Source organism: Thalassophryne amazonica, unplaced genomic scaffold (assembly GCF_902500255.1).
Source record: "Thalassophryne amazonica unplaced genomic scaffold, fThaAma1.1, whole genome shotgun sequence".
Lineage (NCBI taxonomy): Eukaryota > Metazoa > Chordata > Actinopteri > Batrachoidiformes > Batrachoididae > Thalassophryne > Thalassophryne amazonica.
Window position 1 is genome coordinate 1,066 of NW_022986321.1, and position 72,089 is coordinate 73,154.

Genomic DNA, 72,089 nt, shown 5'->3' on the forward strand with positions numbered 1-72,089 from the left:
TGAGTGGTGTGGCCCAGTGGGAAGGGCTTAGCTCCTCCAAAGGTTCCTCCTGTGAAGGCTTCATGCTGTGAGACTCAGAGGCTGAAAATGTAAAGTCACACTGTTTTTTGTTTGTTTTTTTACCACTAATGGATCTGAACTGGCTTGTCGTCTTGCACAGCTGAGTTTAACCCACACACCAGTCCAGTGTTTTTTTCAGATTCTTTAGTCTGACTCACAGGACAGAGTGTGACACTGACCCTCACATAACCAGACAATAACTCCACATGTTCCATCAGAGTAAAATCTTGTTCCTTGATGATCTTGACTGCTGGATCATATCAGCTGTTTATCTTGTCTATTCAAGAGTTTAAAGTTGACAGGAGATAGATGATCTGGATCAGGGAGATGAGGCCATGAACCAGTCACATAGCCCAGTGTTGCTTTGATCTGTGACAATCTCAATCCTGAAATTGGGTGACCAGAAGCCGAACGTGGAAACCTTGATCCAGAACCCAGTACTTAATGGCTCCTACTCTAATATTGGTCTCACTGACCTTGTGTCTGGATATGTTATGCTAAACCTAAACACATGCTATTATTTATTGTTTTCTGAGGCTTTATGCAAGTTTAATGAACACTGCAATCCAGCAGGTGGCAGTATACATCTTGAATCCTTCTTGAATCCAAGATTACAGTGCCCCCTCTCTGGGAAAACGTAAAGTACACAATGACCGAGCAAACCGCTGATCCACAATGATCAAAACCATGCTCAGTGATTGTTCTCAAGTTTCTGTAAAATTAGAAAAAGTCATATTTATTGAACAAATTAATCTTCTCACAACGGAGTATTTCAACTTTCTAGGACGTTTAATTAAAATCAAACTTTTTACTTGTGTCTGTGTTATTATGATGTGAATTAACAAAAGCATCCAAGACAGTGGTTTCCAACAACCCAACACCCTGTCTGCGTAAGCATTGAAACAGGTGTCCGCAGTGCAAAGAAATTCTTATTTGAATGTCTTCACCACAAACAAGCAGCACAGCATCACAATAATGTCAATAATTCTGTCTGCTGGCATCAAAGTAACCATCAAGGTGAAAATGTGGCGTGCAGAGGGATTGTGCAGAATGCAGTGAGTTTGTTGTGTGTTGGGGGGCAAAGTAAAAAAGCAATATTGCATATAATGTGTGAATACATTGTACACTGTAATGGTTTACTTCATTAACAAATTTATCAAAGTGATTCACAGACATGAACATTCTGTAACTGTTTGTCATGAAAAATCAGGATAGTTTATTTCAAGCACTTTTGAAAATTTTAATTAAAATTTGAGCAGTAATTAATGTCCTAGCAGAAATGGAGAGTTCAGATTATAATGGATATATCTGAGGTCTGTTTGACTTTATTTAGCAAAGTGTGTTATAAAGGCTTCAATCTTTACTAAAGAACTCAATTACATTTGTAAACATGAATGAATTTGAATTTACGTTTGTTTTATAATATACATCTATATTTTTTTGTGTGTTTCAACAGAACAATATGGCGTCACAGCAGGATCCAGTTCCCTTACCAATATGGCCGCCATCTCGTGCTGGCCTCTCCTGCGGGCCCTCCCCTTTCTGAGAAAAAAAAAAAACGTTTTGGTGCTTGCTACGTCATTGCGTCGTATCATAGCAACAGCGCCACATCGTGTTTGGATCAAGGAGCTGCAGGAGCTGTTTGTTAGTTGAGGGAAAGTTGGTCTTAAATTAAGTCTGAAATTATTTTTGTCTGAGAAAAACAGCTTATTTTCTGTGTACTGATCTGGTAAGAGCCAAATGTATTTATTCATTTTTAGCTAATTGCTTTTTACGCTAACATCACTTGTCAGTTAATCTTTAAAGTTTAGAAAACACAAAATATATTGGCTTCACTTTGCCCAAATCATAGCTTTGCTGAACTAATAAATGTTTTAAAGTAATTTATTGTAGATCTGCCATGCTAAATGTCTGTGAACAAACTGTTTAACAACACTTAGCAGTATTTAAAATTTTGTTTTAATGCACTGAGATTTTATACCCAAAATATTAAATTTCTCCACATGAAAATACAAAAACAAAAACATTTTTTAAGACTTTCTTTTTTTTTTACATTTGGACAATGTTGCCAGGCAGCTGTGGTAAAATACACATTTGATCCAGAGCTTCCAAATATACATTAATTCTGTGATTCAAGAGATTCTCAGAAAGCAATCTGTTTATTTTATGATGTAAACCCAATCTCTGTTGCTTTGATCTGTAAATAAAGTCATCTGGCAAGATTTTAATCATATTGTGACAGATGTCGCAGACAATTCTACCACTGGAGAAATTCACTGTCAGAAATGGGACAAATTCTGGAAGCTCTGGAAACCAATAAACAGAAACAAAATTGTTATGAACAATTTGTATATTTCTATGTAAGACACTTTACTTTCTCAAAGGCCCAGGATTACAGCTATATTTAAAAGATAAAAACTATTCAGCAGCATGAAAGTGTCTTATCACAGACACAACACCACTTTAATTAAAGTGATAAACATTTTGAAAATATTCTTTGTAGTGCCACAAATAAGTCACACTCAGTGTGTTCGTGAAGCACCATTTTTGCAAAGTTTAGAAATTGCAACAATTTATTTGATACATTAAATCATTTCTGTAATTACTTTAATAATAAAGAAATACTAACATTTTTTGTTCACTGTTTTTTTGAATTTCTGATATTTGCACGCTGTTTGCACCTTGCAATTTGAAGAGTGACATTTACAAAAAAACCATACATGCGATTCATTTAGATTAATTAATCACAATGCTTGTAAACTGATTACAATAATTTTAAAATTTTATAAATATAATAAATACCTGTGTAACTAATGAAGTTGCTGTTAAGTCAGTGTTTGTGGAAATCTTTTCACAGAATTAACTTTTATGTTGATGATAGCTGGGGAGCTCCTAATGTTATAATTACAATAATGTTCATGTTTTACATCGAACTGATCCACTGATTAATATCATCCTGAATGTATTGAAACACTTTCTCTTTTTTGTCTTTTCAGCCTCCACAAACAACAGCCTGATCTTTTCAAGTTCCACAATGACTTTCAGACACTCTGTCAAAGGCCACGCCTTCTCAGACAGGAAGCGCCGCAACACGTAACTGATGTTTTATTTATTTGCTGTTGTTTCCTTTTTAACCATTAAACTTTGTTGGATGTAGATAAAAGTAAGCAGCCTGTAGTTAAGCTAACTGGCACGGGAAAGGGAAGTCGGGGTCCCCCACTGGAGCTGTTGCCCCCGTGACCCGAACCCGGAAAAGTGGTTGAAGATGAATGAATGAATGAATGATTTATTGACTGGATGATGAGGACTTGTGACTGGACATTGAAGCAATGTCAGTTCTTATAAATGTGTTCAGAATCAATATGATGAGGATATTGAACAGTTTGGTGAACTCTGAGCAGACTTTAGCATGTTTAATATTTGGATTTTCTGGTGTTGGTTTCTTTTGTTGCATATTCAGTGTCGACTCTTAAAACATGGAAAGATTTCCTATTTGTGTATTTCAGTGTTAAATAACCATGAAGCCTCCCGGTCATAAATTATTTCTTTGTTTTGTGTGTTTCAGTGCAAACAGCGAAGCTGAAAAATCCTGGAACCGCTCGGACCCCTTTGAACCAGTACGGAACCAAACCCAGTCCCACCGCACCTTTTTTCCTGCACCACTGCATATTTGTTTGAATTAGAAGTTGAATATTTGTTTGTTATGAATGTGAACATTCATGTGTCTTTTTCAGAACTGACTGACGACATGATGGAGGAGGAAAAAATCAAAGCCGTTGTGTCGTATTCCTGCTACGGTTCCCACAGTGAGTCACTTCTGTCAAAATGTCATGTCTCGTCCTTCATCCACAGCTGTGTGTTGGAACTCTGTCCCTGCTTTTTCACTTTCACACATCCTGTATATTCATTCTTTCATCTCAGCACCACGCTAGTGGACTAAACTTTGTCACCTTCAATGTTAATTTCGTCACCTGTTTTGAATTTAATCTTTTGTTCTTCTTAGTTTTAGTCATATTTAGTGATGCACAATATTTTTATTCTGTTAGAGAACTGAATGTATTTTAGTCTCATTTCAGTTGAGTCATTTTAGTCTTTTTGATAAAACACACATTGTTACATTATTTCTGATTATCATTTCAGTTAACACAGTGTTTCACACATCTGAAATACTGAATGTTGTCGTGACCTGACAAAATACACTTGTTGAATTGCTGAAGGTTTGTGTTTTTTTTTCCCTGATATTTTAAATCCATAAGGTTCCCGTCAGATACAATTAGACCAGCATCCATCCTTGACCCAAATACATAAGCATACCAAACGGCAAATGTCAGCTTTCTGCGGTTTTGCTGTGATCAAAGTCGTACACGTGCACGCACACAGATGAAACTTGGGTATTATAATACAGATATGATGCACACTTCATATTTCATCATTATTTTTTTACATTTAATGCAATTTGTTACATATCAACATACAGTATATATTGTTATATGTCATTTGGGAGGTGATGGTCTTCCAGTTAAGCGTTGGGCTTCAGACCAGAGGATCCGTGGTTCAAAACCCACCCAGACCAGAAAATCATTAAGGGCCCTTGGGTAAGGTTCTTAATCGCTCGTTGCTCCCGGTGCATCGTGACCCCCCTTGCATGGCAGCACGCTGACATTGGTGTGTGAGTGCGTATGGGTGAATGTGAGGCATCATTGTAAAAGTGCTTTGAGCTTCTGATGCAGATGGAAACGCGCTATATACACTCAACAAAAATATAAATGCAACACTTTTGGTTTTGCTCCCATTTTGTATGAGATGAACTCAAAGATCTAAAACTTTTTCCACATACACAATATCACCATTTCCCTCAAATATTGTTCACAAACCAGTCTAAATCTGTGATAGTGAGCACTTCTCCTTTGCTGAGATAATCCATCCCACCTCACAGGTGTGCCATATTAAGATGCTGATTAGACACCATGATTAGTGCACAGGTGTGCCTTAGACTGCCCACAATAAAAGGCCACTCTGAAAGGTGCAGTTTTATCACACAGCACAATGCCACAGATGTCGCAAGATTTGAGGGAGCGTGCAATTGGCATGCTGACAGCAGGAATGTCAACCAGAGCTGTTGCTCGTGTATTGAATGTTCATTTCTCTACCATAAGCCGTCTCCAAAGGCGTTTCAGAGAATTTGGCAGCTGAAAATGTCCCAGTTCTTGCATGGCCGGCATACTCACCAGACATGTCACCCATTTGGGATGCTCTGGACTGGCGTATACGACAGCGTGTACCAGTTCCTGCCAATATCCAGCAACTTCGCACAGCCATTGAAGAGGAGTGGACCAACATTCCACAGGCCACAATTGACAACCTGATCAACTCTATGCGAAGGAGATGTGTTGCACTGCATGAGGCAAATGGTGGTCACACCAGATACTGACTGGTATCCCCCCCAGTAAAACAAAACTGCACCTTTCAGAGTGGCCTTTTATTGTGGGCAGTCTAAGGCACACCTGTGCACTAATCATGGTGGCTAATCAGCATCTTGATATGGCACACCTGTGAGGTGGGATGGATTATCTCAGCAAAGGAGAAGTGCTCACTATCACAGATTTAGACTGGTTTGTGAACAATATTTGAGGGAAATGGTGATATTGTGTATGTGGAAAAAGTTTTAGATCTTTGAGTTCATCTCATACAAAATGGGAGCAAAACCAAAAGTGTTGCGTTTATATTTTTGTTGAGTATAAATGCAGTCCATTTTCCATATTAGTCATAAATAATGTTAAAAACAAATTCCTATATGATGGATGTAGTGTCTGCTGCTGTGCTCAAAAATCTACACACAGTATCTTTAATCTGAGCCTCAGTGAGTTGATCAGACACTTTAACACTGTGAGACAGAGTGTAAATGTAAACTAACACACAGTAACTTTAATCTGAGCCTCAGAGAGCTGATCAAACACTTTAACACTGTGAGACAGAGTGTAAATGTAAACTAACACACAGTAACTTTAATCTGAGCCTCAGAGAGCTGATCAGACACTTTAACACTGTGAGACAGAGTGTAAATGTAAACTAACACACAGTAACTTTAATCTGAGCCTCAGAGAGCTGATCAGACACTTTAACACTGTGAGACAGAGTGTAAATGTAAACTAACACACAGTAACTTTAATCTGAGCCTCAGAGAGCTGATGCGACACTTTAACACTGAGACAGAGTGTGAATGTAAACTAACACACAGTAACTTTAATCTGAGGCTCAGAGAGCTGATCAGACACTTTAACACTGAGACAGAGTGTAAATGTAAACTAATACACAATAACTTTAATCTGAGCCTGAGAGCTGATCAGACACTTTAACACTGTGAGACAGAGTGTAAATCTAAACCCTTTCTTCATAAATGTTTGTGATTGGTGATGGATGGATTTACTCTGCAGCATGTTTATTCTTTTTCTAATTTTTTTTCTAACAATAACACATATTAACTTTGTCTTTGTGTTTTTGAACACTGATTTCATTTCATCCTCGTCTCGTCTTTGTCATGAAAAAAAAATGGTTGTTGACAAAGATACGAGGGCTGTCCGTAAAGTATAGGTCCTTTTTATTTTTTTCAAAACTATATGGATTTCATTCATATGTTTTTACGTCAGACATGCTTGAACCCTCGTGCGCATGCGTGAGTTTTTCCACGCCTGTCGGTGACGTTATTCGCCTGTGAGCACTCCTTGTGGGAGGAGTCGTCCAGCCCCTCGTCGGAATTCCTTTGTCTGAGAAGTTGCTGAGAGACTGGCGCGTTGTTTGATCAAAATTTTTTCTAAACCTGTGAGACACATCGAAGTGGACACGGTTCGAAAAATTAAGCTGGTTTTCAGTGAAAATTTTAACAGCTGATGAGAGATTTTGAGGTGATTCTGTCGCTTTAAGGACTTCCCACGGTGCGAGACGTCGCGCAGCGCTCTCAGGCAGCGTCATCAGCCTGTTTCAAGCTTAAAACCTCCACATTTCAGGCTCTATTGATCCAGGACGTCGTGAGAGAACAGAGAAGTTTCAGAAGAAGTCGGTTTCAGCATTTTATCCGGATATTCCACTGTTAAAGGAGATTTTTTAATGAAAGACGTGGGGACGGGTCCGCGCATCGGGACGCAGCCGACGCGGCGCGGCGGCACAGGAAAAACACCTCCGTGTTGATAACCATTTGTTAAAATCCAGTTGGCTTTTGATGGCTTTCAGTGGAGTGAGTATATGAGAAATTGTTTATCAGCTGGAGATGTTCCAACTTGTCCTTAAGGCTTCCAGCAGAGGTGTTTTTCCTGTGACGGAGCGTCGCGGCGGCTGCGAGCGACGCTGCAATCCGCCCGCACGTCTTTCATTAAAAAAATCTCCTTTAACAGTGGAATATCCGGATAAAATGCTGAAACCGACTTCTTCTGAAACTTCTCTGTTCTCTCACGACGTCCTGGATCAACAGAGCCTGAAATGTGGAGGTTTTAAGCTTGAAACAGGCTGATGACGCTGCCTGAGAGCGCTGCGCGATGTCTCGCACCGTGAAAAGTCCTTAAAGCGACAGAATCACCTCAAAATCTCTCATCAGCTGTTAAAATTTTCACTGAAAACCAGCTTAATTTTTCGAACCGTGTCCACTTCGATGTGTCTCACAGGTTTAGAAAAAATTTTGATCAAACAACGCGCCAGTCTCTCAGCAACTTCTCAGACAAAGGAATTCCGACGAGGGGCTGGACGACTCCTCCCACAAGGAGTGCTCACAGGCGAATGACGTCACCGACAGTCGTGGAAAAACTCACGCATGCGCACGAGGGTTCAAGCATGTCTGACGTAAAAACATATGAATGAAATCCATATAGTTTTTGAAAAAAATAAAAAGGACCTATACTTTACGGACAGACCTCGTATTTTGTCTCATCTGATGAAATTAACACAATTCACCTTTGACCTTTGCTCTTTTCTTCACCTCCATAGTTACCAGTTGGATGATCGTCGCCTGCCAGACAATTACGTGTGTTATCGCTGTGGACAAGCTGGTCACCACATCAGGGACTGTCCCACCCATCAGGTAAGAACACAGTCAGTACCCGTCACACAAATTCATCCTCAGCTCCACGAAGTGTGCAACTTGTTTATCAGAGAAAAATCTGAAATTTACAATATTCCACAGTAATTCTCATCCTGTGGTCATTCTGATAAGTGGCTCCAAAGTGCTGCTGTTCAGCGATTCATCCAATAGACACACTCTGGATTGATGTTTCACACGTTCATGCTGAGCATTGAAGCCACGCCCTGTTTGTGTTCTCTTGGAGCAGGATGAAAGTTTTCGGCCGCTGAAGAGGATGAAGAGGAGCTCAGGTATCCCTCGTTCCTTCATGATGGAGGTGGATGATCCTAGTGTGGAAGGAGCCATGGTGACCGCCACGGGGGAATTTGTGATTTCCACCATAGATGCGTGAGTGACAACAAAAGAGTCAGGATGTGTGTTTGTGTGTGCAAATCACTGTTTCTTCTGTTTGATTGAAAACTTCCTGGAGCTGAAAGAATTTGTCAAACAGCATCAAAACAATCACTGACTGTTTTGTTAATTGATTAATTATTTATTCAGAAACAATTTCAAACAGTTAAATGTTCTTTCATGTGAACATTTGTTAATTTTTGTTTGATTTGAACTGGTTGGAGTAGATTGAATCTGTTCTCACTGACGACAGACAGATTTAAACTCTAAAGCAGCAGCAGAATGTCTTCAAGGTGCTCCTTTATCTGCTTTCTGGAGATCAGAGACAATCTTTGGCCCAAATGTTTGTCAGCAGTCAGTAGTTCTGCTCTGATTCTGCACAAACACACAGACAGAAATCGGCGAGGTCGTCACATCAAATGTCACGTGTTCGCTCGTCGTCACATTCAGTCAAACCATCATCTGATGCTGTGAAAGTGGATCTGATGATGAGTGTGGAATAAAACGTGTGTGTGTGTGTGTGTGTCTGTCTCTGCAGTGAGGCGTACAGATGTAAGAAGAAGGAGAGGCCCCCGTTCCTTCCACAGGACCCACCCACCACCACAAAGAACGAGGAGCCGATACCTGAGGTTGTCTGTTGTCCCATCTGTCAGGAGCTGCTTCGAGAGGCCGTGATCGCTCCGTGCTGTGGAAACAGCTTCTGTGACCAATGTGAGTGTGTGCAACAGTACACACACACACACACACACACACACACACACACACACACGTTCACAGTGAACCACAAATGAGCGCCTCGATCTGTGTCTCATAAAAGTTGATTTCCTTCGCTCTCTTTGCTGTTATTCCAGTGAACAACACAAAGAAAGTTTTCTTTGCTGAAGTTACTTTCATAATATACCACGTGCACGTTGCCTGTTTTTTTTTTATATGAACCTCCGTCTCTGAGTGATTTTTGTTTTTACCCCTTTATTTGTGTATTGGACTTGAGGTTTTGTGTCTTGATTCCAACCATCGATTTCTATTTAATCCACTAGATGGCGGATGCAGCGTGTGAGCTGTTGCCAGGCAGCCTTCATCTTGCTTAGTGTCAGACATTAGATTAAGTAGAAATAGATAATTTGCTGACTTAAACTTGGGTTAAAGTGATCTGAAAATGCTGTCTTTAGCAGTGTGCGAAGTTCTTTCACCCCTGATTATTTCCCACTGCAGACACTCTTTGATCCTCAGCATACTCGTGAGTCGTCACACTTCAGACTTCAGCTGGAACTTTTTCTTTTTCTTTTTCCTCCTTTTGCAGGTATCAGTGACATTCTCCTGGATTCAGAACAACACAAGTGTCCAGCCTGTAACACATCAGTCCCTCCCGTTGACTTGGTGGTCAACGTGTGCGTGCGAAAGGTGAGTGCTCGATGTATCCACAGGCTGCATTTACACAATAATGTGATTCTGAATCTGAAATCAGACTTTGGGTTTCCCACGGCCACATCTGTTCTGTACGTGTGACAACACGTGTTTTTAGTCCGATTAGATCTCATTTGGGATGTTTTTATTTCACATGATGTGAAAACAAAAAGTGAACATTGTCAAGCTTTAAAAATGCTGTTTAGTAAAAATATCCTTTGAATTTGTGTGAATTCATCTGAAAATATACATCCATGTGTTTGAGTCAAACATCAACATCTGATGTTTGCAGTTTGACAAACATGAATGATCTTAATTTATCTTGAATAAATGATCATGAATAAGATGCAGGAGTTTGCTGAAGCGAGCTGCTCAGTCACACTGACAGTGATTCCAGTTTGTCAGCGATGTGCACACTGAGTCACTTCAGGCAGCCTGAGCAGATACAATAGAATAAACTTTACTGTGTGTCCCAAAAAGGTCACAGAAATTCTTCTTCAACTGGCTCATAAAAACACAAAATACTCACAAAAATTCACTGTACACTGTAAAAATAATAATAAAAAAAGGATCAGATGTGACAGATGTGGTGTGGTGGAACCAGGGCCTGTCAGCGCTTTTTACTGCACCTGATTGTTCACATGAAGCTTCATGTGTCTGATCAGTGTTTCAGCTTCGTTATAGAAATGCACTGACACCTTTCTCTTTGTTGTCCTTCTGTCTCCTCACAGCTCGTGGACAGTTACGTCAGCGGCACGGGATATTTTAAACGCCACACCTCCCTGACAACATAAACCATCCAAAAAATAATCTATTTTTATTACTGTTTTTATATAAATAATATATGAATAAAATGTACATATAAGAAAAGCACTTTTATAACTTGGTGTGTTTCACTGTTTTCAAATAAATTTTAAGAAATAACTATGTGTGTGTTTTTTCATCTGATTCAAATACATCTGCAGCTAAGTGGATTTTTTTTTTTTTTTAACAAAATGTCAGTGACCTTTGACCAGGGCTTAAAGAACATAGATTTAGGCTTCAACAGACACCGTCACAAACACAGTATGCAGAGTTTGTGTTATGTGCAGACGCGAGTTGAGGAGTGGACCAGCGTCTGACTGAACCCAACGCTAAAATAACCAGAAAGTGGTTCCAAAAACAAAACAAATTTATTTTCCTTCTGTGCAATAACTGTGTACAACATAAATGTGCGGTTATCTGGCGAGGTGAAGGACGGCGTGCTCTCCAGCGCCCAAATGGATCGAAGCCCGACGCTTCTGGACCCAGACTCACCGCCGAACACCCCCCAGGTGGACACGACAAACTGACTCTGTGAAGGATGCAAAGGTGAGGTAAGTCAACAGCTACAACAAATATCCTTCAAAGGCACACACTATCAGCAACACATTCAGGTCTGAATTTAAGCTTTATGTAAATGAGCAGCTTCTCACAACAGGTGGAGGATCATCAGTCCGTAGGCCACGGCAGTGAGAAGCGAGCTACACAATTCTCATCAATGTTCAAATATACTGCGTAACAAAATACCAAATTAGTGTTAACACTTATTCACACAATCATCACCTCTGATGTGTGCTGACAGCATGTGTCCCTCACCCGTCCTCCTTCACAGGCACGATGTGTCAAACCCAGGCGCGGTCCTCAGCGTCTCACAAACAAACGTCACAAGGTCGAGTTCCCGGCAATTCTGCTTGAACCACTCATGGCTTAAATGCAGAACGCCATCTCATTATCTGCTTCAGCTAATAATGCTGATGAGGGTGAAGGACTCTTCTGCCAGCACCATCTCCACAGACAAAAAAACAGTTTGCATACCACCTGGAGAGCAAAGAAAAGAAAACAACACCAAAATGTCCAGCCAAAACCCCCAACACACAACAGTGCCAGGTGCCATGCTGACACACACACAGAGGTCTACAATTTAACAGAATTCCTGGTTACATGTGTGGAATGTTAGAATGACATCAGTTTAAAACAAATAATAATCAGGCTTCTGTCTGTAAAAAATTCTGAAAGAATGTCATTTAAAGTCAGTGAAAACTCATCTCTACAACATGACATAAATGAAATTAAAATATCAAAGCCAAAATGATGGATTGCATAAATAATCACAAAAAATAAATCTTTATTTGACAGCCACTTTTCTTCAGACAAGTGGGGATGGATACAAAAACCTTTCTAAGTCACTGAATGTGTCTTGAACTTCATTTCCATCAGTCATTAAGAAATACAGTGTGGTACTGTGTGGTAATTCTGTGTTAAGTAGGTAGTTTACAAAAACTAAGTGACTGTGCAGGAAGGAGATGAGTGAGGAAAGCCACCAAGACACCCAGACAATCCTGAAGAAGTTCTGGGCTTCTGTTGCTGCAACTGGAAAAACTGTGCACAGTGCAAGTTTGTATTTTTTGCCTCAGCTCCATAGTGGAGAGGAGCAGAGAAGGATTTTCTTTCAACAAAACAGATCAAATGTGGGCTCACAGTTCCAATGTGCCTTCTGCCACAGTGTAGTTCAACTTTCAAGCTTTTTTTCTTTTTTAAGAAAATCCTCAAAATTGCTTCATCATGATGTATAACTGGAGGTGCAAAATGCAAGTTGAGTTCTCACGGCTGTGTTGTGATGCAGAACACCATCATCATCCAGTGTAAGTCTTCCTCAATCACATAACAGTTGTGTGGTTTCTACACGGAATGATGTCAGCTGGTGGCGTCAGGGTTTGTCACCAGACACCAAACATTCAGTCACAACACAATGATCCTCTGTTTGGACCAGACGGATCTCTTCAGGAGGGACGAGCTGATGTTCTGATTTAGTCACTGCATATTGGGTCAAATCAAATCAAATCAAATCAGTTTTATTTATATAGCGCCAATCACAACAAACAGTTGCCCCAAGGCGCTTTATATTGTAAGGCAAAGCCATACAATAATTACGGAAAAACCCCAACGGTCAAAACGACCCCCTGTGAGCAAGCACTTGGCGACAGTGGGAAGGAAAAACTCCCTTTTAACAGGAAGAAACCTCCAGCAGAACCAGGCTCAGGGAGGGGCAGTCTTCTGCTGGGACTGGTTGGGGCTGAGGGAGAGAACCAGGAAAAACAGTCTGTGCACCTCCACAGACTGTACTGTGGACTGATCGAGAAGAAAGTCAGCAGGTGTTCAGAAAAAGACTTCCAGCGTCCACATTCTCTCTGCTTGGATGCTCCTTAACAGTGATGTGAAAATCTGACAGTTTGCTTTTCACAGCACACAAGTGAGCTGATTATTGTCCATGTTCACAGTGCAAGAGGAGCCAATCAGATACTCTAAATTTTAGAGTGAGGAATGAAAGTGGGAGTTCTCCCAAGAAGACACAGTGACACTTTCTTATTTTTTGAGTGAACTGCTGAAAAAAGTTCTGATCTATGTTACAGGAGTGAACTGTAAACTTGTGTTAAAAAAGTTAATGTTGCTTCAAATGTACTAAAAAGCTGGGTTATTGGGGAAATATTGTACTACAAAGTTTCAGTGTGTCATCTGTTAAAGTACCTTGTGGGTCCAGGACCGTACTGTGTTTGCTGACCTTCTTCAACCCATCAAACTTAGAAATTGGTCATAAACACAACTGAGTGTAAAGTTAATCTGAAGTGGGTCACAATCTTCACTGAAAATTCATTACAATCTAATGCTGAATCCTGGTTTCAGCATCCAGATGTACATACAGTTGTGCACAAAAATTTTACATACCCTGGCAGATTTTTTTGGGGGGTGGCATTTTTCAGAGAATATGAATGATAACACATTCATGCTCTGCATAAATGGAACTTGCTGTATAAAGACTCCATTAGTATTTTCAAATGTAACTGAAATTAACATCATGTGATGACATGAACAGGATACCTGCAGTTCAACAGATGTACCAGGAGGGGGCGATGACAGCACCACAGACAGAAGGACTGAAGACAAAATAAATCTGTCTTTTCAGAATAAGCCATCTCACACTCTCAGGTGACGCATTGCATTGTGGGAGAGGTGAGAGGTCATCTGACCCAAACACAGCCGACACCTGTGAGCAGCGCCACTTAAATCCAAGTAGTTTCTCTCTGTTTGTCTGTATTTTGCAGCAATTCCAGATCCAGTAGTGTATCTTAAAGTTGCTGCATTTAAAAAGCTCGTAGTTGGACCTCGGTGCTCTTAACTGAGTGTCCCGCGAGGTCCAAAGCATTTTTTAGGACTTTATTAGAGCAAAACAGAACAAAGGAATACAGTGACAACTCTCAGTATCTATAACAAAGAATCAGGTGTAATAATGAAGCGATTATGAACCTCCAAAGAAAATACAATGACTTGGGTGGATTGTATCCATTATAATGTGGTCTGAAGTGTTTATTTTGTAAATTACAGTGTTTAAAGTGGGTAACCTGGATATCCCAGCTAGGAATAATGGAAAAGGACTGCGGTTCTATTTTGTGGGTATTCTTCTCCATTCCAGAAAAACCGCCCCTTCAGAGCAGGCACTCGCTAGACAGTGCCAAGGTCCAAGATAAGGAGGCGGGGCCTTTGTGGATCACGCTGGCACTGCAGAAGCAGAAAGGCTACAGGGAGCAGCAGCAGAACCGAGAGGAGCGCCGTAGTCAAAGAGAGGCCAAATTGGCTGAAAAACAAGCAAAAGAGAAAGAAAGTGTATGTGCACTGACTGATCTGTGTGCACAGTTACTCAACTCTTATCTCAGATGCACAGGTTACCAACCGACTTCCTATCAATCAGTTACTGATCTCCTTTGCAGGTTATGTTAAATAGCCCCACAGATAGCAAAGGGAGTGGGAGCACGACTGTGGAGAAACCTCAGACACCAGAGGAGCCAAAAAGACCCGATAGCCTGCTGGGACGGTTTGAACGCCGGGAACACCTGAAAAAAGCCAGCACCCTACCCAGCTCTGTTACTGGTAAGAACCCCTTTGTTGAGGATTTGGTAATTGCGTGTCTTAAAGCAGGATTAGAACGCCTTAACGTTTTGTCCCCTCTTTTGGCATTTCAGTTGAAATTTCTGACTCTACGCCATCACCACCTGCTGTCAAAGAGGTGTCAAAACGTTTCCCCTCCAGTGACTCTTCGCAGGTGTCCACTGAGCCGGCCTGGCTGGCCCTGGCCAAGCGGAAGGCCAAAGCCTGGAGCGACTGTCCTCAGATCATCAAATAACAGCCTGAGCAGCAGCCACCTGAGATGTTACACTGCCCACCAGACTCTGACAGCATCAACCCATCCTCCCGAACTCCTAATCTGACCGTTTACTCTCCGACTGTGAAACAAGTCCTCCTCAGGGGTAGACATTAAAGATTTGGTCCATTACTTTAAAAATTTCCTGGCCTCTCTTGGAAGTGTGTGTGGAAAATCTTCCCATTCTTCCCTCATGTAACCAAAGAGAACAGAGCCACAAAATAAGCACAATTTGACTTTTCAAATGAGCGTTTGTGTAACTTATGTTACCTGTTCATAGTTCAGATCACAGTAAACTTGCTCTTGTGATTTTTCAGAGATTTTGTTAAAAGTACCAAATTCACAAATGCTCAGTTTTAGATGTGCACTGACACAAGCACGATGCACGCGTGTAACGAATTCTAAAGCTCTAGCATCTCCAGTCACAAAAACACCCAAAGCCTTCGCCTGATGATGACAGACTCACAAAGGACCCTTTATTTATTTATTTATTTATTTATTTATTTTATTTTATTTTATTTTTTGCCGGGGAGTGGGAGGGATCACGATTAGTAAATGTAGCTGAAGATTCTAACAGCCATCTGGTTTACAAACCTTTAGAATTGATTACCATGAATATGCCAGGAAGCACTGAACTACACTGACTGAAGCACCTGTTTGAATTATGGGGTGCAGTAAAAAAAAAAAAAAAAAAAAATGGATTCATCAGTCCAGCAACATCTTTGCTGCTCTTCATATTCCTGAAGTTTAGTCAAGGCAGTTGGACTTCTTGTTTACCTCGGAAACATTTTGGCGCTTGAAACAAGAAGCTAAACGAGAAGTCCACTTGTCTTGACTGAACTTCAGGAAGCTTCTGATCTTCACCTGGATGACTGAGAACCTGCACAGTGCTCATACACATATCCTATCCCAGCAATCACAGGATGTAAGGTGGGGTTCACCCTGGACAGGATGCCAGTCTGCCGCAGGGCCACATATAGACAAACACATTCACATCCACACTTATGGACACTTCAATGTTTTCAGATCACCTAACCTGCATGTCTTTGGATGTGGGAGGAAGCCGGAGCACCTGGGGGAAACCCACTCAAACATGAGGAGAACATGCAAATTCCATACAGAAAGGCCACAGATGGGAATCAAAATCTTCACGTTATAGTTTTATAGGTCAATGTATCCATAGAGAGAACTAGCCAAGTGTTTTGGGTCCTGTGCTGTCTGTCTGACTGTACGGGTGCGTGACTGTGATCCTAAACGGTGACGTAAGGTGACAACTGGATGTCTTTGTATGAAGTGCTTTTTTATTTTTGTAAGATCCTTGGTCCATCCAGTACCCAAGGCAGTTCCATGGCGTGGTGGATGCAGTGATGCACAGTGTCAGTGCATGCTCACAAACCTGTAAGATAAGTGCTGCCCAGCCACATTTGTACTGACATTCCAATATCTATCTCGTTATCCTTGTTAACAAAGTGATTTTCTGAGGAAGTGCCCTTTGTGAGTCTCCTCCTGATGACCAGGATGTATTAAACCGGTGCACACTCAAAGATTGACAACATGGCACCCATTCTGTCAAAGAGCATTCAAGACATGTAGACTAGGGCTGCATTTTTAAACTTATGTAAGGAAAATTTGAAGTTTAGTGACCTGATCTGGATAAGACTTAAACAAGGACAAAGTAAAGAGAACTAAGTCCTATATCAGCCCTTATTTCATTGTCTGAAGTGGATGAGAGACTACAACTCCGCCTAGATGAGACACCAGTCCATTGAAGCTTACTTCCTCAGCCAAGGCCAGTACCCATTTACAGTTGGGCAGACTGGGACAATGCAGATGAATTGTCTTGTCCAAGGTCACATGTAGCTAACTCCTTTATTAAAAAAAAAAAGACTGTTGGACCAGGGGACCAGCGTTAATGTCTACCCCTACCTCAATGACCTTCTAAGGTGAAAGTAGCTGGTAATATATTAAATTACACTTCATATTCAAGTATTCAAATACGATCGCACAATTAAGCAGTTATTGAAAGCATGCAGATTACTGTGTACAAAAGTAAAAAAAATAAATGTTTAATTCTGAAGACGACACAAATGTCATGCATATGTTTGCTGTCAACCTTGAACGCATCACAGTCAGAGTCTTCAGCAGCCAATCACAACCACGGCTGGCCATCGCATTAGCCAAACGCTTTTTGTTTTTGTAGCCAACTACGGCTACATGGTTGTTAATAATTATCCGTTCAACAAAACTGAAAGGTGAAATACTTGTATATTAGAGGTACAACTCTATGACGGTGTTCAATCAAAGGAAGGAAAGTGTCTGAATCATGTTTTAAGGGCTAACAGTGGAAAAGACGAACTCCATGACCCTGTTGATTCTTACGGACATGTTACACGCATTCCCTCGTTGGTACTATTTATGTAAAGCAGTGGATTTATTTACATGTTGGAATACTGTATCTTCTCTGAGCCTTGTTGTGTACAAAAGTGTTGTATGGCTGGGGGGCCTGGCTGCCTTTTTGTTTCTGTCTTTTGTTTTTCCTTCCAGGTGGCTTGCATTTGGGACTGAGTGGCTGTGTAGCTGAGTTTATCAGGACCTCACCCTGATCACCTGAGGCTGATCACCTGCGGCTCATCAGGACTCACAGCTGTGGTGCATCTACATGGATTGGAACATGGTGGCATTTAAGACTGGAGTACACAGTGTGTATTTGCCAGAGACTCGACCTTGTGACCAGACGGGTGAGATCGTCGTCTCGGGAGCCATCTCATCATCAGTGGATGCAGAGAACGTCCAGGTTTGATGCATGGTCTGTGAAAGAGGAGAGGGTGAGGTCTCACGCTCGTCAGCACACTTCCTGAGGTACGTTAGATTTTGTGACTAACATTTATACAGTCAGTAAATGTGGTGTCCCTCACACCTTATTATATTGAGCTGTATGTTGGTCGTTTAAATCAGCTTCCGCTGCAGTGAGTTTGTGAACTGGATGTTCCATGCCTGCAGGGTGGGAAGCTGATTAGCAATTAAGCCAGGAAGTGTTTGCTGTTTGTGCACCTTTGAGCATTCTCTCTGTGTGTTGAGTGTGGACTCACATAATGATTCCTTCTTTCACAGACTCGGTTTGTCGCGGCCACCTGGGGGGTGTCGGCGGGGTCCTTGGGTCCGAACCAGTTCTGGCTCCGGACCGTTAGCGCTGCTGGGAGCGCACCGCAATCCACCACGTCAGACCGTGCACTTTTATATTTTTCACAGCACTGTTATGTTCATTAAACTCTGTTATCCTTTGTACCGTGCTCTGCTTATTTTATACTGGGTCCTTCAAACGCTGGTCGGTTCTCCGGGCTGCGTCCGACACATAACACAAAAGCCTTCGGTTTGTAACTGTACCGAGCATAACAATTCTCACTGTGCCCGTGACGACTGTGAGAGAAACTGTGGGACATTTTGCCATGCAAATGTTTCCGCAATCTGTCATGATCACACGGTGGGTGCACCTAAACACAGCACTGACCACCACAAGTGGTATTGGGCATTGACACTGAACCGCACATTTGTTTGTTTTGGTTTTGCTTTGCTACGGTGACAGAAACGACCCTCCTGCTGTAACATAAAATATAATTCTTGTACATGTTGTCCCGTAACATGATTGTGTTTGTAGGCTTACGCCGTTACTTCCTCATAAATGTGATTATGGTCCATTTAGCCTTACGTAATGGAAAACACCTTGTCGATTTAAAAGGAAAAAATAAAATAAGAGTCCCTAACATTTCTGTACGTATGTAAGTATGTACTGTATGTACGGCGAAGGCTTTCACTGAGCTTTGGTCAGACACAGGCCATTGAGACGTTTTGTCACTTTGATTCTTACTTTAGTCGTGCACAACAGTGTAGTGTACGCAGTCTTGTAAAACAAACAAAGAAAAAAACATTTTGGTATTATTTGCACTTTTTTGTTCCATATTCATGAGAAAAATCTAAAAAGGTACAGAATGTTATGAATAATGTAAATAAATGCTGATGTCGGAACCCCTGGCTTGTAAATTATTTCACTAACCTCAAAAATAAATAATACAAGCAGAAGTGACCTTAGTGGCAATGAAGTCGAGGCTTTGGAAATGAAAGAAACTGACAAACAAGATCAGTTTACACACCTGCTCCTAATGTCCATTATGCACATAAGATTATTCCCTGTAGTACTTTGCATCCGGAAAGTATTCACAGTACTGCACTTTATCCACATGATACAGCCTTATTCCAAAATGGAGGGAATTCATTTTTTTGTGCTTATTTCTAGATTAACACTTTTAATTCAAGACATCTTGTCAAGTTAAATTATCTGTCCATGCATCAAGATAATTTCCCTCATATTTAGTGTTTTTATCTTATTTTTAGACACCCCCCCCCCCTTTTTTTTTTTTTTTGCAGTGAGGTTTTTGGTCACCTCCCTGACTAATCATTTAGTTTAAACCATCTGAACTTCTTCCATTTGCAGATGATGGAGGCCACTATGCTCATTGAGACCTTCAAATGTTTCTGTAACCTTCCCCAGAGGTATGCCTCAAGACTGCTGGGAAAGTGTAGTGACACGGACCCACAACAGGGGGCGTAAATGAACAGACAATGGATGAGCCAAAAAGATAACAATTTAATGTTGTGAATGTGCACAACGAAATACCCACAATCACAGGTTTTGACTTCAGTCAATATACAAAGGTGTCGTGTGGGCAGGCTCGAGGATAGAAGACGTCTGTCCAGAGAAGAGCCGGGCCCCACACGATTTCCACTGCCAACGGATCTGAAGCACACCGGAGCCGCCAGGTCCTGAGTCCCCAGGTGGCCACCGTCTCCAGCTGTCAGATCTGGTACTGCTGGCAGGAGGCAGAAACAGTTAATGGTGGGTGTGTGTGCACACACCCAATAAAACAATCAGCAGCAGTCTCTCTGTTAATGGGTGGGAAAAAGACCTCCACCTCCGACATAGGAACAATATACGTGCAGAGCCTGAATGAACTACTTATCAGGTTTGGTGTGAGGAGTGAAGAGCGTCGACTCCTCCACAATCCACAAACCCAGCTCCCAGCTGCGAGTAGTCAAACAGGTACGCCTGCAGAAATATTCAGGAGACCAAAACGTGCGTTCAGCACCAAAAATGGCTGAGAGTTTTACCTGAGGTAAGACGATATCTCGGCAGCGAGGTGGAGTTGCTGCTTGGCTTTTATGGAGATGGTGGTAATGAGTGACAGCTGGTGTAGATGGTGAGTGACAGCTGTCACTCCCGGTTGCTCCTACGAGGTGGTTGCGCCCCCTCGTGCCTGAAGCCTGATCTTCAGGCAGGGCGCCCTCTGGTGGTGGGCCAGCAGTACCTCCTCTTCAGTGGCCCACACAACAGGACCCCCCCTCAACCCGGCTCGTCAGGGTGCCGGTTGTAGAAGTCGGCCAGGAGGGCCGGATCCAGAATGAAGCTCCTCTTCACCCAGGAGTCTTCTTCAGGTCCATACCCCTCCCAGTCCACCAAATACTGGAACCCCCGGCCCTTACGACGGATGGCCAGGAGCCTGCGAATAGTCCAGGCAGGCTCCCCGTCGATGATCCAGGCAAGAGGCGGCGCCGGTCCGGGGGTGCAGAGGGATGAGGTGTGGTGAGGCTTGATACGTGAGACGTGGAAGACAGGATGGATCCGCAGTGAAGCCGGCAGCTTCAGCTTCACTGCGGCAGGACTGAGGACATTGAGGATTGGAAACGGTCCGATGAAGCAGTCCTTTAGTTTCTGTGACTCGACCTGGAGTGGTATGTCCTTGGTGGAAAGCCACACCTCCTGCCCGGGCTGGTATGCAGGGGCCGGGGAACGCCGGCGGTCTGCATGGGCCTTGGCCCTCGTCCGGGCCTTCACCAGGGCAGAGCGGGCGGTGCGCCACACCTGACGGCATCTGCGAAGGTGGGCCTGGGCTGAGGGGGCACCGACCTCTCCTTCCACCACTGGGAACAATGGGGGCTGGTACCCCAAACACACCTCAAATGGGGAGAGACCGGTGGCAGAGGACACTTGGCTGTTATGAGTGTACTTGATCCATGCCAGATGGTCACTCCAGGCCACCAGGTGCGTGGAGGTCACGCAGCAGAGGGCCTGTTCAAGTTCCTGGTTCGCCTGCTCTGCCTGTCTATTCGTCTGTGAATGATACCCGGACGAGAGGCTCACAGTGGCCCCCAGTTCCCTGCAGAAACTCCTCCAGACTTGAGAGGAGAACTGAGGACCACGATCCGAGACAATGTCAGTTGGTATCCCATGCAGACGTACAATGTGGTGGACCAGGAGGTCTGCTGTCTCCTGGGCCGTTGGGAGCTTCGGGAGGGCCACGAAGTGGGCCGCCTTGGAGCATCGGTCCACTACCGTGAGGATGGTCATCATGCCCTGGGATGGCGGGAGGCCTGTGACGAAGTCCAGGCCGATGTGTGACCAGGGGCGATGAGGCACCGGAAGCGGCTGGAGGAGTCCTTGGGTGTTCTGGTGGTCAGCCTTGCCCCTGGCACAGGTGGCACAGGCTTGGACGTACTCCAGGACGTCGGCCTCCACAGATGCCCACCAGAAGCGCTGCCGGACCACTGCCATGGTTCTTCACACCCCTGGGTGACAGGAGAGCTTGGAACTGTGACAGAAGTCCAGGACTGCAGCTCTGGTTTCTGGTGGGACGTAGAGTCTGTTCTTAGGGCGGGTCCCTGGATCTGGGTTCCGTGCCAGGGCCTCCCGGACGGTCTTCTCCACGTCCCAGGTGAGGGTGGCCAAGATAGTGGACTTGGGGATGATAGGTTCCGGTGGAACTGACAGCTCGGTCTTGACTTCCTCTTCGTGTACCCGGGACAAGGCGTCGGATCTTTGGTTCTTGGTCCCGGGGCGGTATGTGATCCGGAAGTCAAAACGTCCGAAGAACAGTGACCAGCAGGCTTGCCTGGGGTTCAGACGCTTGGCGGTCCGGATGTACTCCAGGTTCGGATGGTCCGTGAAAACCGTGAAAGGTACTGCAGCTCCCTCCAACAGGTGTCTCCACTCCTCAAGAGCCTCTTTCACCGCTAGGAGTTCCCGATTGCCGACATCATAGTTCCGTTCTGCCGGGGTCAACCTGCGGGAAAAATAGGCACAAGGGTGGAGGACCTTATCGGACTCCCTGCTCTGGGACAGCACGGCTCCTATCCCTGAGTCAGAGGCATCCACTTCAACGATGAACTGGCAGCTAGGATCGGGCTGCACCAGAACTGGCGCAGTCGAGAACCGGCATTTCAACTCCCTAAATGCGGCTTCGCACCGATCTGACCAGGTGAATGGGACTTTTGGGGAGGTCAGGGCTGTCAGGGGACCAACAACCTGACTGCAGCCCTTAATGAACCTCCTGTAGAAATTTGCAAAGCCGAGGAACTGTTGCAGCTTCCTACGGCTTGTCGGTTGGGGCCAATCGCTCACCGCCGCAACCTTGGCCGGATCAGAGGCGACGGAGTTGGAGGAGATTATAAACCCCAGGAAGGACAAAGAAGTGCGGTGGAACTCACACTTCTCACCCTTCACAAACAGCCGGTTCTCCAATAACCGCTGCAGGACCTGACGTACATGCCTGACATGAGTCTCAGGATCCGGGGAGAAGATGAGAATATTGTCCAGGTATACAAAGATGAACCGATGCAGGAAGTCCCGCAAGACGTCATTAACCAAAGCTTGGAACGTCGCGGGGGTGTTAGTGAGGCCGAACGGCATGACCAGGTACTCAAAGTGACCTAACGGGGTGTTAAATGCCGTCTTCCATTCGTCTCCCTTCCGGATCCGAACCAGGTGGTGCGCATTTCTGAAATCAAGTTTGGTAAAGATTTTGGCTCCATGCAGGGGCGTGAACACTGAATCCAACAGGGGCAACGGGTATCGGTTGCGAACCGTAATCTTGTTCAGCCCTCTGTAATCAATGCATGGACGGAGTCCGCTGTCTTTCTTGCCCACAAAAAAGAAACCAGCACCCATCGGGGAGGTGGAGTTCCAGATCAGCCCGGCAGCTAACGAGTCCCAGATGTAGGTCTCCATTGATTCACGCTCAGGACGTGAGAGGTTGTACAACCCGCTGGACGGGTATTCAACGCCCGGGATCAAATCAATGGCACAATCGTACGGACGTGTGGGGGAAGAGTGAGTGCCAGATCTTTGCTGAAGACGTCAGCAAGATCGTGGTACTCCTCAGGCACCGCCGTCAGATTGGGGGGGACTTTAACCTCCTCGTTAGCAGTCAAACCGGGGGGAACCGAGGATCCTAAACACTCCCGGTGGCAGGTTTCACTCCACTGAGCCACAACCCCAGACGACCAATCAATCCGGGGATTGTGTTTTTCCATCCATGGGAAGCACACAATAACGCGGGAGGTAGAAGGAGTTACATAGAACTCAATCTCCTCCCGATGATTCCCAGACACAACCAGAGTTACTGGCTGTGTCTTGTGTGTGATTAAAGGGAGAAGGGTGCCATCCAGCGCCCGTAACTTCAATGATGAAGGAAGGGCCACTAGAGGGAGCCCTACTTCCTTTGTCCATCTGCTATCCAACAGATTCCCTTCCGACCCCGTGTCCACAAGTACTGGGGCGTGAAGGGTTAAATCCTCACACAGGATCGTGACTGGGATTCGTGCTGATTTACTTGCACTCCCTTCGTGCGTGTTGTGACCCACCCTGAGCCCAGTCTCTAAGGGCGAGTGTTGTTTTGACCGTTTGGGGCAGTTTTTCTGTGTGTGCTCCTTTGAGCTGCAGAGAAAACACTCCCCACGAGCCAGCTTCCTCAATCTGTCATCTGATCTTATTTTGGCCCTGCTCGTTTCCCTAACAACGTCAGCAGGGGGAGCTGTTGCCACACAGAGCCCTCTGGCTGTGGAGCGTGGGGAAGACGGCTCCCTTTCGGACCCGGAAGAGGGACGGCTCATGCCTGAACACGCCCTTCGTCTCGCTCCCGTCGACGTTCCACTAATCGGTTGTCTAACCGTACTACTAGGTCGATAAGCCCATCTAAATCCAGCGCTCGTCCTTAGCCACCAGGTGCACCTTAGGGACCAGAGAAAGTCCATTTACAAAGGCGGCACGGAGTGCAACAGTATTCCAGCCGGCCCTCACTGCCGCGATGCGAAAGGCGACTGCATACTCGGCCGCACTCCGACGCTCCTGTCTCATAGACAGCAGCACACTCGAAGCGGTTTCGCCTCTATTTGGGTGATCGAACAATAGTCTGAACTCCCTCACAAACTCAGTATATGCTGATAGAAGCCGTGAGTTCTGCTCCCAGAGCGCCGTAGCCCAGGATTGTGCCTCTCCTCGAAGCAAATTAATAACATAAGCCACCCGGCTGGAGTCCGACGCGTACATGACAGGCAGGGTGCCCTCTGGTGGTGGGCCAGCAGTACCTCCTCTTCAGCGGCCCACACAACAAAGACAATCCTGTCTGAGGTCAGACAATTCCTTTGACTTCATGCTTGGTTTGTGCTCTGACATACACTGTCAACTGTGGGACCGTATATGTAGACAGGTGTGTGTCTTTCCAAATCATGTCCAATCAGCTGAATTTACCTCAGGTGGACTCCAGTTAACCTGTAGAAACATCTCAAGGATGATCAATGGAAACAGGATGCACCTGAGCTTAATTTTGAACTTCATGGCAAAGGCTGTGAATACGTACGTACATGTGATCTCTTAGTTTTATTTTTAATACATTTGCAAACATCTAAAAAAAAAATTCACTTTTTTCACATCACAACATGGTTGGAGCATTTTTAAATTTTGACACCTGTGTAATTCTTTATTGACCCCTGTGGCTCCTTAGAGGTCAGCTCCAGGATGGCTCCATATCTGAAAATAAACATTAGTTAATTTAGAATATGTGTGCCAAATTGCATGTTTTTATCACAAAATGAACAATTAGCTATGCTGCACCACTACTGACAGAGGTGTTGTCTATGCCAATACCTTATCAGGATTGACAATGGATGCCTGCTCTCGAGAAGTGGAGCTGGATATCTGCCTGGGTGGTTGCCATCCAGGACCTAATACAGGTTTGTAGTGTGGTGGATGCTCTATTCTGGTGCACATGTTCCTGAATGTGACCTGACAAACTCTGGACATGCATAACCTGGCACAGGAAAAACACATTTTAAGTGGATCTTTCCTGGATTACTTTGAGAAGAGAATGGAAGACATTAGGTTAAACATATTCCAGCGTGCCTTAATCCAGCCACTACACCCTGCTATTGAGGTGGGCTCCATTACTGAGGTATTACTTAGATTTACAGAATTTGATAGTATGTATGGCTGTCCATGCTCTGAAACCAACAAACCTGAGATGTTTTGTAAAGAAGAACGGTCCAAAATACTGTCAACCAGAATCCAGACTCTCACTGGAAGCTATAGGAAGCGTTTAGAGCAGGGGTAGGCAACCTGTTCCAGAAAGAGCCATGAGGGTGCAGGTTTTCTTTGCAGCCACTGACTCCACCAGGTGATTTCACTGATTAACTGATTCCATCTGCTCAAAGTGATATTAATCAGTAAAATCACCTGGTGGAGTCAGTGGCTGCAAAGAAAACCTGCACCCTCATGGCTCTTTCTGGAACAGGTTGCCTACCCCTGGTTTAGAGGCTGTTATTTCTGCAAAAGGAGGACCTACTAAATATTGATGTATTTTTTCTATTGGAGTGCCCAAATTTATGCACCTGCCTAATTTTTTTTTAAAGAATTATTGCACGTTTTCTGTAATCCTATAAACTTCATATAACTGTTTGTCTGCTACATGATATACACTCAACAACTTGTACCCACCACCGATGCTCTTGCTCTTACTTCCCTTCCACTTGGTCTCTTGCACACACAATGTCTACCTTTCTCCACTCCATCATATCAGCCAGCTCTCTCCCTTTACCAGTCATACTACCAACATTCAAAGTCCCCACTTTCATTTCCATCCTTCTAGTTTTCTTCTTCTCCCACTGTTTGTGGAAACGTTCTCCTCCTATTCTTCGCCCAGCAGTAGCCCAATTTCCACCGGCACCCTGTTAGGCGCAACCCTCCTCATATATCCGGGCTTGGGACCGACACTCAGAATGTACTGGCTGCACACCTCATGTGGCTCCATCTGTGTGGAGTAGACAGTTCTCAAAAACTGAGTGATGTGCAAGAAGGAGAAGAGTGAGGAAAGCCACCAAGACAACCCAGACGTTACAGGCTTCTGTGGCTGTGATTGGAGAAATTGTGCATAGTGCATGTTTTGAATTTTGTATCCCCAGTTATACAGCTTCATGATGAAGTGGTACAGAGGAGGGTTTTCTTTCACCAAAACATCAAATCTAGGCTTGCATCTCAGATGTACCATCAGGAAAATTGTAGCTGAACTTTCAGTTCTTCTTGTAAAGAAAATTCACAGCAATATAAACGACAGTAATTAAATACCTCCTATAATGTGGTAATGAAAAAAAAAATCTGTAAATTTTGAAATAAAATTCTTGTTATATTTTGCTGGGCGATAAATCAATGCACACAGCAGTTTAAAAGGACGACTTAACTCAAAAAAGCCGTGTACAAAGGCAGAGGGCCGAGATAAATGATAATCTAATTTGTTGGAACATCATGTATATTAATACGCATTTCACACTTAAACTGTACCATGGCACAGTTTGCTCTGGACTGTAACTCCGTGTCATGCAATGACGTGCGTGACAGTTTAAAGTTCTTTGTCTCTGGATTATGTTTTATTCTGGACTAATGTGACCCTCAACAAGCTTTTCTTTCTACAATCATCACTTCCAAATCAAAGGTAAGCTGTATATTTTCCTCTTTTACCGACAGTCTGCTGTAAAGTTGCAGACTTTTTTGAACTGTTTATCAGTGTGTGCACTGTAAAAACTGTTATAATATGATGGCAGACGAAGGATTGAAAGCAGAAAAGTGTCAAATCACCGTTTTTTGTGTCTGATTTAACAGTTGCGCATCAGGCTTCAAGTCCAAGTCTGAACACAGTTTGAAAAAATAAATGATTGGACTTTTAATCACAGAAATGACTCTGGTCCCACTTTCCTCAAATCGACGAGTGTCTGAGTGCTGAACTTTAATTTGTACCTCTGTTACTCTGCATGTCCAGACTGCTCAGGGTTGCAAATGGAAATACATTGTGATCGGATGGGACATTTTATCCAGTGTGTGCTAAAATCTGTACAAAATCCATTATATACGGTGTTTATTACATGGAAATCATTACAAAAACTTTGGGACTTTTTTTGTCCAGTGACTGCGAATATCTGTTTTATATGATGACGGTTTAGGTGAGTTTTACTGTACATGGCACTGAACAATAAATTTACCTCTCAAAGCTTTGACAATGATGTCGGCTTCCATCCCACATGGCTGACTTTATTTTCCCAACTTTATCTTCTGTTTGGATCTGAAGGAAATCTGTATATTTTGAAGCCCTTGCTTTGTCTATTTGTGCGTCCAAATGCACAACAACCTGTTGGGAAAGTGAAATACACGGACCCACGACAGGGGAGCGTAAATGAACGGCCAATAGGAAGTCTGAATAAATAACAATTTATTCTGCAAATGTGCACAACCACCAAATATGCTTTTAGTCTGTCAATCAATCGACACAAAAGGTGACGCGTGGGCAGGCCCGAGGGTAGGAGACGCCTATCCAGAGAAGAGCCGGGACCCACGAGGTTCCACCACCAACAGAGACCTGCAATACTTCGGAGCCGCCAAGTCCGGAGTCCCCAGGTGGCCACTGCTTCCAGCTGTCAGATCCGGTACTGCTGGCAGGAACAGACACAGGTTAAAGATGGGTGTGTGTACACCCAGCAAACAGTCAGCAAAAATACAGTTCCTTCCTGAGGGAAAAACTTCCACCTCCAAACACAGGAACTCAGAATACGTGCAGTGCCTTATGTAACACTTAATCAAGTCTGAGGTGAGGAGTGGAGACGCCAACTCCTACAACTTCCACAAACTCGGCTACAAGCTGCAAGTGTACAAAAAGGTTAATGACTGCAAAAAGCTCTGCTGCAAAAACCGTGTGCGTACTGCACAAAACGGCTGAGTTGGTTTACCTGACAGGTAAACTGATAACTCGGCAGAGTAGTGGTGTCTCTTCCAGGCTTTTATGGAGAATGATGATGATGGCTGATTTCTGACAGCTGTCAGCTCCGGGCTCCTGTGAGGCGACTCCGCCCTCTGGTGCCTGAAACCCGACGACAGGCAGGGCGCCCTCTGGTGGTGAGCCAGCAGTACCTCCTCTTCGGGCGGCCCACACAACACAACCCATCATTTTCAGCAAATAAATCAAAAATTAGCTGGACTTACATGCAGACAGATTAACAGCAAATGCTATTTTGAACCCAAAATGGCACCACGAGTCACGTGACCACCCCCCCAGCCCGACAACTGGCCCTGAATTGGGCCAGATACTGGCCTCCATTTTGGAGTACGAATTCCCACTCCTAAATGACCAACAGGAGCCACATCAGTGAGGCTGGATGGAGGGCAGGCTGGCTCCAATTATTTATTTATTTATTTATTCTGCAAACCTGACAGTTTGTTGAAGTCTGTGCCTGTCATGTTTGGAGGCAGAGGGAAACCAAATGGAGATGGAGATGCACAGGACAGACTGGATGATGGACATGTAGAAGATGATGAGCAGTTTCTGTGGCAGGTTGAACTTCCTGAGCTCTGCTGTGCCTTTTCCTGATGGAGTCTATGTGGGAGGTCAGATCTTGGGAGATGATGGATCTCAGGAACTAGGAAGTGTCCACAGTAGGCACAGTGTTGTTGAGGATGGGGGGATGATGGTGGGTTTCTCCTGAAGTGAGGTGAATAGGGACAGTTTTCAGATTGTTTTGGTGATAACTTCCTACTGTGACCATTTGCATGATCTCCCCATAAACGATATAAGACTTCTGAGGAGAAGGCTTTCAATATAATATATATATATTTTTTTTTTTTTCAAAATGTGACTGTCCCCATTCACCCCAGAGATGGGGTGAATGGGGACAGTCATGGTTTGATATTATGTACCTTCTCTACCTTTAAATGGGGTGGATGGGGACATGTGTAGTCTTTTTTTTTTAAAAAAGCAAAGCAACATAAAGTCATGACAATTATAGGAAATTACATCTTGGGCCACCTTAGTTTTATTATAAAAATTGCCACATCTTTGATAATGTATAAAGTTTATGGCTTAACACAACTTTTCACAAAATATATGTCATAACTCAAACATCATTACATGCACATAAAAGCATGAACTTTAGACAATTAAAGCATATGTCAGCTTAGATAAGTTTAAAAAAAACTTGCAAATCTCCCGTACTGTATAAAACTACATGTACAAGTTAACAACACAACTTTTAACAAATATGAGCAGTCATTACTCAGAACATGTTCTAGTAAACACAGTCAGTAGCATTCAAAAGGTTACATTCCACTTATTTATGTCCAACATGATTCCAGAGGTAATGCTGATAAGCAAATAGCCTTGTCCTCAGTACTTTCCTCTGCAATGAGAAAGTTTTGAAGATATATCAGTTTTAGCTTGACGACATGGTATGGAACTTTGTACCACTCTTCCTGCAGAACTACTTTTGGAATCTAATTCTGCAAAAGAAAGTAAAAAGGACTCAGTGACCATTCATTTTGGAAAATATCAAAATCAGCTCCAGGTTGTTCTGACCACACCAGAGGATCAACTGTCCCACCTGCTGTTTGTATGCAGCCTCATCACCATCCTGGACGAGTCCAATGATGGTGTCATCTGCAAACTTCAGGAGTTTAACAGAGGGATTCCCTGAGGTGCAGTAGAGGGAGAAGTGCAGTGGGGAGAGCATACACCCTTGAGGGGCTCCAGTGCTGATTGTTCTTGTGCTGGATGTGATGCTCCCAAAGCTCACCTGTTGTGTCCTGTCCGCCAGGAAGTTGGAGATCCACTGAGAAGTGGGAGCTCAGCCGGCACAGAGAGGTTGGACAGTTTTTTTGTGGAGAATGTCAGGAATGAACGCCAAGCTGAAGTCCATGAACAGGATCACCACGTACGTCCTTGCAGAGTCCAGGATGTAATGCAGTCCCATGTTGACTGCATTCTCAACTGACCTGTTTGCCCAGTAGGCAAACTGCAGGGGGTCCAACAGATGTCCTGTGATGTCTATCAGGTGACTCAAACACCAGCCATTCAAAAGACTTCATGACTACAGATATCAGGGTGATGGACCTGTAGTCATTTAGTCCTGTTATGGAGGGTTTATTTGGGACTGGGATAATAATGGAGCGTTTGAAGCAGGGATCAATCAATCAATCAATTTTTTTTTATATAGCGCCAAATCACAACAAACAGTTGCCCCAAGGCGCTTTATATTGTAAGGCAAGGCCATACAATAATGATGTAAAACCCCAACGGTCAAAACGACCCCCTGTGAGCAAGCACTTGGCTACAGTGGGAAGGAAAAACTCCCTTTTAACAGGAAGAAACCTCCAGCAGAACCAGGCTCAGGGAGGGGCAGTCTTCTGCTGGGACTGGTTGGGGCTGAGGGAGAGAACCAGGAAAAAGACATGCTGTGGAGGGGAGCAGAGATCGATCACTAATGATTAAATGCAGAGTGGTGCATACAGAGCAAAAAGAGAAAGAAACAGTGCATCATGGGAACCCCCCAGCAGTCTACGTCTATAGCAGCATAACTAAGGGATGGTTCAGGGTCACCTGATCCAGCCCTAACTATAAGCTTTAGCAAAAAGGAAAGTTTTAAGCCTAATCTTAAAAGTAGAGAGGGTGTCTGTCTCCCTGATCTGAATTGGGAGCTGGTTCCACAGGAGAGGAGCCTGAAAGCTGAAGGCTCTGCCTCCCATTCTACTCTTACAAACCCTAGGAACTACAAGTATTGGGGTGATATGGTACTACGAGGTCCCTAAGATAAGATGGGACCTGATTATTCAAACCTTATAAGTAAGAAGAAGAATTTTAAATTCTATTCTAGAATTAACAGGAAGCCAATGAAGAGAGGCCAATATGGGTGAGATATGCTCTCTCCTTCTAGTCCCCGTCAGCACTCTAGCTGCAGCATTTTGAATTAACTGAAGGCTTTTTAGGGAACTTTTAGGACAACCTGATAATAATGAATTGCAATAGTCCAGCCTAGAGGAAATAAATGCATGAATTAGTTTTTCAGCATCACTCTGAGACAAGACCTTTCTGATTTTAGAGATATTGCGTAAATGCAAAAAAGCAATCCTACATATTTGTTTAATATGCGCTTTGAATGACATATCCTGATCAAAAATGACTCCAAGATTTCTCACAGTATTACTAGAGGTCAGGGTAATGCCATCCAGAGTAAGGATCTGGTTAGACACCATGTTTCTAAGATTTGTGGGGCCAAGAACAATAACTTCAGTTTTATCTGAGTTTAAAAGCAGGAAATTAGAGGTCATCCATGTCTTTATGTCTGTAAGACAATCCTGCAGTTTAGCTAATTGGTGTGTGTCCTCTGGCTTCATGGATAGATAAAGCTGGGTATCATCTGCATAACAATGAAAATTTAAGCAATACCGTCTAATAATACTGCCTAAGGGAAGCATATATAAAGTGAATAAAATTGGTCCTAGCACAGAACCTTGTGGAACTCCATAATTAACTTTAGTCTGTGAAGAAGATTCCCCATTTACATGAACAAATTGTAATCTATTAGACAAATATGATTCAAACCACCGCAGCGCAGTGCCTTTAATACCTATGGCATGCTCTAATCTCTGTAATAAAATTTTATGGTCAACAGTATCAAAAGCAGCACTGAGGTCTAACAGAACAAGCACAGAGATGAGTCCACTGTCCGAGGCCATAAGAAGATCATTTGTAACCTTCACTAATGCTGTTTCTGTACTATGATGAATTCTAAAACCTGACTGAAACTCTTCAAATAGACCATTCCTCTGCAGATGATCAGTTAGCTGTTTTACAACTACCCTTTCAAGAATTTTTGAGAGAAAAGGAAGGTTGGAGATTGGCCTATAATTAGCTAAGATAGCTGGGTCAAGTGATGGCTTTTTAAGTAATGGTTTAATTACTGCCACCTTAAAAGCCTGTGGTACATAGCCAACTAACAAAGATAGATTGATCATATTTAAGATCGAAGCATTAAATAATGGTAGGGCTTCCTTGAGCAGCCTGGTAGGAATGGGGTCTAATAAACATGTTGATGGTTTGGATGAAGTAACTAATGAAAATAACTCAGACAGAACAATCGGAGAGAAAGAGTCTAACCAAATACCGGCATCACTGAAAGCAGCCAAAGATAACGATACGTCTTTGGGATGGTTATGAGTAATTTTTCTCTAATAGTTAAAATTTTGTTAGCAAAGAAAGTCATGAACTCATTACTAGTTAAAGATAATGGAATACTCAGCTCAATAGAGCTCTGACTCTTTGTCAGCCTGGCTACAGTGCTGAAAAGAAACCTGGGGTTGTTCTTATTTTCTTCAATTAGTGATGAGTAGAAAGATGTCCTAGCTTTACGGAGGGCTTTTTTATAGAGCAACAGACTCTTTTTCCAGGCTAAGTGAAGATCTTCTAAATTAGTGAGACGCCATTTCCTCTCCAACTTACGGGTTATCTGCTTTAAGCTACGAGTTTGAGAGTTATACCATGGAGTCAGACACTTCTGATTTAAAGCTCTCTTTTTCAGAGGAGCTACAGCATCCAAAGTTGTCTTCAATGAGGATGTAAAACTATTGACGAGATACTCTATCTCCCTTACAGAGTTTAGGTAGCTACTCTGCACTGTGTTGTTATATGGCATTAGAGAACATAAAGAAGGAATCATATCCTTAAACCTAGTTACAGCGCTTTCTGAAAGACTTCTAGTGTAATGAAACTTATTCCCTACTGCTGGGTAGTCCATCAGAGTAAATGTAAATGTTATTAAAAAATGATCAGACAGAAGGGAGTTTTCAGGGAATACTGTTAAGTCTTCTATTTCCATACCATAAGTCAGAACAAGATCTAAGATATGATTAAAGTGGTGGGTGGACTCATTTACTTTTTGAGCAAAGCCAATAGAGTCTAATAATAGATTAAATGCAGTGTTGAGGCTGTCATTCTCAGCATCTGTGTGGATGTTAAAATTGCCCACTATAATTATCTTATCTGAGCTAAGCACTAAGTCAGACAAAAGGTCTGAAAATTCACAGAGAAACTCACAGTAACGACCAGGTGGACGATAGATAATAACAAATAAAACTGGTTTTTGGGACTTCCAATTTGGATGGACAAGACTAAGAGACAAGCTTTCAAATGAATTAAAGCTCTGTCTGGGTTTTTGATTAATTAATAAGCTGGAATGGAAGATTGCTGCTAATCCACCGCCCCGGCCCGTGCTACGAGCATTCTGACAGTTAGTGTGACTCGGGGGTGTTGACTCATTTAAACTAACATATTCATCCTGCTGTAACCAGGTTTCTGTAAGGCAGAATAAATCAATATGTTGATCAATTATTATATCATTTACCAACAGGGACTTAGAAGAGAGAGACCTAATGTTTAATAGACCACATTTAACTGTTTTAGTCTGTGGTGCAGTAGAAGGTGCTATATTATTTTTTCTTTTTGAATTTTTATGCTTAAATAGATTTTTGCTGGTTATTGGTAGTCTGGGAGCAGGCACCGTCTCTACGGGGATGGGGTAATGAGGGGATGGCAGGGGGAGAGAAGCTGCAGAGAGGTGTGTAAGACTACAACTCTGCTTCCTGGTCCCAACCCTGGATAGTCACGGTTTGGAGGATTTAAGAAAATTAGCCAGATTTCTAGAAATGAGAGCTGCTCCATCCAAAGTGGGATGGATGCCGTCTCTCCTAACAAGACCAGGTTTTCCCCAGAAGCTTTGCCAATTATCTATGAAGCCCACCTCATTTTTTGGACACCACTCAGACAGCCAGCAATTCAAGGAGAACATGCGGCTAAACATGTCACTCCCGGTCTGATTGGGGAGGGGCCCAGAGAAAACTACAGAGTCCGACATTGTTTTTGCAAAGTTACACACCGATTTAATGTTAATTTTAGTGACCTCCGATTGGCGTAACCGGGTGTCATTACTGCCGACGTGAATTACAATCTTACCAAATTTACGCTTAGCCTTAACCAGCAGTTTCAAATTTCCTTCAATGTCGCCTGCTCTGGCCCCCGGAAGACAATTGACTATGGTTGCTGGTGTCGCTAACTTCACATTTCTCAAAACAGAGTCGCCAATAACCAGTTTGATCCTCGGCGGGTGTGTCGTCGAGTGGGGAAAAACGGTTAGAAATGTGAACGGGTTGGCGGTGTACACGGGGCTTCTGTTTAGGACTACGCTTCCTCCTCACAGTCACCCAGTCAGCCTGCTTTCCCGGCTGCTCGGGATCTGCCAGGGGGGAACTAACGGCGGCTAAGCTACCTTGGTCCGCACCGACTACAGGGGCCTGGCTAGCTGTAGAATTTTCCACGGTGCGGAGCCGAGTCTCCAATTCGCCCAGCCTGGCCTCCAAAGCTACGAATAAGCTACACTTATTACAAGTACCATTACTGCTAAAGGAGGCCGAGGAATAACTAAACATTTCACACCCAGAGCAGAAAAGTGCGGGAGAGACAGGAGAAGCCGCCATGCTAAATCAGCTAAGAGCTAGTAGCTACGCTAAGCTAGCGGATTCCTAAAAACACGCAAAGTGAATAATGTGTAAATAATTTAGAGGTGATTCAGCAGAATGAGTGCTTTAGTTAAGGCACGTAAAGATTACACTGGGAAACAAATCGTAATCTAGATAACTAGATCAATCTAACTGCGCAGATTAAACAGCTAACAGATACAGAAAAACACCGCTGTGCTCCGGAACAGGAAGTGATACAATACCGCAGTGAGAGCCAACCACCAGTAGAGGCCAGTAGAGGACATGTGCTGTCTCATGTCTGACAGCACATGCTGTCAGACATGAGAGACACCATCAGGTCCTGGAGCCTTCTTGATCTTTTTTTCTGCGAAACTGCTGGCAACCATCCTCTTTACACATAAACTTTAAACATAAACCGTGCTGTTTGCAATTCAATAATGTCATAGAGTTTTAGTATTTTAGATATTAAAAATAATGCACTAGTATGATCACAAACCCAACATTGTGAATTCAAATGGCTCACTTTTTTTTTTAACAGTATAAAGAGTGAATGTAGAGAAGTCTTATAAGTGTTACCCAACACATCTGAACAGTAGGTTAGATCAGCTAAAATCAGTGAACAATACAAAATATGAAGTGATTTGTTATCCAAGAAATGCTTTGCTTTTGCCATAACTGCAATACTTCTAGATAATTTAGCGTGCATGTATGTAATGTGCGGTTTCCAGCCAATTTTGTCATCTACCATTACTCCAAGGATTTTTGTAATATATACTCATTCTATGTTTACATCCTGTAACTTTGTCTGCACCTGATTATTCAGTCTACTGCTGCCAAACACCATAAATTTAGTTTTGTTCAAGTTTAGTGATAACTTATTGATGTCAAACCATAATTTAATTTTGCCAAATTCTGAAGTGACTGTGTCTGTAAGTTCACAAGTGAAGTTTAAGCAAGAGGACATACACACATGAAATAACTCAGAAGTAAAACAACAAAAAATGCATAAAAATAACAAACCCATGACCTGGAGAGGAGGGGAAACATGACATGGCTGGATGACAAGACCCCAACCCGATGATGAACATCCAGCAGGTCCTAGACTGTAAAGGTGGGATGGCCACCAAAAGTGGGAGATTAGAGGGTAAATGGCAGGAGGGCACAGAAAGCCTGTAGATCTGGGCTTCAGCTAGGAGACGTGAAATGTAATGTGATTCCACAATGTCTGCAGAAATCAGGGCAGGACCACTGTGAGGTAGTGATAAATGATTTTGTGAAATAGTCAAAGGCCAAATCTGTGTCCTGGATTTCTGAGGGATGATATCTATTGTACTCTATAAGGTGACTGATGAAACCCTGTTCACTGAATGTTTTCATTTCTTTTGATAATGATTCTAGATGTTGATCTTTTCTGTTTAGAACCCCCAACACAGGCTAGAGAGGACCACAGTCAAAATCAGTACTGATTTCAATCACTCAGTACTGATTTTGAAGGATCCCTCAGATTGGAGCAAGACAGTGTGACGGCCAAGTGGTTTGTGTGCTTGTTTCCAGAGCAGAAGGCTCCTGGTTCAAGACCACCTCTGCCCATTCTCCATGTAATGTGGAGTTGCTTCAGGAAGGGGAACCAGCATAAAGCTTGTGTCAAATCGACATGCAGATCCATCGACATTGACATGCAGATCCGTTGAAGTGGCCACAGCAGATGTGGCCACTTCAACGAAAAAGGGAGAAGCTGACAGAATTTACCTTGGATTGGGTCTGGTTGGTTTCTCAAGATTGTCACAAATTTCCTTGAAAGAATTTTTAGTCATTAATAAGCCAAATTTGATTGAAATCACCTCAGACTAACATCTGTGATTGGCTCTTGTGAGTGAGGAAATCTGCTAATTTATTAACAGCACCAGAAACAGCTGAGGGTGGTCTACAAACACCTACCACCTTAAGTGCATTGTTGCATGATAAGTTTCTGCAAGGTGAGTCCTGGGGATCTGACATGGTTTAGTGGCTGTGTGAGAAGTTGGTTGAGTGTAAGTGGTGAGAATAAAACGAGCTCAGAGATCCAAGCAGGTTGAGTCAGGTCAACTGGACTTGTTTTGTTCCTTGGTAGGGAAATTTTGGCTGAAATCACCTAAAACTAACATGTCTGGCTGGAGTGAGCAGGGAGATCTGCTAATTTATCTGTGGAATTGCAGGAGGTTGCGACAATCCCCCTTGTCACATGTGTAGGCAACCGGTCATGCTCTTTGGACAAGACGCTTCATCTGCATTGTTTCAGTCCACCCAGCTGTAAATGGGTTCCAGCCTTGACATGGGTTGTAAGCTGCTTCAGATTGTCAGAAGATAAGTCATAGACTCTCATTCACCTCACCCTACAGATTTCAAGTATTAGCATGGGCATCAGGACCTACACAGGACTTAGCCCTACTACTTGTGGTAGTATCTCACTGGGTTCGGACAGCTTGTGAACAGGATCCGCAAGGGAATCTGTGCAATGTACGCAGCCGTTCGTCACCCCTTTACCTGAGTCGCAGGGGGGGTGCCCGTGTATCGCTTGATTTTTCAACAGACCAAAAAAATTGTGCAACACACTTCCTTGCCAGATAGTCGGACGTGCGTCTCGTACCGCTCTCCATGTAGTCTCCTCAACTCAGAACATGCGCAACATGAGACAACCTGTGAGAGGTTGACACACACTTTTCCTTTTAAATGACTGGAGAGGAGCAGAACAGTGCTTCTAGAAGTGGCCGAGCAAGTCTAGCAGACTTCAGCCACCTGGCTGGCAACCACCCACCATACACGCACGTCAACAGGGGGGCCACGGATGAGCCGCACAAACCAGATTTATTGTGTTTTTCTCTTTAATTAATTACCTCCGCCAAGGAAGTTATGTTTTTGGTCACATTTGTTTGTTTGTCTGTCTGTCAGCAGGATAACTCAAAAAGTTTTGAATGGATTTTGATGAAATGTTGTGGAGTGGTTGGAAATAACAAGAGGAACAAGTGATTAAATTTTAGTGGTGATCTGGATCACGATCCGGATCCAGGAATTTTTTTACGGATTCTTCACCAGTGCGGGATAGGGGGAATTTTGACATTCTAGTTTCTAACTCCACAAAAACAAGGCAGAAAGGCTTGAAAAAAAATTAAGGTGTAACATAGTCAAATGTTCTATCAAACAACAAAGTTTGGTGATGATCGGATCCGGATTTCGGATCTGGTGATCCAGAATATGCAAAAATATAGGGAAAATAGAAAATGTGGCCTTGGTGGAGGTTTGCACTCTCTGAGTGCTTCTAGTTTGTTTTATATTTTCTTTTTTCTGAGGACTGGAGCAGAAATGTGTTTAATGCTGCCGGTCCACAAACAGTCCCCATGCACGCATGTACAGCGTGCTGGATGTCACCTGTGTGGGGTTTGAGGACTATGCCAGCACTATGGATTCATTCTTTTATTTTTATTGGAGCACTTCCAAAGGATCATGGAGCCTGCATGTGCATTTAGAATTGTAGTTTGATTCCCAGGAGGACAATGGGACCACTGGGACAATAACATTCATAAGACGCAGGTCAGGGACATCGTTCTGCAAGTCCATGAGTGGCTGTCCTCCGGTCCTCAGAAAAAAGAAAATATAAAACACCGTTGCCTCACAGCAAGAAGGTCATTGGATCGATTCCCACCTGTGGCCTTTCTGTGTGTAGTTTGTGTGTTCCCCCATTGTTTGCTTGAGTTCCCTCTGGGTGCTCCGGCTTCCTCCCACATTCACAGACATGCGGGTTAGGTGGACTGAAAACTTTGTCTGTAGGTGTGCGTGCTGGTGTGAATGCATTTGTCTGTCTGTATGTGGCCCTGCGACAGACTGGCGTCCTATCCAGGATGTACCCCGCCTCACGCCCTATGACTGCTGGAATAGGCTACACTCTTTCTGCCTAAAGTTGGGGGAATTTTCACAGGGTGGCTGTAGACAACCATCCACATCCATCCTGAACACCGTGTGTGCAAATGTGCCAGTCATGCCAGTGGTGTTTAACATCCATGAGAATGCTGTGCAACATTCGTGCGCAAATCCTTGCACCTGCAAAGGGCACACCAGTGCTGCTCGACTTTTGCGTGTGATGTACGTGTGGACTACTAAAGATTTGTGGCTTTATTTTCTACACCTCTCCAGGCGGCACTCAGCTGACAGTTGGCAACCAGGCATGAACGTGTTAGAAGCAAGATTCGTTCCACATGAAAAAGTTCTCGGCTGTTCACCTGTTTTGGCGTGACTGCGTCTCCACCTACTCTCCACCAGTCTCAGCCCAGTGAGATGCTACCTTTTGCATATATGAGACAAGTTCTAGCATCTGTTCCCTGAACAGGATAGTGTTTTTTTTTTCACTTTGGCCAAGAAATTGATGTAGGATGAACTAAAAGATGTTTCATGTTGACACACTGTGGTGGCCCACTCCAGTCTGTCGTCACATTAACAGCCTCATGATGTAGATTATCTTAGCAGTCTGAGGAAAACATAAAGGGTTGCTGCTGAAATAGCAGTGAATATTGGATAAGAAATGTTCTGTATTTACACAGGTCTCCTGCATAGGGTTTGGGCTGTGGGAGGTAAGGGTTAGCACCTGTGTCCCAAAGTTAGACGTGTTTGATAGCATACCTAGATCAACAGGTTGACTGCTCATACTGTCCAACCAATACCACCTGGTTGGTGACAGCTTGATGCAACACATTTGTTGGATCCATGACTGGTTCATATTGTTGTGGGAAACTGAAGATGAACCCAGTAGCAGAGCAGAAAAGTGCATCTTAATGTGAACTGGAATTCAATAAATTGTCAGGAAATATGTCAAAATTGTGTGAAAATGTTCTGTGAAATAGGTCGTGAGAAAATGAGGTTCAGTAGTTTCAGAGAAAGCACTGCACATATGGTTTCTGTTTTGGAGTTTGTAGTGATTTCCTGAGAGGACCAGAGCTGAAATATTGTAAAAAATGAAATGTAGTACCAAAATGAATTTGAACCAAACCTCAAACAAACTGAATTTGTGTTTATGCTACTATTCAACAATATAAGCATTAATTTATCACAACAAATATTTGACATAAATGTTAACTGGTGAATAAAATGTGTATTTGACAGTGCATGTTGTGTGGGCCGCTGAAGAGGAGGTACTGCTGGCCCACCACCACCAGAGGGCGCCCTGCCTGGAGTGCGGGCTCCAGGCACCAGAGGGCGCCGCCGCCTCACGGGAGCAGCCTCAGTGACAGCTGTCACCCATCACCTGAGACAGCTGACGGCAATCATCAGTGGGGTATATCAGCAGGACGGCATCTCCACCTCATTGCCGAGATATCGTTTCTACCAGAGAGGTAACGTATCAAAGCAAATAGAGTGCATCTTTTGGATTGAGCTAGTTCTTTTGGATTACTGTTCCAACGAGAGGTGGAGGTACATTTCCTGCCTACCTTTCCTGCTATTCGGAGTCCTGGGTGCATACGCGCCCCCATCTAACTGTTCTTTGCTCCTCGCCAGCAGTACCAGGTCCGACACGCGGAGGCAGTGGCCACCTGGGAGTTCGGGACTTGGCGGCTCCAGTATTCCCGGGGTCCTGTGGCGGAGGAAGCCGTGTGGTTCCGGTCTTACCTTGGAGAGGCGTCTCCTATCTTCAAGCCTGCCCACACGACACTTTTGTGAATTGACTGTTGTCCATTGCTGTGATTGGTTGTATTCGTTGTGCACATTCACAACAGTAAGGCGTTGTTATTTTGACTTACTCCATTGTCCGTTCATTTGCGCCCCCTGTTGTGGGTCCGTGTTCCTACACTTTCCCAACAGGATATCTCGGCCAGCGTCATGGATCCCGAGGGGCGTCAACCGGCTGTTGAACGGCCAATGGAAGAACAAGGCGCACAGGCGTCCGCAGGAGGGGTAATCGGTGAGTTGCAGCGGATCCTCACCGCTTTCACGACTCGGTTGGACTTGATGACCGAGCAGAACGTCCTCCTGAACCGCAGGGTGGAGGCTCTCGCCGCGCAGGTGGAAGCGTGCCCTCTGGGCGCCGCTGCGGCTCTCCCTCCCGTAGACCCTGTGCGTGACAGCGACGTTCCACTGGTTGTCCAACGACCCCTCCCACCTTCCCCTGAAGCATACATAAGCCCCCCAGAGCCGTACGGAGGCTGTGTGGAGACGTGCGCGGATTTTCTTATGCAGTGTTCGCTCGTCTTCGCACAGCGTCCCGTCATGTACGCGACCGACGCTAGCAAAGTAGCTTATGTGATAAATCTGCTTCGTGGTGAGGCACGCGCTTGGGCTACAGCGCTCTGGGAGCAAAGTTCACGGCTCCTTCTGACATATGATGGGTTTGTGAGGGAGCTCAGAACGGTGTTCGATCACCCTAATAGAGGAGAGACCGCTTCAGCCGTGCTGCTGTCAATGAGACAGGGGCGTCGGAGCGCAGCTGCCTATGCAGTCGACTTCCGCATCGCGGCTGCGAGGTCCTGCTGGAATAGCACTGCCCTCCGCGCCGCCTTCGTAAACGGACTGTCGTTGGTCCTCAAGGAGCACCTGGTGGCTAAGGACGAACCGCGGGATTTAGATGGGCTTATCGATCTTGTCATACGATTAGACAATCGGTTAAATGAGCGCCGTCGGGAACGAGACGAAGGGCGTGGCCAGGCACGCATCGTCCCTCTCCCTTCCGGTTCCGACCGCATTCCGCCCTCCCCACGCTCCACGGCCCCTGCACTCCGTGCGGTTACAGCCCCCCCTGCTGACGAAGCTATGGACACGAGTAGGGCAACATTTAGGGCACCGGTCACACAAAGGAGGCTGGCCCGCGGGGCGTGTTTTGTTTGTGGCTCGATTGAGCATCAGGTAAGAGACTGCCCCGAGCGGTTAAACACCAACGCCCGCCCCTAGAAACTGGGCTAGGGGGGGGCCGAGACGTTCACGTGGGACACACCCACATCGCCACACGACTCCCAGTTACAATCCTTTATGAGGATTTAACCCTGAAGGCCCCAGCACTGGTGGACACGGGCTCAGAAGGGAATTTGCTAGACAGCAAATGGGCCAGGGAGATAGGGTTCCCTCTGGTGGCGCTTACCTCGCCTGTGCAGGTACGGGCGCTAGATGGCTCCCTACTCCCTCCAATCACTCACAAGACACCACCAGTAACTCTGGTGGTGTCGGGGAATCACCGGGAGGAGATCGAGTTTTTCGTGACTCCGGCCACCTCCCGTGTGATTTTAGGTTTTCCCTGGATGTTGAAACACAATCCCCGGATCGATTGGCCGTCCGGGGTAGTGGTTCAGTGGAGCGAGACCTGCCATCGGGTATGTTTAGGTTCCTCGGTTCCTCCCGGTTCCCAGGCCAGAGAGGAGGTCAGAGCCCCGCCCAATCTAGGGACGGTACCGGTGCAGTACCATGACCTTGCGGAGGTGTTTAGCAAGGATCTGGCGCTCACCCTTCCCCCGCACCGCCCGTATGATTGTGCCATTGATTTGGTTCCAGGCGTTGAGTTCCCGTCCAGTAGGCTGTACAACCTCTCACGACCTGAACGCGAATCAATGGAGACCTACATCCGGGACTCTTTGGCTGCCGGAATTCCACCTCCCCGATGGGTGCGGGTTTCTTTTTTGTGGGGAAAAAGGATGGCGGATTACGTCCATGCATTGATTACAGGGGGCTGAACGAAATCACGGTTCGTAACCGATACCCCTTACCCTTGTTGGATTCGGTGTTCACGCCCCTGCATGGAGCCAAGATATTCACCAAGCTTGATCTTAGGAATGCGTATCACCTGGTTCGGATCCGGAAGGGAGACGAGTGGAAGACGGCATTTAACACCCCGTTAGGTCATTTTGAGTACCTGGTCATGCCTTTCGGTCTTACAAACGCTCCCGCGACGTTCCAAGCATTAGTTAATGACGTCTTGCGGGACTTCCTGCACCGATTCGTCTTCGTATATCTAGACGACATACTCATCTTTTCTCCGGATCCTGAGACCCATGTCCGACATGTACGTCAGGTCCTGCAGCGGTTATTGGAGAACCGGCTGTTTGTTAAGGGCGAGAAGTGTGAGTTTCACCGCACCTCTTTGTCCTTCCTGGGGTTCATCATCTCCCCCAACTCCGTCGCTCCTGATCCGGCCAAGGTTGCGGCGGTGAGAGACTGGCCCCAACCCACAAGCCGTAGGAAGCTGCAACAGTTCCTCGGCTTTGCGAATTTCTACAGGAGGTTCATTAAGGGCTACAGTCAGGTTGTTAGCCCCCTGACAGCCCTGACCTCACCAAAAGTCCCCTTCACCTGGTCGGATCGTTGCGATGCCGCGTTCAAGGAGTTGAAACGGCGCTTCTCGTCTGCACCCGTTCTGGTGCAGCCCGATCCTAGTCGCCAGTTAGTGGTTGAAGTGGACGCCTCAGACTCAGGGATAGGAGCTGTGCTGTCCCAGAGTGGGAAGACCGATAAGGTCCTTCATCCGTGTGCCTATTTTTCCCGCAGGTTGACCCCGGCTGAACGGAACTATGACGTCGGCAACCGAGAACTCCTTGCGGTGAAAGAGGCTCTTGAAGAGTGGAGACATCTGTTGGAGGGAACGTCCGTGCCATTCATGGTTTTCACTGACCACCGGAACCTGGAATATATCAGGACCGCCAAGCGGCTGAATCCCAGGCAAGCCCGCTGGTCACTGTTCTTCGGCCGTTTTGACTTCCGCATCACCTACCGGCCCGGGACCAAGAACCAGAAATCGGATGCCTTGTCCCGGGTACACGAAGACGAGGTCAAAACGGAGTTGTCGGATCCACCGGAACCCATCATCCCGGAGTCCACTATCGTGGCCACCCTCACCTGGGACGTAGAGAGAACCGTCCGGGAGGCCCTGGCACGAAGCCCGGACCCCGGGACTGGACCAAAGAACAGACTTTACGTCCCACCAGAGGCAAGGGCTGCAGTCCTGGACTTCTGTCATGGCTCTAAGCTCTCCTGTCATCCAGGGGTGCGAAGAACCGTGGCAGTCGTCCGGCAGCGCTACTGGTGGGCGTCCCTGGAGGCCGACGTCCGGGACTATATCCAGGCCTGTACCACCTGCGCCAGGGGCAAGGCCGACCATCGCAAGGCTCCGGGACTGCTACAGCCGCTGCCCGTGCCTCATCGCCCCTGGTCCCACATCGGCCTGGATTTTGTCACGGGCCTCCCGCCGTCCCAGGGAAACACCGTCATCCTCACGATAGTGGACCGATTCTCCGAGGCGGCCCACTTCGTGGCCCTCCCGAAGCTCCCAACGGTCCAGGAGACAGCGGACCTCCTGGTCCACCACGTCGTCCGCCTGCATGGAATACCATCAAACATCGTCTCCGATCGCGGTCCCCAGTTCTCCTCGCATGTCTGGAGGAGCTTTTGCCGGGAACTGGGGGCCACGGTCAGTCTCTCATCCGGGTATCACCCCCAGACCAACGGGCAAGCAGAGCGGGCCAATCAAGAAATGGAGCAAACGCTACGTTGTGTGACAGCCGCGCACCCGGCGGCCTGGAGTACTCATTTGGCCTGGATCGAGTACGCCCACAACAGTCAAGTGTCATCAGCCACCGGCCTCTCCCCCTTTGAGGTGTGTTTGGGGTATCAGCCCCCATTATTCCCGGTGGTTGAGGGAGAGGTCGGTGTGCCCTCGGTCCAGGCCCACCTGCGGAAGTGCCGTCGGGTGTGGCGTGCCGCCCGTTCTGCTTTGCTGAAGGCCCGGATGAGGGCGAAGACCCATGCAGACCGGCGGCGGACCCCGGCCCCTACGTATCGCCCCGGGCAGGAAGTGTGGTTGTCCACCAAGGACATTCCACTGCAAGTGGCCTCCCCAAAACTGCAAGACAGGTACATAGGTCCGTTTAAAATTCTCAAGGTCATCAATCCCGCCGCAGTGAGGCTTCGGCTTCCAGCCTCACTGCGGATCCATCCAGTATTTCATGTGTCAAAAATCAAGCCCCATCACACCTCGCCCCTCTGTACACCCGGTCCGGCACCACCTCCTGCCCGGATCATCGATGGCGAGCCGGCTTGGACAGTGCGCCGGTTGTTGGACGTCCGACGGATGGGCCGGGGCTTTCAATATCTGGTGGACTGGGAGGGGTACGGTCCCGAAGAACGCTCCTGGGTGAAGAGGAGCTTCATCCTGGACCCGGCCCTCCTGGCCGACTTCTACCGTCGCCACCCGGACAAGCCCGGTCGGGCGCCAGGAGGCGCCCGTTGAGATGGGGGTCCTGTTGTGTGGGCCGCTGAAGAGGAGGTACTGCTGGCCCACCACCACCAGAGGGCGCCCTGCCTGGAGTGCGGGCTCCAGGCACCAGAGGGCGCCGCCGCCTCACGGGAGCAGCCTCGGTGACAGCTGTCACCCATCACCTGAGACAGCTGACGGCAATCATCAGTGGGGTATATCAGCAGGACGGCATCTCCACCTCATTGCCGAGATATCGTTTCTACCAGAGAGGTAACGTATCAAAGCAAATAGAGTGCATCTTTTGGATTGAGCTAGTTCTTTTGGATTACTGTTCCAACGAGAGGTGGAGGTACCTTTCCTGCTGTTCGGAGTCCTGGGTGCATACGCGCCCCCATCTAACTGTTCTTTGCTCCTCGCCAGCAGTACCAGGTCCGACACGCGGAGGCAGTGGCCACCTGGGAGTTCGGGACTTGGCGGCTCCAGTATTCCCGGGGTCCTGTGGCGGAGGAAGCCGTGTGGTTCCGGTCTTACCTTGGAGAGGCGTCTCCTATCTTCGAGCCTGCCCACACGACACTTTTGTGAATTGACTGTTGTCCATTGCTGTGATTGGTTGTATTCGTTGTGCACATTCACAACAGTAAAGCGTTGTTATTTTGACTTACTCCATTGTCCGTTCATTTGCGCCCCCTGTTGTGGGTCCGTGTTCCTACACTTTCCCAACAGTGCACTTTTGAATGAACAGTAGTGTCAGCTGCTGATAGAGCACAAATGATGGCCTCAGTGGTACTCATGCAGATTGAAGCATGTTCCAACACTTCATGCATAGATCCTTCTGTCCATGATGTGCATCATAGGAAGACATCAAATAGCTTGTCGATTGTCTCAGGTTCCAGCAGCTCCACTAAACAAAACCACTATTCATCATTATCTACAAGAGGAAAGAAGGGAGAGGAAGGCCATCTTATTTACTGATATCATTCAGTCACATTGAGGAGACTAAACCCACAACCCCAGAAACTCAAACACACACACTACTTTTACCATATTTTCCAGAGTATAAGTCGCAGGGTTTGTTTTTTACTACTTTAGGAGGTACCATGACTTACTGTATACTCTGGTATGACTTACGGGGCGATTGATAAGCTTTAATCCGGGCACAGAAAAAGTAGTGTGTGGTTCTCCATCTTTTGCATTCTGAGAAATCAACATTTCTCAACAATGCACCCAGTAAGTCAAAATTTCACATTTTCTCGAGAAATGTTGGTTCATGCATTTGTTAATAATAATAAAAACAACAATAATTCATACAGTTTACCCTGCAATCTACTTACTAAACAAAATAATATAAAATCATAATAAAATACCATGCCCATCTGACAATTCCCTTTGTCCAGACTGCATCAAATAACATCCAATATTTTGTCCAATACATGTTTATTTGTCCATCGTGCATATTTTTGGAATCTAAAGGTTAATTAACAGTACACACTGTAGTGTGCACATGTGCTACTGAGTCCCTAAATACAAGCTATTTATTTATTTATTTTGCGTTACTTCATGTGCAACTGGAGGACTGCAGCACACAGACTTTAGGTGGGTCAGCAGAGGTAAATTTCCGGAACGGTTTTCTAAATTGCTGCCTGAAATTAAAGGATTTCTGAAATGTTCAAACCATGTTAAATATGCACAGCTTTTGGATTTAGCCTTTCTTACTTCTTGCCTCCTCTCAGTGCCAGAAGTCCAGCTAAGGTAGGGAACAACTTGTCCAACTTTAATTAAGTGTTGTGGAATTTTGAGTTGTTTGTTGTTGTGTTGTTACAGGCTAGTCCTAGGCTTATTTGTGCTTTTGAACTGTTTATGTACTGTTTGTGTGCACAGTGCAACTTATTTTGGCTCTTTAAACTGTTATGTTGCTTCAAAAACATTTTTTTTCTTGTTTTCATTTTTTTCTCCTCTGCATCCTGCACCGAAGAAGAAGAAGAATTATTATTATTATTATTATTATTATTATTATTATTATTATTATTATTATTGGTGCAGTGCTGCCACCTTCTGCATCAATCCATTATAGCAGCACTGTCCGTTACAGAAGCACGGTCATGCAATCAACAGGAACTTAGCCGACGATCGACTGGTTGAGCACGCCATGCTCATCAATACAATGATGCGTATTACAGCCATTTTTTCTTGTGTTCTTCTTTTGCACAGTGTTATTTAAAATTGTTACAATTTTTGTTTAAATTTACTAGAAATAAAACACATATTTTAGTACAGACGCAGCTAAATACAACAAAATTACAAAACTTAACTCCAAAACTGACCTTCTTGGTATGCACCGTCTGCCATCACCAGATGAAGGATGTTGGGATACAGATGCTGGTGCTCAGTTCCCAAAATGCTTAAGACCATACTGGAACCCAGGTCGATATTTTCATCTTCATCTTCATGTATTGCCTTAGAAGTCCCACAGGAAAAAAAAAAAGAAAGAAAAGAAAGACAATATGAGCAATGTATTTTATCCTGTAGCTTTTGACTGTTTTGTGCACAATACCTTAATTTTATTGTAGGCTTCAACGAACTTCTCAAAGCCCATTTGTTGCTCCAGGTTGAAGCGGAGCTCTTCCAGATGACTAAAGATGCTGTCATGATGTTCAGACTCTGCACCTTGATCCTCTTCAGTGCCATCTATTGTGCAGCAGAGCAGTTTTTTTTTCAAACCAAGAACCACTTAAACAACAACAAAAAACAAACACCCTCTCAGACGACCTAACCCACCAAATATCCAAATGCAATGGATCTACTTTCCACGACACAACAACAGTATAGCAGAACAGTATACTAGTATGAGGCTTTGGAGTCATTTCAATTAGAATACTTAAAATAGAATATTATAGTAATTTAAAAAGTGATATTTCATCAAAATAGTCATGGGCCACTAGGTGTCACTCACAGACCACCAGTGGCCCACGGACCACTCTTCGAAAAAGAATGCAGTTGAGGTATAAAAGCAATCATATGAAGTGATAGTATGGTGAAACTTTTACCAAAGACAAGCGACGTGCTAACAACAAACAGTCTGCATGATATTTATTGGCACCTCATGCTGGGACAGGAGTTCGAGTTGAAGGGAGCTCTGATCCGTCTAGGGGGGGGGGGGGGGGGGGGCAACAAGCATGTCTTCAGACCCACAAGCGTGCCCTAAATTCTCAGAGGTAAGGAGACCTTTTTTATCTGCTGATTCATTAGTGGTATCTGAATGACTGGCTGAGAATCTGCCCAGGTCATTATGGAGAAATCGCTTGATTTATGTCTGAATCCAACACAATCTAACATTTATACAGTTGTATGCAAAAGTTTGGGCACCACTGATAATTTTCATGATTTTCCTTTATAAATCATTGGATGATTAAATCTGCATTTAATCATTAGTGATCGATCTCTTTTTCCTGGCTCTTTCCCTCAGCCCCAACCAGTCTCAGCAGAAGACTGCCCCTCCCTGAGCCTGGTTCTGCTGGAGGTTTCTTCCTGTTAAAAGGGAGTTTTTCCTTCCCACTGTGGCCAAGTGCTTGCTCATAGGGGGTCGTTTTGACCGTTGGGGTTTTTCATAATTATTGTATGGCCTTGCCTTGCAATGTGGAGCGCCTTGGGGCAGCTGTTTGTTGTGATTTGGCGCTATATAAGAAAAGAGTTGATTGATTGAGTTGATGTCTGGATCAGAAATTTCAGTTAAATAAATCATATAGCAGACAAACACACTGATATTTGAGAAGTGAAATGAAGTTTATAGTATTTACAGAAAGTGTGCAATAATTATTTAAACAAAATTGGGCAGGTGCATAAATTTTGAGCACCCTTGTCATTTTATTGATCTGAATACATTTAGCACCAATTATCGAAACACAAAATTGGTTTGGTAAGCTCAATGACCCTTGACCTCCTTACACAGGTGAATCCAATCATGAGAAAGGGTATTTAAGGTGGCCATTTGCAAATGTTTCCCCTCTTTGCATCTCTTCTAATGAGTGGCAACATGGGAGCCTCCAAACAACTCTCAAATGATCTGAAAACAAATATTGTTCAACATCATGGTTTAGGGGAAGGATACAAAAAGCAACCTCAGAGATTTCAGCTGTCAGTTTCCACTGTGAGGAACATAGTGAGGAAATGAAGACCGCAGGCACAGTACTAATTAAGGCCTGAAGTGGTAGGCCAAGAAAAATCTCAGATAAGCTGAAGCGAAGGATGGTGAGAACAGTCATAGTCAATCCACAGACCTGCTCCAAAGACCTACAACATGATCTTGCTGCAGATAGTGTCTCTGTGCACTGTTCCACTATACAGCGCACTTTGCACAAAGAAATGCTGTATGATGCTGTAATGCAGAGGAAGCCTTTTCTGCGTACATGCCACAAACAGAGTCACTTGAGGTATGCTAAAGCACATTTGGACAAGCCAGCTTTATTTTGGAATGAGGTGCTGTGGACTGATGAAACGAAAATTGTGTTATTTGGACATAACAAGGGGTGGTATGCATGACTGAAAAAGCATTCCAAGAAGAACACTTGCTACCTACAGTAAAATTTGGAGGTGGTTCCATCATGCTGTGTGGCTGTGTGGCCAGTGCAGGTACTGGGAATCTTATTAAAGTTGAGGTTCACATGGATTCCAGTCAATATCAGCAGATTCTTGAGAACAATGTTCATGAATCAGTGACAAAGTTGAAGTTGCACCGGGGCTGGATCTTTGAACAAGACAACAGCCCTAAACACTGCTCAAAATCTACTAAGGCATTCATGCAGGGGAACAAGTACAACATTCTGGAATGGCCATCTCAGTCCCCAAACCTGAATATTATTGAAAATCTGTGGTGTAATTTTAAGCGGGCTGTCCATGCTCTGAAACCAACAAACCTGAGATGTTTTGTAAAGAAGAACGGTCCAAAATACTGTCAACCAGAATCCAGACTCTCACTGGAAGCTATAGGAAGCGTTTAGAGGCTGTTATTTCTGCAAAAGGAGGACCTACTAAATATTGATGTATTTTTTCTATTGGAGTGCCCAAATTTATGCAGCTGCCTAATTTTTTTTTTTAAAGAATTATTGCATGTTTTCTGTAATCTTATAAACTTAATTTAACTGTTTGTCTGCTACATGATATACAATATAAACGCAACACTTTTGGTTTTGCTCCCATTTTGTATGAGATGAACTCAAAGATCTAAAACTTTTTCCACATACACAATATCACCATTTCCCTCAAATATTGTTCACAAACCAGTCTAAATCTGTGATAGTGAGCACTTCTCCTTTGCTGAGATAATCCATCCCACCTCACAGGTGTGCCATACCAAGATGCTGATTAGACACCATGATTAGTGCACAGGTGTGCCTTAGACTGCCCACAATAAAAGGCCACTCTGAAAGGTGCAGTTTTGTCACACAGCACAATGCCACAGATGTCGCAAGATTTGAGGGAGCGTGCAATTGGCATGCTGACAGCAGGAATGTCAACCAGAGCTGTTGCTCGTGTATTGAATGTTCATTTCTCTACCATAAGCCGTCTCCAAAGGCGTTTCAGAGAATTTGGCAGTACATCCAACCAGCCTCACATCCGCAGACCACGTGTAACCACACCAGCCCAGGACCTCCACATCCAGCATGTTCACCTCCAAGATTGTCTGAGACCAGCTACTCGGACAGCTGCTGAAACAATCGGTTTGCATAACCAAAGAATTTCTGCACAAACTGTCAGAAACCGTCTCAGGGAAGCTCATCTGCATGCTCGTCGTCCTCATCGGGGTCTCGACCTGACTCCAGTTCGTCGTCGCAACTTCGCACAACCATTGAAGAGGAGTGGACCAACATTCCACAGGCCACAATTGACAACCTGATCAACTCTATGCGAAGGAGATGTGTTGCACTGCATGAGGCAAATGGTGGTCACACCAGATACTGACTGGTATCCCCCCCAATAAAACAAAACTGCACCTTTCAGAGTGGCCTTTTATTGTTGGCAGTCTAAGGCACACCTGTGTACTAATCATGGTGTCTAATCAGCATCTTGATATGGCACTCCTGTGAGGTGGGATGGATTATCTCAGCAAAGGAGAAGTGCTCACTATCACAGATTTAGACTGGTTTGTGAACAATATTTGAGGAAAATGGTGATATTGTGTATGTGGAAAAGGTTTTAGATCTTTGAGTTCATCTCATACAAAATGGGAGCAAAACCAAAAGTGTTGCGTTTATATTTTTGTTGAGTATACAACCCCAATTCCAATGAAGTTGGGACATTGTGTCAAATGCAAATAAAAACAGAATACAATGATTTGCAAATCCTCTTCAACTTATATTCAATTGAATACACCACAAAGACAAGATATTTAATGTTCAAACTGATAAACTTTATTGTTTTTGTAGAAGTATTTGCTCACTTTTTAAATGGATGCCTGCAACACGTTTCAAAAAAGCTGGGACAGCTGTGTTTACCACTGTGTTACATCACCTTTCCTTCTAACAACACTCAATAAGCGTTTGGGAACTGAGGACATTAATTGTTGAAGCTTTGTAGGTAGAATTCTTTCCCATTCTTGCTTGATGTACGACTTCAGTTGTTCAACAGTCCAGGGTCTCTGTTGTATTTTCGGATCTGGTGATCCAGAATATGCAAAAATATAGGGAAAATAGAAAATGTGTCAGTGTGAGGTGACAAATGAAGCTACAGATGCACAACTAACACCAGACTGTAGCTCAATCTGTACTGATTCAGTAAGGTGTCATCAGATTTGATGTAGCTTCAAATGTTATGGAGCTAGATCCAGAAGAAAACCGCCATTACCGAAAAATCGTTTTTATACAATAACTTTTCAACTAATAAAGACATAAAAGTGATTCCAAGTTCTAGTGTTATGTTTTCATGGTCAAGGATGTCAAATATACAGGAAAGAAAAGTGTATGTATCATAGTTTTGGTTGTAACACTGAACTGTTGAATAGATCACTGTGCCAGGAGGGTATCTCTTTAGGGTCAGTGACCCTATGGCCTTGGTGGAGGTTTGCACTCTCTGAGTGCTTCTACTTTGTTTTATATTTTCTTTTTTCTGAGGACTGGAGCAGAAATGTGTTTAATGCTGCCGGTCCATGAACAGTCCCCATGCACGCATGTACAGCGTGCTGGATGTCACCTGTGTGGGGTTTGAGGACTATGCCAGCACTATGGATTCATTCTTTTATTTTTATTGGAGCACTTCCAAAGGATCATGGAGCCTGCATGTGCATTTAAGAGGCTTCCAAAGGATCACGGAGCCCCAGCAATCTGAGAATTGTAGTTTGATTCCCAGGAGGACAATGGGACCACTGGGACAATAACATTCATAAGACGCAGGTCAGGGACATCGATCTGCAAGTCCATGAGTGGCTGTCCTCCGGTCCTCAGAAAAAAGAAAATATAAAACACCGTTGCCTCACAGCAAGAAGGTCATTGGATCGATTCCCACCTGTGGCCTTTCTGTGTGTAGTTTGTGTGTTCCCCCATTGTTTGCTTGAGTTCCCTCTGGGTGCTCCGGCTTCCTCCCACATTCACAGACATGCGGGTTAGGTGGACTGAAAACTTTGTCTGTAGGTGTGCGTGTTGGTGTGAATGCATTTGTCTGTCTGTATGTGGCTCTGCGACAGACTGGCGTCCTATCCAGGATGTACCCCGCCTCACGCCCTATGACTGCTGGAATAGGCTACACTCTTTCTGCCTAAAGTTGGGGGAATTTTCACAGGGTGGCTGTAGACAACCATCCACTTCCATCCTGAATACCGTGTGTGCAAATGTGCCAGTCATGCCAGTGGTGTTTAACATCCATGAGAATGCTGTGCAACATTCGTGCGCAAATCCTTGCACCTGCAAAGGGCACACCAGTGCTGCTCGACTTTTGCGTGTGATGTACGTGTGGACTACTAAAGATTTGTGGCTTTATTTTCTACACCTCTCCAGGCGGCACTCAGCTGACAGTTGGCAACCAGGCATGAACGTGTTAGAAGCAAGATTCGTTCCACATGAAAACGTTCTCGGCTGTTCACCTGTTTTGGCGTGACTGCGTCTCCACCTACTCTCCACCAGTCTCAGCCCAGTGAGATGCAACCTTTTGCATATATGAGACAAGTTCTAGCATCTGTTCCCTGAACAGGATAGTGGAGGGGGTTTTTCACTTTGACCAAGAAATTGATGTAGGATGAACTAAAAGATGTTTCATGTTGACACACTGTGGTGGCCCACTCCAGTCTGTCGTCACATTAACAGCCTCATGATGTAGATTATCTTAGCAGTCTGAGGAAAACATAAAGGGTTGCTGCTGAAATAGCAGTGAATATTGGATAAGAAATGTTCTGTATTTACACAGGTCTCCTGCATAGGGTTTGGGCTGTGGGAGGTAAGGGTTAGCACCTGTGTCCCAAAGTTGCCCATGCCATGGGCATTAACACACCCCATACCATCACAGATGCTGGCTTTTGAACATTGCGCTGGTAACAATCTGGATGGTCTTTCTTGTCTTTTGTCCGGAGGACATGATATCCATGTTTTCCAACAACAATTTGAAATGTGGACTTATCAGACCACAGCACACTTTTCCACTTTGCGCCTGTCCATTTCAAATGAGCTCGGGCCCAGAGAAGGCGGCGGTGTTTCTGGATGCTGTTGATGTATGGCTTTTCCTTTGCATGGTAGAGTTTTAACTTGCACTTGTAGATGTAGTGACGAACTGTGTTAACTGACAATGATTTTCTGAAGTGTTCCTGAGCCCATGCGGTAAGATCCTTTACACAATGTCAGTTTTTAATGCAGTGCCACCTGAGGGATCAAAGGTCACAGGCATTCAATGTTGGTTTTTCGGCCTTGCCGCTTACGTGTAAAAAGTTCTCCAGATTCTCTGAATCTTCTGATTATATTATGGACTGTAAATGATGGAATCCCTAAATTCTTTGCAACTGAATGTTGAGAAACATTGTTCTTAAACTGCTGGACAATTTTTTCACACAGTTGTTCACAAAGTGGTGATCCTCACCCCATCTTTGCTTGTGAATGGCTGAGCCTTTTGGGGATGTTCCTTTTATACCTAATCATAACACTCACAATTAGTGTCCTCAGTTCCCAAATGCTTATTGAGTGTTGTTAGAAGGAAAGGTGATGTAACACAGTGGTAAACATACCACTGTCCCAGCTTTTTTGAAACGTGTTGTAGGCATCTATTTCAAAATGAGCAAAATATTTGCACAAAAACCAAGTTTATTAGTTTGAACATTAAATATCTTGTCTTTGTGGTGTATTCAATTGAATATAGGTTGAAGATGATTTGCAAATCAATGTTTTTATTTACATTTCACACATCGTCCCACTGGAATTGGGGTTGTATTTTTGAAATTGCTGATCCAAACAACCAATGATTTATAAAGGAAGATTATGGAAATGATGTTATACCAAATTTTTCAGATTGAGCTGCATGTTGCATTAGTTTCGTGCAACCAAGCCAGGACATATCGCAATGACTTGGCCGCTCCGTTCTGTGTTTTTCCGACTTCCTGCTCCACGACCATTTGGGTGTCTTGGCTCGTTGCCGTTAAGGTCTGTGTTAGTCCACGGACCTCTGGTGTGTTTTAAAGATTGAGTTGCGTGTTGCGAGTGTTTCCCGCAATGTAGCCGGGACATACCGCGCTGACTTTGGCCGCTGTTTTTGGGTTGCCAGACACTATCAGTTCCAATAATGGATCTTCATTTGTAGCTGATACAATAAAAATTGCTCTAAAAATGTTATGAATCAAACAAAAGTTTGGATGTGTGTACCACCCACAGTCACAGGGCACCGTAGAGAGAGAAAATGGTACATGGAAGGCCAACCTGGCAAAAATTGTAGCAGATAGTCGATACAAATTAAGTGGGTGGATGCTTTGCCATGAGCTTTAATGTTGTGTACGCAAGCTAACTAACACATCTAACACCTCACAAGGCACTAAAGGGGAGACCAATGCCAGTCCCTTATCTCATATGAAGGGCCACCACTTGAACAATGTGAAAGAGAACTAACCTGCTATCTATGACATTTAGTACAAATACATAAGGCTGTGTTTCAACAGGTGAAAGCAGTGCAGGAGGACAAGGACGATGACATCCCAGAGGAACTGAAGACAGTTGAACCTGGAGACTGGGTCTACATTAAGGTGTTCAAATGAAAGCGAGACAAATGAAGAGGACAGGGACCCTTTAAGGTGATATTAGCTACCCCAAATGCGCTGACAGTAGAGGGTAAGAGACTTTGGTTCCATCTAAACCATTGCTGCAGTGCAAGTGATCCAGGGAAGACAGCAAGCGCACCTGAAAGGGATGGCAACACCTCCCTACCACTGGAAGCTAGACAGCTGCATGCATCGAAAAGGTACAGTGACACCTCTATACCACTGGAAGCTAAACAGCCTTGAGAGCACCAAGGAGAGAGAAGATCACAAAGACTGGCTGAAAGACAATGAAGTGAAAGTATAATTTCAATGAGTAGTGGTTCGTTGGCACCTAGAGCAGGTCTAGAATGTAGCACAGATAGTGAGAGAAGGTCGGATACAAGAGAAGGTGAAAGTACATCCGATACAAGAGATCAAGAGAGTGTATCAGATACAGGAGAAGGAGAAAATATGTCAGAGTCAGGGGAAGGTGCAGCAGCTGAAACAGTCCCCACAGAATGTAACCTGTATGACTTGTTTGATTTGGCAACAAAACAATGGGAAAGGTCAGAGGATCAGTAGATAGAAGGTTCTGAATCTGTTAGCATTGATAGTCGGATCGTTGATTGCTTGTATGGATGGTTTAGTGACGTGACACCTGAATCCATTATATGTGTGTTTTACTGTATTCATGGACAAGCACCTCCCTACTTAGCTAACGTAATTAAACCCTACGTACTGGCATGGGCTCTGCATTCTCTGGGTGCAGGACTACTTTGTGTCCCTAGGGTGAATAAAAGGTCCACACAACTACAGAGCATTTTCTTATCGTGCACCTGTTTTGTGGAATGATCTCCCTGCGGAGATAAAGCAGTCAGATTCTGTATAGACATTTGAGTCCAGCCTTAAGACGCATTTATTCTCCCTCTTGTATGGCTAGCATACTGGCATAGTATGGAAATATGCTTCCTATTCTTTTAAATTAATTTTATTAGTCATGGTACAGTTCTTGGCCTCAACTTTTTCTAAATTCTGGGTCTGTTAGTGAAGCTTAGGGCTAGAGGCCAACAATCGCCTTAGTATTTTCTCTGCTTTCCTGTCAATTTACTGCCGGTGAATTATACCTTAGGTGTAGTTTTCCGGCCTACTGATTCTACTCTTTTTCTCTCTGTCTGAGATATCAAAGGCATTGCACAGGATTGGCAGCTGTGGCGCACAGGATATTGGACTGACTGCGTCATGCCACAAAGCTGATGCAGCACACTGCAGCCTGCGTTTGGAATGCATGCTGCCGGGGTGACAGGCCCATTGACAGCATGATGACTAAACACTGGCCCTGCACCCTAGGGCGCTGGATGACACCCCACTCCTGTCTGTGACATAAATGCTTGCGTGGTCATCTCAACAACTGCACCTCATTTTTCATGTTGTTTTGATTTCCTGTTTCGTCAGCTTTGCAAAACTTTGTAAAAACCTTATAACTGTTAGAATGGACTAAGCAGTGGGTCATCTCTGAGTCTGGTCTGCATGAGGTTTCTTCCGATATGGCCCCTCCTTAGTTGCCCTGGCTGTGTGTTTGGGGTCATTGTCATGCTGGAAGACCCAGCCATGACCCATCTTCAATGCTCTTACTGAGGGAAGGAGGTTGTTTGCCAAAATCTCGCAATACATGACCCCATCCATCCTCCCTTCAATATGGTGCAGTCGTCCAGAGTATGATGTTTCCACCCTCATGCTTCACAGTTGGGATGGTTTTCTTGGGGTTGTTCACATCCTCTAAACATGGTAAGTGGAGTTGATTCCAAAAAGCTCTATTCTGGTATCTGACCACATGACCTTCTCCCTTGCCTCCTCTGGATCATCCAGATGGTCACTGGTGAACTTCAAACGAGCCTGGACATGTGCTGGCTTGAGCAGGGGGACCTTGCTGCCCTGCAGGATTTTAAACCATGACAGCATCATGTGTTACTAATGTAATCTTTGTGACTGTGGTCCCAGCTCTCTTCAGGTCATTGAGCAGGTCCTCCTGTGTAGTTCTGAGCTTTCTCAGAATCATCCTTACCCCACAAAGTGAGATCTTGCATGGAATCCCAGACTGAGGGAGATTGACAGTCATCTTGTGTTTCTTACACTTTCTAATAAATAATCATAACAGTTGTTGTCTTCTACCAAGCTGCTGGCATGTTGTCCTGTAGTCCATCCCAGCCTTGTGCAGGTCTACAGTTTTGTCCCTGGTGTCCTTAGACAGCTCTTTGGTCTTGGCTATGGTGGACAGGTTGGAGTGTGATTGATTGAGTGTGTGAACAGTTGACTTTTATACAGGTAACAAGTTCAAACAGGTGCAATTAATACAGGTAAAGAGTGCAGAATAAGAGGGCTTCTTAAAGAAAAATTAACAGGTCTGTGAGAGCCAGAATTCTTGCTGGTTGGTAGGTGTTCAAATACTTATTTGCAGCAGTAACATACAAATAAATTATTAAAAAAATCATACATTGTGATTTCCGGATTTTTTTTTTTTTTTTTGATTATGTCTCTCACAGTGGACATGCACCTAAGATGAAAATTTCAGATCCCTTCATGATTCCTCCTCCTGTAACAGTGGAATGTGCCAAAAAAGTGGTATGTCCACCTCTTCTGCCATTTCTGTAGTAGTCAGGCGATGTCCCAGATCAACACAGCGTTTACTTTGGAAATGATCTGGTCGTTTCAGCCTGTCAATCGCCGCTCGGAGCGCGGCGCGCCCTCCGCCATTGTGCGCCGTCTTTAAACCGGTTGTAACACTGTGTGATCCCCATAGAATCGTCCCTGAAAGCCGTCTGAATCTTCAGAATGGTTTCCACCTGGCTGTCTCTCTCAGTTTCTGGAAAAATTTGATGCAGCAAAGTTCCAAATCGTTCAGACATTTTCCTCGCAATGAAAATCCGACGAGGGGGCTGGACCACTGCTCACTCAAAGCGTGCTCACAGGCAAATGACGCAACCGACAGGCATGAAAAAACTCACGCATGCGCACGAAGGTTCAAGCTGGGCTGATGCAAGCGCACATGATTCAAATCCATATAGTTTTTGCAAAAAATAAAAAGGTGGGATAGTTTTCTAACAGACCTCGTACAAGACATTTCTGATGTTTATTGTTTAGTTGGTACACTCTAAAACATTGCAGCCTCATTTAGTTATGTCCATTTGTTACCTCTCTTTAACATAAAGAGCTCTTACAAGTTTTGGATCCAAAACTTTTAAGAGCAGCTGGAATGCAAGTGGACATAACTAAATGAGGCTGCAATGTTTTAGAGTGTAGTCATTCAAGCTTTAACCACGAGAGCATCACCTCCCCTCTGAGCCTGAGGAGTTTCTTGAGGAGTCCTCTCTAAGGTCAGGAGTATGAGGAGGTCATCAACACCCTGGCAGCACTCACAGCAGGGACAGAGGAGAGAGTGAGAGGCCATGTGGAGAAAGAGGGTGAAGAACACAGAGCACTCATACAGCAAATCTAAATGTAATGACAAAATGTCTTCCTTTCATTTATTCAGACACACACACACACACACACACACACAGCTTGCTTCCTTGCTGAGATAGTCAGAAAAATTCATTGCCAGTAAAAATGAAATGTTTCCACACGTGCTGTGGAAGCTGTAAATATTCACACTTATGCTGCGTTCATGATAACTCGTAAATTCAATGTTTAAAACATTCAAGGCTGCATTCACTTAATAGTGTCCAAATATATACATGTATATACATACAGACCTCCTTTGCTGATAGTTTTAAGAAGCATCTTTAGCTGTTGTCCTGCAGACATTTTTCAGCGCAAGTTTCCATGCATCCATTTTTGAGACATCTCAGTGAGAAGTTTCCAAACAACTTGCCAACCTGTTATAGTTCCTGCTGCAGCACATCATCCAGAACAGACAGCGATGTCTTCAGGCTGGACAGAAGGACCAGGACCAGGTCCAGGTCCAGGACCAGGACCAGGACCCAGCAGTCCTCCGTGCAGAGTTTATGGAGCTGCAGCATGAGGTTGAACCGCTGCGTCAGCACATTTGTTTGTGTTTTTTTGTGTGTTTAGAGCTTATTTAAAAATTACTGCATTTCCCTGAACGCAGCATGAAGATGCAGCGGGATAAACAAAGTGATTGTTGGTAACTTTGTTTCCGCTCACAACGACACCAGGAGAACTCAAGAAACCGGAGAACTGGAAGGATTATTCAGGGGACGGAATGCAATCATCCAAATATCATCCAGGTACATTCCAACATTACAGCGCATTTTGCAGCAAGAGCCGGTTTCCTGAATGTAATCGGAACTACGAACTACACACATATTACTATAAAGACGACATCACATGATGAATTTGTTTCTGTTAATAGGAAACATTTTCATTCCATCAATGTTCAAATCATATGTTGTGTGCAAATGTGAGCCATGGGGGGGGGGGGGGGTCTGCTTGGGTTAAAAAAGTTTATTCGTGTAATTGTTCAGAACGAAAACCAGCTCAGATACATTTGGGCATGTGGGCATTCAAATATATTTTTATGCCCCGCGCAACGCTTGCGCCACGAGGCGGGGCATATAGCATCCGGGTTGTTCGTCCGTCCGTCCAAGCATCCGTCCGTCTGTCTGGCCGCAATTTGTTCGCCGCAACGTAGCTCGGCACCTATTGCTCACAAAAACTTCATATTTGGTGGGTACATGCCTTGGAGGAGTACTTTGCATGGGTTCGAAGGCCAGTGACCTTGACCTACTTTTCAAGGTCACCAATGGTCACAACTGTCAAATCCTTTGCCACAATGTAGCTCAGCACCTTTTGCTTGTAGAAACTTCATACTTGGTGGGTACATGCTTTGGAGGAGTACTTCACATGGATTCGAAGGCCGGGGACCTTGACCTCCGCTTCAAGATCACCAGTGGTTGCATTTGTTTTGAAGGCTGGCAACCGTGACCGACTTTTTATGGTCACTGTTTGTCACATCCTCTAAATAAATGTTATGCCAATCTCCAATTTTTTCATTGTATGTCCCAGTTTTCAAACACATAAGGCTTCAACCAAATACCCACCCCATACAAGTACATATTACAGCACTTTGCAAGGAAAATAATACTGTGCATGGGGCATTTCGTGATGAATGTCTCTAGTTATTGTTATTATTAATGTGTTTTTTCTTCTTGCTTGATGCAGAGCTGCAGAGCTTCTTAACAGGCTTCCTGTGTTCAGTGTGTCACACTGTCAGCGGAGGCGCGCCTCACCTTTTTATTGTCAGTGTGTGTGCGCTGTTCTACGTGTCGGCCTCACACACTCGCTCTGTAGCTCCAACGAACATTTTTCCAGTTTCATTATTAATCCCTTTAACAGCGCACCGAATAAATTGTCCCTGTGTGTCTCCATGTAATTTCCATTGAAGTGGCATCTTCATCTGAAGACGCCATTGAAGTTTACCACTTGGCTGTGACCTGTGTAAGCACATGTGATGTGCTCAATGTGTATTTTTGTTGTTTCAGAAAAACACATCCAACACAACATCAACGCAAGATGAACACCCTACGGACCCAAGTCAGGAACATGACCCACTGTGACCTGGGTCTGAGTGCACGGGGAGGTTGACCCCAAAAAGCTACTGGTCAGGAGGAAGCGGGTGTGGGACAATGTCTGCTTCATCTTGCCACACATACAGCTAAAGGAGAGCCACAGCACAGGTAATGCAGAACATGTTCATGTTGTCACATGACGTGTGTGCACGTTGATGACGTGCTCAGTTGGTGTCCAGCTGCAGGCACATCATGTCAACTGGACCCAGAGGGATGCAAAAATATGGTTTAGAGGTTATTTTAATGAAAGCTCACATGTATTCTGTCCCATTAGTTCATAGATTATAATAAAGTTACCCACCTGGAGATCTGCTTTGACCTGCGCTGCATGAACACCTGCTGTTTATTTCACCTGATGCTGAAACTCAAACCCAGGCTCAGTGATGTGGGACTTTAAGGCTTCTGCTGGAGTCTACGTCTGTCTTAAGGGAAATAAGTTGTGTCAAAAAAACTCTTTTAGCAGAATGGGTCTGACCTTATTCCTGTGCAGTTCCTGATGTGCCTCAGAGCTTTAATGATTGTTCTTTGCCTCTCGTCCGGAGTGAGAGCTGAGAAAGGAGCTGAAAATGCTCCCGTATGTTAGGCTACTTCTTCATGTCGTCCTCCCACCGCTCTATATTTGTAGACAACGGGATTATAATGTTGCCTTGTTTGAGGTGTGACAGCTGCTGTTTACGTCTCTAAGACTCGTAGAAAGTCGGTTTACGCGAACAGTTAACATGTAAACAAATGCCTGTTCCGGTTCTTACCGGAAGTCTCACCCATAATTAACGCAAAGCCTCATGGGGGCTCGGAATAAGGTGGATAATTGACAGTTGTTTAATTAATTATTATGATCCTATTGTCTTGCATACAATTTGCACATGTTCAACTCTCAAATCATCATTTGTTCATGTTGTGCAAATCAAGGAATATGTGTCGAGCACCCTCTGTGCATTTGCACGTATTAATAATGACACAAATTTCACTCCATTCACCCTATTGAGCTTTCAAATCTCACAAAACGTCAGAGCTCTTAGTCTTGACCCAGGAGGAATCACAACCTCAGACGCTCCAAAACCTCACTCAGCTTCTCTGCAGTCAGAGTATACATTGATTCTGCAAGTCAGTGGATACTCACATGTTGATGGTACAAATCCTGAGGTGGTTCTGGCCACCCGAAAATGAAACTGCAGCCACATGCAGGTGTTGCCTGAAAAACACACACAGCTTATAGTCAAACATGACAGTGGGGCAGCTGCATGTTGATCATGTGCTGTGCAGGTGGATTCACTCACCAGTTGTGACGTACCACAGTGTGACGGACATTTGGGCCCCTGCAGAAATGCCTACGTGGAAATCGGCAGGTCATCGTCAGTGACCTGATGATGGGACTGACCTTAGACAGAGACGGTGACAGTGTGGTCAGACTGGGTTGACGCACCAGTGCCAATGGTGGCCCTGGTTCACCCTCTGGTGTGATCGGCGGTGATCGGTTCCATTTGGATGACACAGGATTTCTGCCAACAGCTGAGGGTGATCAGGCCTGGTTGCTTCATATTTAGACCGGTGTCATCATCCAGGGCCAAGACTCTGCAGTGGGAGATCTGCTGACAAATGAAATGAAGTTGACCACACAACATGAAATATGTTGGGTTCATCCTGTGTGCAAAGAAACACAAGTCAAAGTAAATGTCAGGATCACTGCGTTTGTTTTCTTTTTTCCAATTTTCCATATCATCCCAACTTTTTCTAATTTGGGCTTTTATGAGCTAATATTCTTTTTTTCCTGAGTAGAATGTCTTGTTTTATACTTAGAAAGTGAAATGTTGCCTGTATATAATATGTGGTGATGTGATCTGAACATTTCATCTCAACATCATCTTATTTTTGTCTTTCTCTTTGTCCGTCTGTGATACCACACTGAGACACACTGAGGAACGTGTCTCCTTCACAGACCACCTCGTCAGCTCCATCTTGCTGCAGGGTGAACAGTTTTGTTGAGAACAACCTGGTTTTCCAGGAGGATGCACTGAACAGCATCTGAAAAGTGAATCCGAAGCTCAGAGTTTAGTCTTATTGTCAGCAAGGAAGACTTCAGATCATGTGGTGGTGCTGTGGATCTGTTTCAAGAGACTGTCACACTCCTAAAGGTCTTCATCACCACACTCATGAGGTCATGGGTGTGGTGATGAGGAGCTTTTGTTGTCGAGACTCTACAGAATCTCAGAGGAGCTTCTCAAAATTAAAAACAATACAAACATTTTGGAGAAACACCGGGACCCAGGAGAGGCTGAATGGACAAAAAGCTGCTGACTGAGACGACTGACTTCAGTCTGAAAGTCAGTGAAAAGTTTCCCAGACAAAAAGAAAGGCGATCAAAGTTCCTGTATTCGTAGTGCAACCTTCCAGCAGCCAGTGAACAAATGTCCCAGTTGTTGTGTTTGTGTTTATTTTAGTTCTGTGATGCCAAATGTTTCAGCAACACTAAAGTATTTACGTTAACTTTACATTTCTGTGTGTGTGTGTGTGTGTGTGTGTGTGTGTGTGTGTGTGTGTGTGTGTGTGTGTGTGTGTGTGTGTGTGTGTGTGTGTGTGTGTGTTGCTTCTGTCCCGTAAAGTTCTTCAGATAGTTTGATTTGGTGCACAAACTGGAGAAAAACATTGTCTGTGAACTATGGATGACAGAAGCATCATGGATCATCTCTTTTGAATGTGTATTTTAATGTGTTTTTTTAATCTCAGGTATCTTTATATCAAAGATTTTCTCCTTATTTGTCTCAAAAGATGAGTTGGTGTGGCCCAGTGGGAAGGGCTTAGCTCCTCCAAAGGTTCCTCCTGTGAAGGCTTCATGCTGTGAGACTCAGAGGCTGAAAATGTAAAGTCACACTGTTTTTTGTTTGTTTTTTTACACTAATGGATCTGAACTGGCTTGTCGTCTTTGCACAGCTGAGTTTTAACCCACACACAGTCCAGTGTTTTTTCAGATTCTTTAGTCTGACTCAAGGACAGAGTGTGACACTGACCCTCACATAACCAGACAATAACTCCACATGTTCCATCAGAGTAAATCTTGTTCCTTGATGATCTTGACTGCTTGGATCATATCAGCTGTTTATCTTGTCTATTCAAGAGTTTAAAGTTGACAGGAGATAGATGATCTGGATCAGGGAGATGAGGCCATGAACCAGTCACATAGCCCAGTGTTGCTTTGATCTGTGACAATCTCAATCCTTGAAATTGGGTGACCAGAAGCCGAACGTGGAAACCTTGATCCAGAACCAGTACTTAATGGCTCCTACTCTAATATTGGTCTCACTGACCTGTGTCTGGATATGTTATGCTAAACCTAAACACATGCTATTTATTTATTTGTTTTCTGAGGCTTTATGCAAGTTTAATGAACACTGCAATCCAGCAGGTGGCAGTATACATCTTGAATCCTTCTTGAATCCAAAGATACAGTGCCCCCTCTCTGGGAAAAACGTAAAGTACACAATGACCGAGCAAACCGCTGATCCACAATGATCAAAACCATGCTCAGTGATTGTTTCTCAAGTTTCTGTAAAATTAAGAAAAAGTCATATTTTATTGAACAAATTAATCTTCTCACAACGGAGTATTTCAACTTTATATGACGTTTGAATTAAAATCAAACTTTTTACTTGTGTCTGTGTTAATTATGATGTGAATTAACAAAAGCATCCAAGACAGTGGTTTCCACAACCCAACACCCTGTCTGCGTAAGCATTGAACAGGTGTCCGCAGTGCAAAGAAATTCTTATTTGAATGTCTTCACCACAAACAAGCAGCACAGCATCACAATAATGTCAATAATTCTGTCTGCTGGCATCAAAGTAACCATCAAGGTGAAAATGTGGCGTGCAGAGGGATTGTGCAGAATGCAGTGAGTTTGTTGTGTGTTGGGGGGGCAAAGTAAAAAAGCAATATTGCATATAATTGTGTGAAATACATTGTACACTGTAATGGTTTTACTTCATTAACAAATTTATCAAAGTGATTCACAGACATGAACATTCTGTAACTGTTTGTCATGAAAAATCAGTGATAGTTATTTCAGCACTTTTGAAAATTTTAATTAAAATTTTGAGCAGTAATTTAATGTCCTAGCAGAAATGGAGAGTTCAGATTATAATGGATATATCTGAGGTCTGTTTGACTTTATTTAGCAAAGTGTGTTTATAAAGGCTTCAATCTTTACTAAAGAACTCAATTACATTTGTAAACATGAATGAATTTGAATTTACGTTTGTTTTATAAATATCTACATCTATATTTTTTTGTGTGTTTCAACAGAACAATATGGCGTCACAGCAGGATCCAGTTCCCTTACCAATATGGCCGCCAATCTCGTGCTGCCTCTCCTGCGGGCCCTCCCCTTTCTGAGAAAAAAAAAAAAACGTTTGGTGCTGCTACGTCATTGCGTCGTATCATAGCAACAGCGCCACATCGTGTTTGGATCAAGGAGCTGCAGGAGCTGTTTGTTAGTTGAGGGAAAGTTGGTCTTAAATTAAGTCTGAAATTATTTTTGTCTGAGAAAAACAGCTTTATTTCTGTGTACTGATCTGGTAAGAGCCAAATGTATTTATTCATTTTTAGCTAATTGCTTTTTAAGCTAACATCACTTGTCAGTTAATCTTTAAAGTTTAGAAAACACAAAATATATTGGCTTCACTTTGCCCAAATCATAGCTTTGCTGAACTAATAAATGTTTTAAAGTAATTTATTGTAGATCTGCATGCTAAATGTCTGTGACAAACTGTTTAACAACACTTAGCAGTATTTAAAATTTTTGTTTTAATGCACTGAGATTTTATACCCAAAATATTAAATTTCTCCACATGAAAAAACAAAAACAAAAACATTTTTAAGACTTTTTTTTTTTTTACATTTGGACAATGTTGCCAGGCAGCTGTGGTAAAATACACATTTGATCCAGAGCTTCCAAATATACATTAATTCTGTGATTCAAGAGATTCTCAGAAAGCAATCTGTTTATTTTATGATGTAAACCAAATCTCTGTTGCTTTGATTCTGTAAAATAAAGTCATCTGGCAAAGATTTTAATCATATTGTGACAGATGTCGCAGACAAATTCTACCACTGGAGAAATTCACTGTCAGAAATGGGACAAATTCTGGAAGCTCTGGAAACCAATAAACAGAAACAAAATTGTTATGAACAATTTGTATATTTCTATGTAAAGACACTTTACTTTCTCAAAGGCCCAGGATTACAGCTATATTTAAAAGATAAAAACTATTCAGCAGCATGAAAGTGTCTTATCACAGACACAACACCACTTTAATTAAAGTGATAAACATTTTGAAAATATTCTTTGTAGTGCCACAATAAGTCACACTCAGTGTGTTCGTGAAGCACCATTTTTGCAAAGTTTAGAAATTGCAACAATTTATTTTGATACATTAAATCATTTCTGTAATTACTTTTAATAATAAAGAAATACTAACATTTTTTGTTCACTGTTTTTTTGAATTTCTGATATTTGCACGCTGTTTGCACCTTGCAATTTGAAGAGTGACATTTACAAAAAAACCATACATGCGATTCATTTAGATTAATTAATCACAATGCTTGTAACTGATTACAATAATTTTAAAATTTTATAAATATAATAAATACCTGTGTAACTAATGAAGTTGCTGTTAAGTCAGTGTTTGTGGAAATCTTTTCACAGAATTAACTTTTATGTTGATGATAGCTGGGGGAGCTCCTAATGTTATAATTACAATAATGTTCATGTTTTACATCGAACTGATCCACTGATTAATATCATCCTGAAATGTATTGAAACACTTTCTCTTTTTGTCTTTTTCAGCCTCCACAAACAACAGCCTGATCTTTTCAAGTTCCACAATGACTTTCAGACACTCTGTCAAAGGCCACGCCTCCTCAGACAGGAAGCGCCGCAACACGTAACTGATGTTTTTATTTATTTGCTGTTGTTTCCTTTTTAACCATTAAACTTTGTTGGATGTAGATAAAAGTAAGCAGCCTGTAGTTAAGCTAACTGGCACGGGAAAGGGAAGTCGGGGTCCCCCACTGGAGCTGTTGCCCCCGTGACCCGAACCCGGAAAAGTGGTTGAAGATGAATGAATGAATGAATGATTTATTGACTGGATGATGAGGACTTGTGACTGGACATTGAAGCAATGTCAGTTCTTATAAATGTGTTCAGAATCAATATGATGAGGATATTGAACAGTTTGGTGAACTCTGAGCAGACTTTAGCATGTTTTAATATTTGGATTTTCTGTGTTTGTTTCTTTTGTTGATATTCAGTGTCGACTCTTTAAAACATGGAAAGATTTCCTTATTTGTGTATTTCAGTGTTAAATAACCATGAAGCCTCCCGGTCATAAATTATTTCTTTGTTTTTGTGTGTTTCAGTGCAAACAGCGAAGCTGAAAAAATCCTGGAACCGCTCGGACCCTTTGAACCAGTACGGAACCAAACCCAGTCCCACCGCACCTTTTTTTCCTGCACCACTGCATATTTGTTTGAATTAGAAGTTGAATATTTGTTTGTTATGAAGTGAACATTCATGTGTTCTTTTTCAGAAACTGACTGACGACATGATGGAGGAGGAAAAAATCAAAGCCGTTGTGTCGTATTCCTGCTACGGTTCCACACAGTGAGTCACTTCTGTCAAAATGTCATGTCTCGTCCTTCATCCACAGCTGTGTGTTGGAACTCTGTCCCTGCTTTTTCACTTTCACACATCCTGTATATTCATTCTTTCATCTCAGCACCACGCTAGTGGACTAAACTTTGTCACCTTCAATGTTAATTTCGTCACCTGTTTTGAATTTAATCTTTTGTTCTTCTTAGTTTTAGTCATATTTAGTGATGCACATATATTTTTATTCTGTTAGAGAACTGAATGTATTTTAGTCTCATTTCAGTTGAGTCATTTTAGTCTTTTTGATAAAACACACATTGTTACATTATTTCTGATTATCATTTCAGTTAACACAGTGTTTCACACATCTGAAATACTGAATGTTGTCGTGACCTGACAAAATACACTTGTTGAATTGCTGAAGGTTTGTGTTTTTTTTCCCTGATATTTTAAATCCATAAGGTTCCCGTCAGATACAATTAGACCAGCATCCATCCTTGACCCAAAATACATAAGCATACCAAACGGCAAATGTCAGCTTTCTGCGGTTTTGCTGTGATCAAAGTCGTACACGTGCACGCACACAGATGAAACTTGGGTATTATAATACAGATATGATGCACACTTCATATTTCATCATTATTTTTTTACATTTAATGCAATTTGTTACATATCAACATACAGTATATATTGTTATATGTCATTTGGGAGGTGATGGTCTTCCAGTTAAGCGTTGGGCTTCAGACCAGAGGATCCGTGGTTCAAAACCCACCCAGACCAGAAAATCATTAAGGGCCCTTGGGTAAGGTTCTTAATCGCTCGTTGCTCCCGGTGCATCGTGACCCCCCTTGCATGGCAGCACGCTGACATTGGTGTGTGAGTGCGTATGGGTGAATGTGAGGCATCATTGTAAAAGTGCTTTGAGCTTCTGATGCAGATGGAAACGCGCTATATACACTCAACAAAAATATAAATGCAACACTTTTGGTTTTGCTCCCATTTTGTATGAGATGAACTCAAAGATCTAAAACTTTTTCCACATACACAATATCACCATTTCCCTCAAATATTGTTCACAAACCAGTCTAAATCTGTGATAGTGAGCACTTCTCCTTTGCTGAGATAATCCATCCCACCTCACAGGTGTGCCATATCAAGATGCTGATTAGACACCATGATTAGTGCACAGGTGTGCCTTAGACTGCCCACAATAAAAGGCCACTCTGAAAGGTGCAGTTTTATCACACAGCACAATGCCACAGATGTCGCAAGATTTGAGGGAGCGTGCAATTGGCATGCTGACATCAGGAATGTCAACCAGAGCTGTTGCTCGTGTATTGAATGTTCATTTCTCTACCATAAGCCGTCTCCAAAGGCGTTTCAGAGAATTTGGCAGCTGAAAATGTCCCAGTTCTTGCATGGCCGGCATACTCACCAGACATGTCACCCATTTGGGATGCTCTGGACTGGCGTATACGACAGCGTGTACCAGTTCCTGCCAATATCCAGCAACTTCGCACAGCCATTGAAGAGGAGTGGACCAACATTCCACAGGCCACAATTGACAACCTGATCAACTCTATGCGAAGGAGATGTGTTGCACTGCATGAGGCAAATGGTGGTCACACCAGATACTGACTGGTATCCCCCCCAGTAAAACAAAACTGCACCTTTCAGAGTGGCCTTTTATTGTGGGCAGTCTAAGGCACACCTGTGCACTAATCATGGTGGCTAATCAGCATCTTGATATGGCACACCTGTGAGGTGGGATGGATTATCTCAGCAAAGGAGAAGTGCTCACTATCACAGATTTAGACTGGTTTGTGAACAATATTTGAGGGAAATGGTGATATTGTGTATGTGGAAAAAGTTTTAGATCTTTGAGTTCATCTCATACAAAATGGGAGCAAAACCAAAAGTGTTGCGTTTATATTTTTGTTGAGTATAAATGCAGTCCATTTTCCATATTAGTCATAAATAATGTTAAAAACAAATTCCTATATGATGGATGTAGTGTCTGCTGCTGTGCTCAAAAATCTACACACAGTATCTTTAATCTGAGCCTCAGTGAGTTGATCAGACACTTTAACACTGTGAGACAGAGTGTAAATGTAAACTAACACACAGTAACTTTAATCTGAGCCTCAGAGAGCTGATCAAACACTTTAACACTGTGAGACAGAGTGTGAATGTAAACTAACACACAGTAACTTTAATCTGAGGCTCAGAGAGCTGATCAGACACTTTAACACTGAGACAGAGTGTAAATGTAAACTAATACACAATAACTTTAATCTGAGCCTGAGAGCTGATCAGACACTTTAACACTGTGAGACAGAGTGTAAATCTAAACCCTTTCTTCATTAAATGTTTGTGATTGGTGATGGATGGATTTACTCTGCAGCATGTTTATTCTTTTTCTAATTTTTTTTTTCTAACAATAACACATATTAACTTTGTCTTTGTGTTTTTGAACACTGATTTCATTTCATCCTCGTCTCGTCTTTGTCATGAAAAAAAAATGGTTGTTGACAAAGATACGAGGGCTGTCCGTAAAGTATAGGTCCTTTTTATTTTTTTCAAAAACTATATGGATTTCATTCATATGTTTTTACGTCAGACATGCTTGAACCCTCGTGCGCATGCGTGAGTTTTTCCACGCCTGTCGGTGACGTTATTCGCCTGTGAGCACTCCTTGTGGGAGGAGTCGTCCAGCCCCTCGTCGGAATTCCTTTGTCTGAGAAGTTGCTGAGAGACTGGCGCGTTGTTTGATCAAAATTTTTTCTAAACCTGTGAGACACATCGAAGTGGACACGGTTCGAAAAATTAAGCTGGTTTTCAGTGAAAATTTTAACAGCTGATGAGAGATTTTGAGGTGATTCTGTCGCTTTAAGGACTTCCCACGGTGCGAGACGTCGCGCAGCGCTCTCAGGCAGCGTCATCAGCCTGTTTCAAGCTTAAAACCTCCACATTTCAGGCTCTATTGATCCAGGACGTCGTGAGAGAACAGAGAAGTTTCAGAAGAAGTCGGTTTCAGCATTTTATCCGGATATTCCACTGTTAAAGGAGATTTTTTTAATGAAAGACGTGGGGACGGGTCCGCGCATCGGGACGCAGCCGACGCGGCGCGGCGGCACAGGAAAAACACCTCCGTGTTGATAACCATTTGTTAAAATCCAGTTGGCTTTTGATGGCTTTCAGTGGAGTGAGTATATGAGAAATTGTTTATCAGCTGGAGATGTTCCAACTTGTCCTTAAGGCTTCCAGCAGAGGTGTTTTTCCTGTGACGGAGCGTCGCGGCGGCTGCGAGCGACGCTGCAATCCGCCCGCACGTCTTTCATTAAAAAAATCTCCTTTAACAGTGGAATATCCGGATAAAATGCTGAAACCGACTTCTTCTGAAACTTCTCTGTTCTCTCACGACGTCCTGGATCAACAGAGCCTGAAATGTGGAGGTTTTAAGCTTGAAACAGGCTGATGACGCTGCCTGAGAGCGCTGCGCGATGTCTCGCACCGTGAAAAGTCCTTAAAGCGACAGAATCACCTCAAAATCTCTCATCAGCTGTTAAAATTTTCACTGAAAACCAGCTTAATTTTTCGAACCGTGTCCACTTCGATGTGTCTCACAGGTTTAGAAAAAATTTTGATCAAACAACGCGCCAGTCTCTCAGCAACTTCTCAGACAAAGGAATTCCGACGAGGGGCTGGACGACTCCTCCCACAAGGAGTGCTCACAGGCGAATGACGTCACCGACAGTCGTGGAAAAACTCACGCATGCGCACGAGGGTTCAAGCATGTCTGACGTAAAAACATATGAATGAAATCCATATAGTTTTTGAAAAAAATAAAAAGGACCTATACTTTACGGACAGACCTCGTATTTTGTCTCATCTGATGAAATTAACACAATTCACCTTTGACCTTTGCTCTTTTCTTCACCTCCATAGTTACCAGTTGGATGATCGTCGCCTGCCAGACAATTACGTGTGTTATCGCTGTGGACAAGCTGGTCACCACATCAGGGACTGTCCCACCCATCAGGTAAGAACACAGTCAGTACCCGTCACACAAATTCATCCTCAGCTCCACGAAGTGTGCAACTTGTTTATCAGAGAAAAATCTGAAATTTACAATATTCCACAGTAATTCTCATCCTGTGGTCATTCTGATAAGTGGCTCCAAAGTGCTGCTGTTCAGCGATTCATCCAATAGACACACTCTGGATTGATGTTTCACACGTTCATGCTGAGCATTGAAGCCACGCCCTGTTTGTGTTCTCTTGGAGCAGGATGAAAGTTTTCGGCCGCTGAAGAGGATGAAGAGGAGCTCAGGTATCCCTCGTTCCTTCATGATGGAGGTGGATGATCCTAGTGTGGAAGGAGCCATGGTGACCGCCACGGGGGAATTTGTGATTTCCACCATAGATGCGTGAGTGACAACAAAAGAGTCAGGATGTGTGTTTGTGTGTGCAAATCACTGTTTCTTCTGTTTGATTGAAAACTTCCTGGAGCTGAAAGAATTTGTCAAACAGCATCAAAACAATCACTGACTGTTTTGTTAATTGATTAATTATTTATTCAGAAACAATTTCAAACAGTTAAATGTTCTTTCATGTGAACATTTGTTAATTTTTGTTTGATTTGAACTGGTTGGAGTAGATTGAA

At 43.9% G+C, this 72,089-nt stretch overlaps 1 protein-coding gene and 2 long non-coding RNA genes across 3 annotated transcripts; 2 read left to right on the forward strand and 1 right to left on the reverse strand.

Moving 5' to 3' along the window:
* The first annotated feature begins 14,362 nt into the window (after positions 1-14,362).
* LOC117506052 (cancer-related regulator of actin dynamics homolog) lies at positions 14,363-15,273 on the forward strand. Its single transcript, XM_034165580.1, has 3 exons — positions 14,363-14,602; positions 14,707-14,866; positions 14,959-15,273. Exons 1-3 carry the CDS (start codon positions 14,363-14,365, stop codon positions 15,117-15,119), a joined length of 561 nt encoding a protein of 186 aa, XP_034021471.1. The 3' UTR covers positions 15,120-15,273.
* A 1,594-nt stretch (positions 15,274-16,867) lies between these two features.
* Positions 16,868-33,129, forward strand: LOC117506055. The gene is made up of 3 exons (XR_004559357.1): positions 16,868-17,562; positions 25,484-25,490; positions 33,119-33,129. It is a non-coding gene; the product is annotated as an uncharacterized LOC117506055 (long non-coding RNA).
* Positions 33,130-45,898: 12,769 nt separating this feature from the next.
* LOC117506053 lies at positions 45,899-47,686 on the reverse strand. Its single transcript, XR_004559355.1, has 3 exons — positions 47,553-47,686; positions 47,323-47,455; positions 45,899-45,929 (listed from the first exon to the last, which is right to left on the reverse strand). It is a non-coding gene; the product is annotated as an uncharacterized LOC117506053 (long non-coding RNA).
* Between the last annotated feature and the right edge of the window lie 24,403 nt (positions 47,687-72,089).

Excerpts from the sequence above, each read along its gene's own strand:
- LOC117506052 (XM_034165580.1), top strand. The coding sequence starts at position 14,363 with ATGGAAAAGGACTGCGGTTCTATTTTGTGGGTATTCTTCTCCATTCCA. Across the intron at positions 14,603-14,706 it reads AAGCAAAAGAGAAAGAAAGT|GTTATGTTAAATAGCCCCAC; the intron begins GTATGTGCACTG and ends TCTCCTTTGCAG. Across the intron at positions 14,867-14,958 it reads CCTACCCAGCTCTGTTACTG|TTGAAATTTCTGACTCTACG; the intron begins GTAAGAACCCCT and ends TTGGCATTTCAG.